The 72,089-nt window shown below is 36.6% G+C and overlaps 2 protein-coding genes across 3 annotated transcripts in view; one reads left to right on the forward strand and one right to left on the reverse strand.

The window, feature by feature from the left end:
- The first annotated feature begins 1,744 nt into the window (after positions 1 to 1,744).
- Positions 1,745 to 50,180, forward strand: LOC106663363 (hillarin). Its single transcript, XM_014388172.2, has 11 exons — positions 1,745 to 2,291; positions 41,143 to 41,259; positions 41,534 to 41,730; positions 42,939 to 43,170; positions 43,242 to 43,324; positions 43,674 to 43,817; positions 44,025 to 44,246; positions 46,064 to 46,272; positions 46,572 to 46,702; positions 48,769 to 49,026; positions 49,194 to 50,180. The coding sequence occupies exons 1-11, from the start codon at positions 1,806 to 1,808 to the stop codon at positions 49,479 to 49,481; spliced, it is 2,367 nt and encodes a 788-aa protein (XP_014243658.1). The 5' UTR covers positions 1,745 to 1,805; the 3' UTR covers positions 49,482 to 50,180.
- A 7,153-nt stretch (positions 50,181 to 57,333) lies between these two features.
- The window catches only part of LOC106663359 (B-cell receptor CD22-like), a 569,781-nt gene continuing 555,025 nt past the window's right edge, over positions 57,334 to 72,089 (reverse strand). For both annotated transcript variants that reach the window (XM_014388165.2, XM_024224807.1), the window contains 5 exons: positions 69,686 to 69,985; positions 64,339 to 64,635; positions 64,044 to 64,268; positions 63,822 to 63,976; positions 57,334 to 57,768 (listed from right to left, as the gene is read on the reverse strand). In XM_014388165.2, the coding sequence (XP_014243651.1) occupies positions 57,580 to 57,768; positions 63,822 to 63,976; positions 64,044 to 64,268; positions 64,339 to 64,635; positions 69,686 to 69,985 (1,166 nt within the window). In that variant the 3' untranslated portion in view covers positions 57,334 to 57,579. The remainder of the gene's footprint in view (positions 57,769 to 63,821; positions 63,977 to 64,043; positions 64,269 to 64,338; positions 64,636 to 69,685; positions 69,986 to 72,089) is intronic.

The following is a 72,089-nucleotide window of genomic DNA, read 5'->3' on the forward strand; positions in this document are numbered from 1 at the left end:
TCGCTCATATTTCTTGATCCCGTAAAAACAAAAAACATTGGACCAAACTAATCCTAACCCTAACTCCACCTGACCGGACCTGCCCCTAGCCCAAACCCAAATTGTATCCTAACCTTACTCAACCTATACGCACTCACACTGACACACACAGTTTGACAGACAGAAACCCTGAAGATGGCAAAATGCCGAAACGCGTCTGGAGATCAACCTTACGAGTATTGGCAGACCTTCAAACTTACAGAAACTTAAAGAGTATAAAGAAACACGAGCATATTTTCTTCAGTTCACGTAAAATCATTGAATCGTAGGTACGTAACCTAATCTTAAACCTAACCCGTCTCCAACTCTATAACAATTAATCAAGGTTTTTAGTTGAGATAAAAAAGTCAATGGCACGAGCGGGATTCGAACCCACGATCTTCGGCTAGATACGCCGCTGCTCTACCACTTGAGCTAGCGTGACCTCGATCCACTCGGACACCAACTTCCCATCTCAACCCTACCTTTTGAATTTTCCCTCCTTTTTGCCATTTTTCAAATGTCGTGTATTGGATTGTGTTGTATTGGATTCTCGACGACAAATGAAATGGCCACGGAGAGCTTTAGTGAAGTATACTTCATTTCAAATCATTAAATTCACTAATTTCGTGGTCCGCTTGACCAATTAATAGAGTAGTAGAGCAGCGGCGTATCAAGCCGAAGATCGTAGGTTCGAATCCCGCTCGTGCCATTGACTTTTTTATCTCAACTAAAAACCTTGATTAATTGTAATATATTAATTTGTCAAGCGGACCACGAAATTAGTGAACCTAACTATAACCTAACCTTACCCATCATCCTATTCGTACTACCCGGTAACGCGAAAATGGTCACGCAAAGATAATTGCGTCTCCATTCCAAAAATATATCTATGTTATATCAATAATCCTCTCCAATTTAAAATGCTAGAATTTTAAATTGGTATAATTATTTTGTAATTAATGGTAGCCCTAATTTAGATATATTTGTTGCCAAAAGTACCTGTTCTGCAACTTTTTTGTAAAAATTGTATTACTATATATTCTTTTTATTTGCGGTAAGGTTAATAGAAAAACAAAGAGCCGTATAAGCTTTGATGATGATCTTAAATAGGTCGACCACATGAGAAACTTTATGAGATGAAGTTTTAAAATGCTGAAGTAATCTGAATAGTGAAGTATCTGGAATACAAGTCTTTGTACAATATGGGCTTTTTAGTCCAATTTGACATGTAGGATAACCTCTTGATGTCCGTTCGCGGGACTGCCTGTATAATAATGCAATGCTTTTATTATTACTATATTATGTGTGTAAAGTGGTAGTTTTATTGATTTTATTTAAAAAGAAAATCATAATTGAAGGTAAAAAGCAGTTGGCAAAGAAGGACGTTCCTAATCGCAATGTAGCTTGTGAAGATGTTTTATTGTATAAATCATAAGAAGAAACATGAAGCTATGTTATCGACGGGATGATTAATGTTTAAAAAAATAAGTCTCCGTTGTTTAGATTCGCCTCTGTGCGTGAATCGGGTGTCGGACGTGCAGACGATGTGATGTTACGGAGAAACAATCAATCTGTGTGTTGTCGGTTGTGACTTTTTCCCATGAATGATGGATGTACGCGGAGTGAAAACGATTCAATGCTAGTTTTGTAATTGTAAGAGTAGCGGCGTAGGAGAGAAGAGAGTGGGGCTGTTGAAGATGGAAGGTGGAAGAGGGGGCCCCGGAGGACCACAGTGTGGTAACAAATATGGCGGAGACAGCACCTGTCGGTTCGTAGTGCACCTAATGAAAAAAAAGACAACCATGTATCGAATGAACTTCTATGAAAGCACTTGCTTGCGCTGCGATCAGACAGTGTATCAAGTGGATCGAGTCGGCCCGTTGAAAGATTTCACTTTTTTCCATTCGGGGTGTTTCAAGTGCGCTGTGTGCGGTACGAAGTTGACCCTTAAAACTTACTACAACAACCAACACCGCCAGGAAGATAAAGAGGTCTACTGTTCCGGCCATGTACCGAAAATCGGCCCGGGCCACTTGGACGGATCCGCCGTAGGCATACGTTCCGCGTTGAACGTGCCCAAAACGACAAATTTCGTCAACGACCAAATCAGATCCCAGAACGGCAATGCGGCCGTCGTGACGCCGCCCCAGTTAGATTATCAGTATGGACGATTTGACGCGAGTGCTCTTCATATCGCTCATGCGTTACGTGCGACTGAACTCCACAAGGCGTACAACAAAGCCAGAGAGAAACCCATCGAATATTACCTCGTGAGTATACTCAGTTTATAATAATACAAACCGGGGATCCCTGATTACCGATATCACTTGGGGTAGTCCCGAGGAATTCCTCGACGAGGTCATCGAACCCGGTACACTCCCTTTTCTTACCCTTCTATCATAAACTGACGATTTTTTTTGACATTTTTTCAATTTTTATACGTATGGGAAATTCTACTGAGGGAAAGGTTTTCCTATTTAAACGAACTTCCACTATCCGGGACGTCCTGATTATTTCTTTTCTTTTCCTTCTTATCTCCGATTTCAGTACCCGACAAAAAGTAAGCAAATCAGCATTAAGGCCAGCTTTCTTTACTCCTTCATTTAGTCTACCGACACAAATCTTTGGCCGGTGTAATTTGACTTAAGGCAGAATGTAATTTAACAACACGTCTCACTGTATCGACTACCTTAACTGGCAGCAATTTATATCGTCTTATTCTCTCTTATCTAATAGTTAAATATTAATATTTTCCCTGATGTCGGATAAATATAAATATTTACAGAAGCAAATACGACAAAAATTTAATCAAATTTGAAAATAATTAAAATCCATGAATATCTGTTTTGCGTATTATCTGTTATGCTTTAAAGTCCTCAGAATTGTTTTTTCAATTTGATAAAATTCCATTTATTCTCAAAGCGGATGTTTTTGTGTTTATCGCAAAAAAGAGAAGGTTTTTGTCTTTTTTAACTGTTGACGCCTGAAGGCAGACAAAACCTAAGAGAAATATACAAACAGACTTAAATAAACAACTGAGCTCAGGTCTAAAAGATTTCATTTGATCGTCCAAATTCAAGTATTTATCGCCGCTTTTCACACACGCACAACAAAACATGAACATTAACAGTAATATTATAACAAATAAGTCGAAGGATTTAATTGTGAATAATTCAATGTTTGGGTACAATTAAACTTCGACTCGACCGTCTGTCGTTATCGCCAGCAAAGAGATGCCTCATTTCTTACTTCGTTAAAGTCTCTTTTGCCTCTCACACTACGTTAGTTAACTTCGAACTTTTGTCAATGTAAACTTTTTGATTAAACTTCTGTTTTACTTTTTCCGTTGAATTGATTGTAATTAATTGAATTTTTGATTTTTTGAGATACCCCAACATAAAAAATCTACAAACACACACGGCATTAACAATAACACAGACCCCCATGTGGAACGCTCCGAGCCATCCCTAACCATAAAGAAAAGCGAAGACGGTTTCCTGCCCTTTGTCAAGGCTAACGGTTCAATTTGAAATTTTCTCTCGGCAATTATTTCTAAAGGGAAATGCAGTGTAGGCGATTCATTGTTCCTCGCACAATTCAAAAGGATCGCCCATAATTATTGAAATTGCCAATTGTTTTGTTTTTTGCGTATTCGGAAAGAAGGAGATATGGAAAAGGTTCGGGTGTCGAAGTCGACGTGAATATATGTGTAGGCACTTCGAGAACGACCGTCGTTCTGGTTTTGATTGTATAACAAGTAGTGAAGTGGAGCGAGTGGGCAACGAAGCCAGTCGTCGTCGACTTCCTTTTCTCATGCTTGTGGGAATTCTAGACTATCTACCGTCTTTGAAACCGATTGTGTTTCCAACTTCCGTTAATTTTACATAAGGCTCTTTTAGATGAGGGGGTTCTTTGCACCCCTCCGCGCCCGACGAAAAACTGTAACTTGTGAGAAAATTGCGTGTACACATGTTACGTCGCTACATGAAACGATCTGATTGGGTTGTTTAATCAAACGACATTCCATTTACGGTACTCTGATAGTTTTGAGATAAAACAACCTTCCGAGCAACACGGACTAAATTATTTAAAAGATTAATCACCGATATAAACATTAAGTAGATACTCAGAAGTGTAATATAGTAACTATTGTTTCTTGAAACTTATTTTTTCTCATCCTTTTCTCACCGGAAAAATTTGTATATTAGATCATTTTTTGCCTGTAAAGTGTATAATGTGTGTATGAGAGATAAGTNAGAGAGAGAGAGAGAGAGAGAGAGAGAGAGAGAGAGAGAGAGAGAGAGAGAAATAGAGGGTTAGGTAGGAAGATGGAGATAGATGGAGAGAAAGAGGTTGATTACTTTTTAAAATTACTTTTTATTTATTGTCGTAGCTATTTGGAGTCTGAGCAATCACTGCCTTTCTCTCTATCGCTCTCTTCCTCTGTCTGTTTATCTGTCTGTTTCTCTCTCTCTCTCTTCCTCTGTCTCTTTCTCTACCTCTATCTCTTTATCTAGTTATCTTCCTATTTATCTGTCTCGCTCTTTTCATCTCTCTATCTCTCCTTTCTATATCTATCTGACTCTCTGTCTTTTTATTTATCTGTCTCTCTATCAGCCTATATATGTGTCTCTCTAACTGTCATTCTACCTCTCCCCCACTCTTCCTCTCTATCTCTTTATTTATTCGATCTGTCTCTCTATCTGTTACTGTCTTTCGATCTATCTGTATCTCTCAATATGTCTCTCCATCTCTCTATCTATCAGTCAATCTGCCTCTCCCCTCTCTATCACTATCTATCGATCTGTCACTCTGTCCCTCCCCCACTATTTCTCTCCATCTATCTGTTTATTTCGCTCACACTCTCACATACACACGCACAGATGTAGTGTGTTTAAAATATAATTCGTTTAAATTAAATCCAATGCCATTGCAATTTTGCAATTAGATTAGGAGGGGATTAAGATATTTTTCCAGAAGCCATTAGCGTAGATGTACCTGTACGTATGAAAGGAATCTAGGCCAACCGAAAAAAAAGTAAAAGGCGTTTGGAAATTACTATGGAATAATGATTGTAATTAGGCGATGCTAATGACCGCTTACAATTTAGAAATGGTGGGTCGTTAAAGGTCTTCACTCCTCTCTCTAGGTTTGAATGGAACGGGTCGTAGTGGAAAGGATTCGGTTTTTTTTGAATGGCGTTTATCAGATTAAAAAAATGCTGATGGACAAGTCGGCCTAGGCGGAATTCATTGACATCATGTTAAATACAGCAAGAGGCTTTTTCATACAATTCAGGACTGGAGGGATTCTCAGCAGTTTGCACTGTATGCTGAAGGAGGTTTCTAAGCAGATATTCTCTCCTCACAAAATATCCGGGGTTTTAGGGGACCACTGGCCGAATGGGTAGGCCGACAGAATTCGCCTAGCGGTTCTGGGTTCGAATCCCTTGGAATTTTTTTTTCTTAAATTTGGAAAAATTATTGTAAAATGGTTCTAAAATTACTCAAAGGACCTGGCTTATTCTATGTATAGTTGCCAAGGCGTGGGAATCTTTTTCCTTCATGGCCTCGAAGCGAAATCCGGATTGTAGGAGTGAAATGTTCAACTTCTCCCTGAAACAAATAAAAGGAGTCCGTGAAATTCAATGCAGACGACGGGAATGAACGTCCTCTCGATTGAATCCGACTGTACAATAAAAAAAAGGAAAATTAATGAGGATAATAAGGATGAGAGTTTATTTTGTCACCAGGCCTTATTCCCTCGATCAAGTAAAATAGGTCAATTAAAATTTATCAAGAGAGATCGAATCCGAGTTGTTTACCTTTTTCATTCCCTCACTTTTAGGAATTGTCCAATTTCATTAGTTTTACATTTTTATTTTTTAATTCTGAGAGTAAAGAATGTATGCATTCAACCAATAAATTAATGATCCCGTTTGAAACCGGCTCGTTGATATACACTAGTCAAAGAGAGGATTTTCGCCGTGTACCGGGTCATTTCAGAACTATGAAAAGTTTAACGAACGACGAGCTGGGAAGTATTTCTGACGAGTTGCACAACACCATTTATGAAATAACGACGTGCAACTGAGAGGCCCATCTTTACACAAAACAGCCATTTTGCAACATCGCAACAGGCTGCAGCAACAAAATTTCACGTTGTGTTATATTATCAGGCTGCACCTTTTGATTCCTCCTTCGGCCTAACATTACATATATTTCTATTACTTAAACAAAAACCTCCTTTTTCTGAACAGTAAAACGGGCAGACACATCTGTGCTCTTTTATATATTTTCCCAGCTCACTGGAGGATAGGTAGACCTTCAAATTTACATTAACTTAACCTAACCCCTTAACCTTAACTCTACCTAACCTAACCCGTCTCCAACCCTAATCTCAACCTAACCGAAACCGACCTATTCGAACTCCTTGGCATTGCGAAAATTGTCTCGGAAAAACATGAGGACTCTAGTCGAAAAAACATATCCAAGTTAACAGTCTTAATGAGTTAAAAAATAAGGCAATATTTTTTTAAAAATTTTTAATGAATAAGAACAGAAGATAATTTTATTTTATTTACACATGTATACATTGCATATAATAGTTTATTGAAGTTTCTGTCTAGTGACATTTAACTTCAGGTGGTTAAATCTTACCTACTCGGCAGAGGTAAAAGATGTGCATGTGTAAATTAGTCTGTAGGGTTAGTCTGTCACAAACCTCAGAACCTTGTTCTGTACATTCTGTAGCATGACATCAGTCCTGCAAGTTAGATGCCAGGAGGGGCATGGAGGAGCATCGACATGACCAGAAACTTGTACAGGATTAGTTTATTGGTCGGACAGTCTAGACTGGCGACAGAGCAGAGCGAAAAAAGTTTTGCCCTTGTTGGCTCTATCAAGAATGGTCCATTATCACCTTATATTTCACCACTTTGGACCACAACAGTCATTGTGACAGGGATGATCGAAAGGAAACTCGGAATATGTCTGGATGAGAGATATCACACTTTTCATCAGTTCGCTTACTTATTTCATATCTCAGAGGTGATACTTTGAGTTCTTTTTATTCTTCTAGCGTGGTGGTAGCAGATATGTTAAGCTTTTATTTTATGATAGAAAACTGTGGTTATGCAAGAGTTGTATTCAGCATAAGTCAAGCCTTTATCAAGGGTAGCACTTAAAAGCAATACTTGTTGGCCTAATAAGTTTACTGAGTTTGATAAGCGTGGAGGACATATAGACATCAATATCATTTTGGTCTTTTATAACAGAAAGCACCGATCAAGTTCTTGAACAGATAGAGGCAGTCAACTAAACCCTACACAAAATAGCATCTGGAACGAAACAAAAACCAAACACAAAAACACCGCTAGTATCTCCCACTATTTGCGTACCCATCAAAACGACCTAGCGATATTCCTTGAACCAAAACAGTTAGGTTCCTTGACATTACTCAATCTTTCGAATGGGTTTGACACCTGTCGTTGAAACTGAATGGCATCCTAACCAGCACCTACTACCTAATCCTAAGGTTACTTCAAGCTGGCGTATCACAAGGGAGCGTTCTTGGAACTCTCCTTTACCTGATATGTATTGCTGACATTCCCATCCTTCTGAAACGATCCTCTCCTTGCTGATGATAGAGAAATCCTTTCCTCGCTTTCGAAAACTCGACATAGGGTTCAGAAAATGAAAAATGAAAACAAATGCAATGAAGAACCAAGTAACTTAACACTACCACCTTTTGACTAAAAATAGACGAACACTTTCAACGTTTTCTGCCTATTAAACGTAATATCAATTCTGACTGACAAGGATATAATATCGTCCGAATATATGAAGTTTTATATAATTGGTGCAGGTAGATTGTTCAAGAAGTTGAACAGTACAGGTGAAAGGATGATGTGATCTTAGTCGAACAGTCCTGTATGATGCCATTGTACTCAATAAAAAATATCTTATCAGTTGAGTGGATAGACTTTATTAGGTTACTAGAGCTAATTTTGACCAATTTGAAGGCGAAAAATGCCAGTCTGTCTCGTAGTCTTTCTCGATGCCCAAGCCACCTGATAGTATTAGAGGTTGTGTGGTTCAAGCTCCAAACTGTTCAGTTTTAAACATGCTTTTAGGGACGCGTTAAAATGATTTTCCAGCAACTTAGCCAATTTAGTTTAGCCGATTGACCTGTAGTTACCAGATTCTGATCTATCATTCTCTGGTTCGAGGAGACGCTTTTTTGCTATGGTCTTGCAGGAAAAACAAATTCAGTTATTACTGCCAAGCTTACGATATATTTTAAGGTCATCACCAGGGCCTACATTAATTATGGTAAATTCCATTGATAATTTAAAAGTAAATGGTAATACAAACTCTATGAATACTACGGTAAAAAATTACTTTTATTTTTATTAAAAATTTTTGAGATTTTTGAGTTTAAAAAAATCCTTCAGATTTTTTTTTATTATTTCAAGATACATGTATTGTTGTTATGTTAGTCAATTAATTTTTACGATGCGTTGTTATTAGGATGCTTAATTTCTCTTTTTCATGTTATGACCTATTATCGTTATTTTTTTGAAAATTTTTGAATTTGAAGGACTCAATTTCTTAGGTGTAATGTTTCTTTATTAATATTTAATGACTAGTACCTTTTTTTAATCAAGAGTTGATATTAACGTTGATGATATTTCTGAAATACCACATTGCGATTTGTATAATTTTAAATTAAAAATTTTAAATTTTAACATATTTTTAAGAAACTTCCATCCACACTTTGATGAATTTATTATGTTTTTTGTTTATTTAATGAGGTTGAGAACTTGATTTCAAAAATTTGAGCGAAACATGGAATTATAATTTTTTAACATTTTTAAATTCCTAATTTTACTAATTTTTCTCTAGTAATTCAACTAAAAAAGCAGAAGGTATACCTACTTTTTGCTCAGATCATATAAAAATTATTGACGTTATTTATGACGAAACAGATCATCGCAATAGCTTAAATATTGATTTTTTAAAAATTGTTGTTTAATCAGAAGGTGATAAATTTTACAGGTTTTCCAGGTTCCTATTTAAAGGTCGTTTGATAGGAATATTTTTAATTTTGAAGAAGGATTATTTACATTCTTTTTCTCTTCAAAAGTTTCAAATCGTATTGTTCGTGGTAGTATGAATATAAATTTATTGGATACTAATTTTTTATCGGTGGAATATCAAAACGGGTTATCAAAACATGATTTTTTTGTCACTGATCGCTAAGCCAACCAAGGAATCATAGGTGATCAAAGGTCTCTTATAGCTTTTTTTTTGTCATGGGATTTTATTATGATGGTCTCAATGTTTTTGTGTCAAAACATATATTACTTATTATTTTCCAGTTTTGCTTTTCAATAAACGGGAAGCCAGATTTTGTTAATGAGAAAATATAGAACGTAATACCTGTGAGGATCAGTTTTGAAATTTTGAATAAATTTCTCGAGGCTGAAAGTTGGCTTGGTGTTTGGGAGATCAGCTGACTCGGGAATGGATTTATTTATTTGTTTACCAGTTCAGAACCTTACATCCCAGTATTGCCTACAATGTTACCATAATAAGAGAAAAACAGTCGATACTGTTTTACACATGTGTTCAATAAAAAAAAAAAAAACGGTTGTTTTTAAGGCGGGAAATTTTACAACTTCACAACAATTTTGTCAGTTTTCATATTACAATATTGTCAATTCCCTCCCGTGGTCATCTTGGTCCCCCTAACCTCGCTTGGTTGGTCTGTCAGCTGTCTTGAGATTTTATCCTGGGGATTTTTTTATAAGAGACTTTTTAAAATAACTCCTTTGATTTCCGAAGAAGTTAAGCTGAAGAGTTGAGCTATTTCCCTAATATTTTTTTGTTTACCTTTGCTTTCCGATTATTGTGGGTCGAGTTCGACCGTTTGTTTAGCTTTTTCGACAAGTCGATCGAGGCGTTGAGTTGTTGCTTTGTACCCAGTCTTGAAAACCAGGGTGTGTAGAGCGGAGTTCCGGTCTAGCCGGAAGTGGCGAGTAACAACAAAGTTTAATCTATTCTTCGGCCGGTGTTTCGACTCGCTTTATTAGCGTGAAACTTTCTTAATTATTAAATAAAACGAGCTATATAAGAACTGTTTCGATAAGGCATCCACGACGTGCCTGTATAACATGTTGGGCTTTAATTGATAAATTTTATTATATAATTTGAAGGGAAAAAGAAACGGGTAAAAACGACTGATTACACAAGTTCGTTTTATGAATTAATGAATCGAAGGAGGCCTCATTTCGACCTACACAATAGCGTTTTGTAATCTTTCCATACTTCTTACGTTGAAACTGCTTTGAGCCGGCGAATGCGAGTAACTCTCATCGACTAGATTTGCATTGAGATTATGCTAGATACGTATTATTAACTTGGAATACCAGGGGTCGATAGAATTATGTTTACTGAACCTCTCGATTCCTACAAACGCCTGGTAAATAGCGAACGATCGTTGGAGAGATCGAAATAAACAATAGAAGTGAATGGGAGCTGGGACAGTTTTTTTAAAAAAGATCTATGCAAGTTGAGATAGTTTGTTCTTCTTCCCCACGATCGAACTATATCTACAATCCGATACAGTATTGCAGTTGAAAAGTCCTGAGTAGTTAGGTCATAAAAATTCACATCAACGTTCTGGAAAACAATCGATTGAGACACAATTGGGACTGTGAGATTATTCTGAAGATGGCGAAATGCCGTCTGACAGACCTGCTTGGAAGAGTCCAATAAGTAATCAAACCTCACAAAGGTACAGTCGAAAAATATACTATCGTCTAAACTGAAACGATGTTTTTATAATAATGCCAATAATATGCTACGTTTTAATTGAGTAATAATTTTCATAGTTCGAAAGAGAAACAATCAAAGCGTAGATATTGAGTGAAAGTAGGCTAAAAAGATACCAGTATTGCGAAGCTGTCGTGAAAGTTTCTTTTTTATTAAAATGATTAAATTATTTGTGAACAGTCTATAATAATTACGTCCTGTCTTCATTCTTGGGACTCGATTGGCAGTTGTACAATGGTTCTCGGGTCAAAACCTGCGATTGCAAGTGCTATAATTTTGCGACGTTGTCAAATTCTGGTCCAATTTTCCTCAGTAGCTGCATTATCGTTATCAGGAAGCAGTTCTTCAATTCCATCTCTTAAGTAAATAATTTTATTGGATACTCCTTGCAGAGTCTACACGTGCTCTGCAATGCCCAGTCAAGAGGGACCTGCATAAGGTTTTTAGATTTTTTCCCACTTCCCTTGATCAACGATCTCTGAATCAGGGAATGATGTGGATGGCACCACATGCACACTTTTCATGATAGTCTTGGTTTTGACAAGATACCACAGAGGGCTACTTGGGCAGATGTTTGTTGTAGTCGGTGGTTCATAGGCTAATAAACTTTTCCTTAGTTCAGTTCAATTGATTCGATCCTTCTTTGTCTTGCCAGTAATCTTTGACTGTCATTTCTGCAATTCTTTTTTCCGGGTCTTCTTGGTATCTTCCTACTTACATACCTACCTGCTTCCTGCCTTGGTAGCTTTGGTCGTCTAGGTGCTGTCTCCTTTAAGAGTTGTTTCGCTTTCGAAGATCAATGGTTAAGAATTCTACACGAATAGACTTTATCTGAAAAGATGCTGATGTACGTGCCCAAGGGCTGTGAGAATTTGATGATGCTGAGGAACTCCCCAAACACTTCATTTCGTTTTCGCTTAGTGTACTTTTTCTAGTTCCTTAGTTCAGTTTAATTAACCCAATCCTCCTTTTAAGAAGTAGTAAATTTATTACTTGCCTGTCATTGCTGCCGTTCTTTTCACCGACTCTCCTTCGTACCTTCCTACCTTGGTACACGGGTCTTCTAGGTTGTTTGTCAATCGTTTTGCATTGGAAGATGAATGGGTAGCAGTTGAATATATACCCATGTATGATGATACCTCTAGAGTTTCTATGTTGCTTCTTGTGTACATTTTGCGAGAGGATCCTATGCTTACTCTTGTCATTCCGATAGGTTCTGGGATTTGATCTTGCTGATCCTCCCTGGCATGTTTCTGCTCATTCATCACTTAGTTCCTTGGCAAACGAGTAATGGTTGTTTTCTTAAATTTTGGATGCATTCACCGACTATTTTGGATATTTTTAGGGTATATTGGCTGCCTGATATTTTAAGGATTTTTTTAGTGCAACCTCTTGAAAGAGATCCTTCTCATCCTCATTTAGATAGAACAAACATTGATAGATGCCAGTATCCGTTTTAGAGCCCTATCACTCCTATGAGTTTTACCCTGTTGCTGTAGCAATGTGTCAGCATTAGCGAGAGTGTTTTAGCCATGTGGTTACTAATCCTGTACCCGTTCGTCTGAGTTCGTCCACTTCTACTTTTGTTTTCTGTGGACCCATTCTGGGCCTATGACTTGTCTTACAGATATCTGGCGAGTTTGCTTATCCTGTACCCGAAGCTTCTTAGTATCCTAGTAGGTCCAAGATAGTCAGGTTGTTATGTTTTCCCAGATTTGGAGATTTTGGATGAATTCAGCGACTTTGTGACCTTTTTATGTGCTTATGCTTTTAGGGCTATTCCATTTTTGGTTTGCACAGAATATAGCCCGATTTCTTCATTTGTTTCAGGGCCATCTATGTACCATATTTTATCTGATCTTCTTCTAATTTCATCTGTCACTTTGTAGTCTTTTAAAACTTTGTAGTAAGCTGTTTTCGGTGTCCTAGTCAGTCCTTGCGAATGTCTGATTTTCTGGCCAAAATATTAAGTCCCAATCCAATTTTTTTTGGAGTCTGTGTGGGCTTTTCTTATCTTTTTATATATGTGATCCAATGGTGGTAGTTTTATTTATGTTTCTAATGAAGCCAATCGAGTTGCTATGTCTTTGATCACTATAGTCCGCCTACTGAAAGTACCAGCGAGGACATGCCATAGACTCAAGTCTTTTCCCTATAATACAGTCGCGTCTCAATTGGTTTCTATTATATGGAGAATTGTTTTTAACGAGCCGGCCTGTTTGCTAAGTATTTCTGATGAATCAAGCCGGAACTGAGAATGACCCTGACCGGCGGAGGGGGCTTCGGATTTGTTTCAAACGAATCCTGGCCTTGAGCATCAGACGGGTCCAACAACATAAGCGGTCGAAGGATGATGTTCTTAATATATCAAGTTGGGGGGGAATCAAGAAGAACAATAACGTAATCATGGCATCAGACAGTGCACACCTTGCATCTAGGCAAATTGACAGGTTCTTAAAAAAAAGTAAACCTTTTACACAAATGGCAGGTTGATATCATTATTAAATAAACAAGGAGACAGGAACTGACTCAGGAATATTTTATAACTTCGATAAATTATGCCCAAATCGATATATAATGGCTATGGTGGAAACATTGTTTCATCGCATGTTTAACTCCATAAATATTAAATTTCAGTTAATAGTTGAGCTTTTGTACAACATTGCGTGACTTTTGACCATAATCTTTTAATTATACGCAAATAAAAATATTTCAAAAATGCACGGCAGTTTACTAAAAAAAATGGCATTAATGATGCTTCTAAGAAATATGCTGGCAATTAATTTTCTTTATTATTATGTGCATAAGATTAATATCTATTTGATCCTTTGCCCTCATAATTTCCAATTGTGTTAATTCCATTTCCTCTGGGGACCGACTATTTATTTATGTTTTACATAGGTTTTGAATTAAGCGTAGGTCAGTTGATTTTTTTGTAAATTCATTCAAAATTCTCGGTGCGATATCCATATAGTTGTATTGTCCAATATCTGCGAGCTTTTAATAATTGATAAATTATATATATGTTCCTTGTTCTTTTGTCTTTAATTTACATTTTAAAAATAATAATTTTTTTATATTATTTCATTTATACTCTATACATATTCGTACGTAATACAAATGTGATTACAAAATATTTTTTCATACGGTCAACGCACTAACACTAATGAAAGCAATGCACCCGGAGGGCACATGTTGTGAGGAATCAGCCCATGGCAAGAGGTGTGAGGGATTAAGGGGCAAGGAGGTCTCGAGGTCATCGTCGATTAAGGTGTCATGGCGGTTTCTCAGGATGGGAATGTGTAGAGGACTCGAGTAGGGTTAGGATGATGGATAGGATAGTGTGAAACTTTTGAAATCGAGAAAGGATCAGTTCGTTGACAAAAGGAATGTTGAGGTCGTTGTGGGAAGTGAGGTTAGTAAAGTAAGGCGCTTTGAGGATTTGTTTAAAGACTTTTGATTGGAAGGATTGGATGTGTTGGATGGCTTGGCAGGACCCCAAAGTTCTACTCCGCATGTCCAAAGAGGTTGCAGTAAAATCTTGTATGAGGTTAGTTTAGTTTTGACGGTCAAGACGGATTTCAGTCCTAAAAGTCTTCGTAGTTGTCCAACTCGTATGTTAAATTGCCGTTTCTTAAGTCTTATGTGAGGATTCGACGTCAGTCGATTCGGTTAGTCCTAAGTATCTGACTTGGTAGGAAATCGTTTGGTCGTTATTGTTGATGTACAGCGGAAACCTAGACTTTTTTTTCGATGTACACCAGTTTTTGGTAAATTCAAGGTGTCCTTGGATGTTGGATGTAGCTTGGATAGAATCCGAGTTAGAGAACAAAATTACGGTTGGTTGTGATGATGATATTAGGGTATGAAGGTAGATCAGCAGTATAGATGATGTATAGGGTGGGACCAAGGACGCTCCCTTGTTGGACACCGGTTTGAATCTGACTTCAAGACTACTACACATTCCCATTATCTGAAGTCCGAGAACTTCACTCTGAAGCTGGGGTCGGTTAGGTAGGTAGAAGATACTAGCGGGTAGGAAGAGTTTAAGTTTACAAAGCACGCCGGGTACCAGACCCTATCAAAGGCCTCAGCTAAATCTAGGAACGCAGTCAAGCAATACTCGTTTCTCAGCATCTCGCATAACGCATAATGTTAATTAACGTTTATAAATATTAATCATTCCCATCGATGATCAAATGATAATTGGAAAAGGTAACTCGGTTGACGGCACTGGCGACGGTGAAACTCGCGAAATCATTTTTAGAATTAAAATTCACTTTCCTTTCTATAGTAGAAGGGATCCGAAGGAAGATAAAAATATCAAGGTCGATAATGCAGTGAAAGAGAAAGGGTTGAAATTTTAAAGTCGAGCCCGGATCGAAAGGATCCAGGTGAAATGTTATAATAGGCGGCAGCCTACATAAATATCCTGGAAAGACAAAGAGCATTTCTCAGCCGGGCGTTTGCCATAAAGGATTAAGTAAGAATTTTTTCAGGTGTGGTATTCGTCTTACGACATACGTCCATATTTTTCGGGACAAATATACTAGGATTTGATTCGATATTCAATTATTGCGACAGCCACTCCTAACAGGGAACGATCTGCATATTATGTCACTCTGTTTAGCATGAATGGCTTTCTATTTTATTTTAATCTCCGCCACGGGGGTATAATCATCCGATAAATAAGCTATTTTGACTTTTATTGTCGGCAAAGGCAGGATTGCGACATTTTTAATTTTGCCGGTTTCATTTGAGAAACAGTACATTGCGATGCACGCATTTTCACAAATTCAAAAACGCTTTTTACTCATCTACGACCATCGCAGAGAGGATGGAGGATAAACTTCAGGAGGTGATTCTGCAGGTCAAATTGGACCAAAAATTGTCCAAAATTTGATTCTTAATTTTAATCGAGGTATTTCACTTTTCAGATTATTTCAACTTTTCACAGCTTTATCCCAAAAATAGAAAGAACATTGAAAAACTAACGAGAGTGATCAATTGTAACTCCGAATAAAAAAAAATGTTCAAAATGAAGAATAAAAGCCTGATATTGTATTTTTATAGATTATTTCTTTCTTATGTTCAATTCTGTACCAGAGTCTTTTCTTCTTTACTTTTTTTGCTTTTTTTTAGTTTTTAATAGAAGATTAATATGTAGTTTTTTCTTGTACCGTTTGTAACAGAAAAATCAAATTTTTCGCAATTAATTATCAGCTTTACATTGGTGACAATTGACTTTTGAAAAAAAGAGTAATACTCATTAGTAGGGGCAACTTTTCTGCACCATGTCTGTCAGTGCTTACAGAAGTAAAACAATCTTACTTAATTTTTAGGCAAGAACTTTGGAAACTCGTCAAAGTTTATCCTTTAAGTATTTTGTACAAGTGTACAAGTTTGCTTAAGGTTATATAAAAAATAAAAAAAAATACAAAAGAATCTCATGGAGTTTGCATTGTTCTTTCCTATGTTGTAATTAACTTACAGTAAGTTTAACATTACGTGAGACATGAAGGACTTTGTGGAATAAAGTTGTTAAAGGTTGAAATAACCCGAAAAATTAAATATGTCGAATATAATTGCAAATCAGCCTTTGGACAAAAAAGACTTTTCAGTCCATTTAGGATAACTTCGAACTTAATCAAGTATTGATATCTGTTCGCGGAACACCTTGCATATTTGTATATTTTTTTAACCAATTTTTTACCTTTTCAATCAGTTCGAAAAACATAAAATTTCATTATTACCGATCATTTTGCTTATCTGTCTTTGCTGAGTTGATTTGGCAGATGCGTTTCGGCATATCACCATCTTCAGAGTAAACTGTAAATTAAAAACGTAGAAAAGAACGGAAAAAACTCGCGAATATTTCTTGGTTCACGTAAAAACATTGAATCATGTATTGTAAGATGTGACCTAATCCTAACCCTAACTCTACCTAACCTAACCCGTCCCTAGCCCAAGCCCGAATTCTAGCCCAACCTTACCCAACCCTATTCTTACTGCCCAATATCGCAAAAATAAATGTATCAACTCCAATATTTTATGTATGAATATATAAATGGTTTAACTCCTGTCACCGTAAAATCGATGCTGAAATTAATCCGTCTCCAACCCTAACTATAACCTAACCTTACCCAACCTATTCGTACTATCCGGTAACTCGAAAATGGTCACGCAAAGAAAATTGCGTCTCCATTCCAAAAATATATCCGTGTTATATCAGTAGTTTAAATTCTCTCCACTTTAAAATTGATGCTGGAATTTTAAATTGGGGTAATTGTGATGGTAGCGTAATATGTTTGTAATTTGCCTAATATTTGTCCTGAAAGGTATCTTCATTAAAGTTCGTAACAAGAAAAAAAAACCATATAGGCGGTGATGATGTGCTTAAATAGGTCGAAATGTAGTCATCAAACGTTGTTTTTTCGCATAATGTGACCATTCCAGGATCTCGATTAAACAAACTGGACAAAGCCAAAAGTCAGTAGAATCATGAAAATTCAGTTTTACACTTAATAAATTTAACATTTAAAAATCGCATTCATTGAATAACCTTTGGTTTTATTCTTCGACCAAATATTCGAAAGGGGAATTTTTACTTTGATATTTTATGTCTGGCTATTTAAGAAATTAGGTCGACTGGAGAACGTATCATCTTTATTAATCGTTTCCTGAGGATTTTGGAACCGGGATTTTTTTAATGCTCCGCACTTTCCCGCTGACGGCCCCACGTGGAATTTCGAAATGCCCGTTAACCAATTAATTAGGACTTAATTGTTTTTATTTAGAAAAAAAAGTCACTTGTAATTATCCAGAAATTCTTTATATTTTCTAGTGGGCCGCCTGTGAAAATGTGAACGACTCGAATGTTGACCTCTCGCTCATATGTAACTCCTCTTCCAAATCGGAACGTAACGGTCCCGGATCGGCCGAATGGTCAACTTTCCCTCCCTATTACGCGAAAAGGAATTTCAACCTGTTGGAAAACCGCAGGAACGGCGGAATCCTAGCTTTCGCGACTAGGAAGTGAGATGCCGCGCCGATAAATACAGGCATCCGGCAATAAATCGTTTTACTTTTCCGAATTATTATTTCCTTAACGGATATCTTTCATATTTCAAATAAAACGGCTTTCGTTTTGTCTCTCCTTCCACACCGATTTCTCGTTTGAATATTGTTTATATTAATTTTTAAGTAAGGTATTGGTCGAGATAAAAAGTCAGTGCCACGAGCGGGATTCGAACCCACGACCTTCGGCTAAATACGCCGCCACTCTAACCTGAGCTATCATGACTTCGATCCGCTCGGGCACCAACTTCCCATCTCAACCCCATCCTTTTTTACACACATTACACGGCATTTGAAAAATGGCAAAAAGGAGGGAAAACTCGTAAGGTGGGGTTAAGATGGGAAGTTGGTGCCCGAGCGGATCGAAGTCATGATAGCTCAAGTGGTACAGCAGCGGCGTATTTAGCCGAAGGTCGTGGGTTCGAATCCCGCTCGTGACACTGACTTTTTTATCTCTACAAATACTTTACGTAAAGATTAATTAATTGAAAAGAATTTAATTGGTCAATCGGACCACGAAACCTAATCGATTGTTTAAATTGTGTGTGGTATTTAGTGACCGTTAATTAGTGATTATTTGTAGATCGTGAGATGCGGTCTGGTGTGAGGTAGGTTTAGAAAAATATTTTCTTTATCGAGCCAACGATCGATCTTTATTGAGATCATCTTCAGGGCCTTGTATTGCCTGCATTTAACAACAAGGTTCGATGTCCTTCAGAATGTGCCCATGTTTAATTTGAAATCTGTTCATAGAATTCCATGTTGTTCTTCGTTCTTCGAAAATATTTTTCTACATCTACGACACACCAGACCGCATCTTACGATCTCCAAATAATCATTAATTAATGGTCACTAAATACCACGCATTTCTACACGAGAAGAACGAAGAACAACATGGGATTCTATTAATAGATTTCAACTAAACATGGACACCGAGCAAAGAGTATTCTGAAGGACATTGCTAGCAATGAATAGAAACTTGTGTCTGCTATCAATCAGAGAACCTTTTTGTTGAAATTCAGGCAGTACAAGGCCCTGAAGATGATCTCAATAAAGTTCGAAACGTTGCACGATAAAGACGATGTTTTTCTAAACCTACGTCACACCAGACCGCATCTCACGATCTCCAAATAATAAGTATTTTTATTTATTGAACAAAAAGAAAATAATTTTTTCTTATTATAACGTTTAAAGTGGTAGGTGTATCGACCATTTATTTACTCACAAATAATCTGGATTTCAGCATGGTCTGGATTAAAAAACTGGTCATCACATCAGGACCGAACAACACACCGACTCAGTCTCAATATTACCAAGGACTGTGACCTGTAAGTCCATGGCAATGTTGGGACTGAGTTGGACTTCAAAGAAATTTGGAACTGTCTACTAAAAACTTGATTGATAAACATCTTGCAGATTCTTTTGCTTTTATGGCTTGGCACTAACAACGAAATTTGTTTAAATAAAGCTCAAAGACTGACCCCTGGAATACACATGATAGCCCTGTCTGTGCATTTGATACTTCAGGGAATATTGGGTGATCTGTAATTTCCTTCAATTCGCTCTTCATCGCTTCAGTCTAATAACCAGAATACTACCAATGACTGCGCATAAGTCCTTATGGCGGCTGGTTTTAATATATACCTTAAAGTTATAAATGTACTGAATAGCTGTCGAATGTTATTCAAAATTCAATGTGCAAATCAGACCTAACATTTTCTTCAAACCATAATCAAGATAACGTTTTACAAGAAATATAACTGAAGAGATTAATAAATTTTTGTTGACGTTCCGCCAACTTATTGCTATATTTTAAACAAGAATGAATACTGATATCAGAGATTTCGTTGGAACTGGACGACGAAAAGTAAAATTGCTTTTAATTAATTGTAATTTTTAGCTCAGATCTTGGTAGAGATGAAAAAGCAAGTGTCACGAACGGGATTCGAACATACGACTTTCGAGGTTTTTCATCTCAACCAAGACCTTAGATAAAAAGTACACATAATTAAAATAATTAATACGGTCAATTACGACTATTAAATACTGATATGATTAAGTTAGATGGTTTTGGGCTGGGTACAAAATGAGCGCGCGTGGAATGAGTAAGGTTAGGATTAGAATCAGAGACGGGCTAGGTTATGATTTGGGTAGGGAACAGGGTTAGGATCAGGTAAGTTCCATATGCATGATTAAATATTTTTTCGTCTGCTAAAGGATCTTCAATCCACGTTAAGTTGTCAGTTTTTTATCAAATTTGTTTGAAAGAACAAAATTTTCAGTAAGGGGTTATCTGAGTTATTGTCAGTTTATCATCTTCTATATATATATTAAAATCCAAATTGGCTCAAGTATAGTTCCCTTGAGGGATCCCTGGATTTAGAAGTACTGCAGTCCATTGGGTGCGATCAGTTAAAACCTAAGTCCAAGTACAAACGAACTATCCATCAATTTATTAAGCAGGTCTATTGAATCAAAAGAAAGCTTAATCCGCCAGGTTGAAATCCATACTGATTTTTGGCAATCAAATCATTTAGCATCATTCTAGCATATTTTAAAGGCAACAATACGGGACTATAATTACCTAATTCTCGGACTAACTCAAGTTAAAGGAAAAATTAAATAGGTGAAGAATGGTAAATCAAACTTAACTATTTTAGTACGGACATGTAAGGTTACCATCAGCAAATGACTAAGTTTAATAATTAATAATAACACCTTTAAATATCTGTGTCTGTGTCATTAATGGCCATAATTCCGCATAATTTCAATATATCCGGCAATAATTACATGAAAACTGGTGCAATTGTTGTAAAAGTTGGAAAATTCATAGGTAAAGATGAAATAAAACTCGTAGTATAATGCTTGTTGATTGAAGTGTCATTTCCATCAATTGTAGATTTGACTCTAAGTCATACATGTAGGATGTTCACCGCCACTACGTCAACGGAGGCCCTACATGGCGGGAACTCTGTCTCTCCCCTCTATCTGGACCCCAGCTGACAGTTTGAGTTGTTACCACCACGCGGTCCTACGAACACGTTTCTTTTTACGCTAATGTATTTTAATGTTAACTAGTTATCCTTTTACTTTTGTTTATGTGTTCTTTACCAATAAACTTTAAATCTTTATCTTTTTATTTGTGGGAGACCTTTAATTCCCTACATACATTATAATAAATTGACATTGTAATACTAAGGAATACATTAATATAACTGAATAATTGATATGTAACCTAACCCTAACTCTAACTTTACCCAGCTCCCCGGAGAAGTGACGCCAAAAAATTATATATCCAGCCCAAAATCTACCGTGATAACAAATTTCTTAATATGTTTTAACGTGATATAAATTATACGGATGGTTTGACTTGCAACATCGCAATCGACCTTCTGCCCAATCACTTGTTTATAAACAAACGCCAATTAAAGTTTTATTTTTTTTAAAGAACGAAAATGGTGATGTCATCCGTTTAAATTGCCTTCAGCGGGTGCACGGGCGGATAATTTTTTAACTAATTTACTAGAAGGATTTAAGGATTAGACTGTCACGCAAACGGCTTGTTACTTGCGCTTCAGATCTTCTGACTTGTCGAACAGGCAACAATCATAAATTACATATGCGAAGACAATTTTGGAGCATACGCTACTATTTCAAGTTCAAATAATTATATAGAAGGTGATTTTAACCCAATGAAAAACCAGGCTAGGTTAAAAACAGCAATTCGATTGTCAATGCACAGTTCTTTCCTTATCCTTCATAAAAGCGAGGAAAAAATTATTCATTTTTTGATGGTACACATTTTACATATTAGTATAAAAACAGCTAAGTTTATTTGTCTTCCCATTTTCTGATTATTTAATTTTTCCTTTAAATTTGGGATAGTCTGTGAATTATCCGGGAATTAGGTAATTATCGTCCCATATCACTCACATTGTTGCTTTAAAAATATGCTAGCATGATGCTAAATGATTTGATTCCCAAAAATAAATATCGATTCCAACTTGGCCAATCTGATCAAGCTTTGTCGTGTCTAAATTTTTTTCAAATATATTTAAAATTCGGTTAGTAGGAAACGTATATTTGGCTTGTGTCTGCATATTAAAAAGATTTTCTATTCAGTAGACCTGATAATAAAGTTATTCAGATATCGTGAGATGCGGTCAGGTGTGATGTAGGTTTCAGAAAAACATTTTCTTTATCGTGCCAACGTTTCGGTTTTTTATTGAGATCATCTTCAGGGCCTGGGATTTACAAACAATATTTACATTTAACAAATACATTTAGGATTTGGAAAAGTGAATTTATACAATGCAAAATATATTTTATATTCAAACAAAGTATTTCTACTCACTCAAAGTGTTTGTCTTCTGTGTAATGATAATAAAGTGATGGATGGTTAGTTCGTACCTGAACTTAGGTTTTACCTGATCGCACCCAATGGACTAAAATTAAACACCCACGAAATTCTGCAGTTCTTGTGAATACAGGGGTCCCTCAGGGAACGGTTCTTCGGCCAATTTGGTTTTTAATATACATGTACAAATGATACGCTGACAATAACTTTGGTTAACTAATAACATTGAAATTCCTATAATCCTACAATACCGGCTTACCGACAATTTTTTCCCCTTTCAAATGTAGAGAAATTTGATTAAAAAAAGATAATCTACACATGTAGATAAAGGCAATTAAAAGACTATTAAAAACGCGCTTTAAACTAGCATATTTTCTCTGCTTTACGTAAACATGTTGAATCGTGTATATGTAACCTAGCCAGTCCCTAATTCTAACCCTGCATAACATAACCTGTCCTTAACCTTAACACTAACCATAACCTAACCCATCTCTGATTCTAATCCTAACCTTACCCAACCTACGCGCTCTCATTGTGTATCCAACCCAAAAACATCCATCTTAAATTTCGGCGTCTAATTCTAAAGTATGTGCCAATGAAATCCTTGATGTTGTTTCATCCATTGCCGGAACGTCAACAAAAATTTATGCTATTTCTCCTCAGCTATACTTTTTGTAAATACTGTCTATTATCTTGTGTATGGTTTGATGAAAATATTAGGTTTCATTTGCACATTAAATATCGAATAACATTCGGCAGCTATTCAATGAATTTGTAACTTTAAGATATATATTAAAGCCTGATGCTATTAAAGAACTGGTAATATATCTGGTTTTAGCCTGAAGTTATGTAGAATGAATTGAAGGAAATTACAGATAACTCAAGATTCCCTGCAATATCAAATGCTTGCACAGTGGCAGTAGGTGTACCCTATGGCTCAGTCCTTGAATCCACTTTCTTTCTCGTTTATGTAAAAGATATGCTGAGTTTCAGTAACATAAAGTATTTTTTATTAACACCGTGGCTTACTTATGCAATTATAAAATGGCTCGAATGACGCTTTGACTCATCTAGAGAAGTCTGTTTAATAAATGGAAAATTAAAATAAATCCAAACACGGTGAGGCGATTAATGTTGGGACTGTGGTATCATGTCTCCACCTCATAATTTCTTAGGTTTATGGCTTGATAGGAATTTAAAATTAACCACTCATAACATGTTGACTGATAAAATGTAAAAGGTTCTTCAAAATTATGTTTCCACTGCTCAGTAAAGTGTCGGGTCTGAGCATGGGAACGAATTATGGTAATACTTGCAATATAAATATATGTGTGGTGTTTAGTGACCGTTACTTGATGATTATTTGGAGGTCGTGAGATGCGGTCTGGTGTGAGGGTTTTAGAAAAACATTTTCTTTATCGTGCACATTTCGCTCTTTATTGAGATTATCTTCAGGGCTCAAAGTGTTTGTTTTCCGTGTAGATGTGTCATTCTTGTCTGTCGTGTTGAGAGTGCCAGTGAGATATTGGTTTTTTTTGTTTATATACCATATAAATACCGTATATAAACATAAAACATCAATATCTCACTGGCACTGTCAACATGACAGTCAAGAATGACACATCTACACGGAAAACAAACCCTTTGAGCCCTGAAGATGATCTCAATGATCGAAACGTTGACACGATAAAGAAAATGTTTTTCTAAAACTTACGTCACACCAGACCGCATCTCACGAACTCCAAATAAACAGTATAAATATATATTAATTGAATGGAAATCGTCGTCTCAGTAGGAATGGAGAAATTTATAAAATTAAGAAGAAAAAAAACCAGATCTGTATTCATATAAATACAAAAGTAACAATTGTGTGTATTGAAATATTGGGAGAAAAAACGTTAATACCACAATAATTTTAACAGAGATTATAATAATAACAATAAGATAATTAGATTAATAACGGCGTCCGTTAATAGACGAGAGTATGGGAAATAGTACGTGTGTGAGTGAGATGGAGTGGTGTAGGTGGGATGTTTGATGTGATATCCCAGGGTGCCGGGCAGAACCGGCGCTTTTCAATTATTTCCTCAGATCCAGGGAACATTTTATAAAGGGTTAATGTTCATTTTGCTAGGAGCAGTCATTCAGCAAAAGGTAGCGTTGCGGCGTTGCCAATTTTATCCGGTAGCGAAGAGATTGAAGAGGAAAGAATTTGGAATTCCGAGGTCTTCGACCTATAGTTACATATAATACTTTCTATGTTCTGAAAGGTTTTATTGCAATTTAAAATCGGTTAAGGGTTATAATTGACTTGAGGATAAACTGTCCGCACTCCTTGTTAACAAACCTCGTATTTCTCATGACCAAGTTCAATAAAACAGACTGGAAGATAAGAAGAACCGCTATAAAAAATAACTATGTAACAATAAAGCTTTTGAAAACGTTTTCAACATTTAATTTTTCTATATTAGCACAAAAGTTTATTTTAAAAAATGACCATAAAAAATAATGTTAATTGGATAAAGAAAAAAAGAGTTATAATTTTTTAAAATCACTTAGGGGAACGAGGTAAGAGGAAATTCTACAAGATGCACTCTAATTAATGTGTCTGGTGGACAAAAATTCGACCTTTTTCTTTCCAAACGTGTTTTAAAATTTAATCAGCAGTGATCTGATTGCATTAGGATGCAACGGTGTCTTCTCGGAAAACGAGGCCGGGAGTGTGTCAGGTTTAGGTGTCGAGCCGGCGGGATGCCCCTTTTGTACCTTCCCCCAGAATACATTCCAACACGGTGACACACACATACACATACAAAAAAAACCATCTCACGTTTTTATAAGACCACTCCCGTTTTACTCGGGTCTGAAACACTTCTTGTGTATACCCGACTCCTGGTTGGGTAGGCCGAATCTGTGATAATGTCGAAACAAAAAACATCAACTAGTTTAGAAAAATATCCCATTCAGTCAGATAGTATGGAAAAAAATATTCAGGACGTGTATTCAAATGTTGCGTATTACATAAACTGCACCTCACATTATCACTGTGGGCAGATAGTAAAGTCACGCATGAAGAAATAAGAAACGTACAAAAACATGTTTGAAAAATAAAAACAAAATTCTTCGGTTCACTTCGTTTGCAAATTTTTAACGAGCAAATTTAAAGTTCACTCCGCAGATAACAAGAAGAAATCTCGCAAGTTGGCAATATTATAATATGAAAACTGACGAAATTGTTTTGAAGGTGTCAAATTGCTCGTCTTGTTTCGATTTAAAATAGAAATAAAACGTTTCGTTTTATAACTAAAAAAATCTAAAAGTTTTTTTCCTTTATCTTTTGTTTTGGCAACACTGTGGGCAACACTGTTCTAAGGAGCTTTAGGCTAGTGCCCTGGTAAGTTTGAGTTGTGCTTTCAAGTGTTTTCGGAATGTAAGTAAAACTTGCAAGCCGGCTTCAGACTCTCTTTTTGTATTATCGATCGTATCTTCCCCATAAAACACCCAATAAGGAAGGAAAAATATAAAAATCCTTGGCATCTCTTTTTCATAGACCTGCAGAAGGCGTTCGAGTCAACCAAGAAAACCACCGTAATTGGCTATAACTTTGACATTTGAATCATCCAAAATTAAAGAAGAAATCAACGAAGTAATCAAATACAAATAAACCAATATCTCTTAGAAAAAAACAAATAAAATATTCAATAAAGATTTGTCTACAACAATTTAATTAGATTTAGAATTATATTCGGGTTTTAACTGGGTGATCAGGCATGGACGATGTCTTTATCAAAAATAAGCACACCTGAGACATAACGATAGTTCAACTAAACTAGTAACTCTTAGCAAAACCATAAAGTATTCAATAAAATATTTGCCTACCAGGATGAACTATTTTATCGAGTATTATCGGTGTCTTAAGCGAGTTAGTGGGCGAATACACTGTCTACATAAAAAAACAAGCACCTGAGACCTAACGCTAGCTCAATAATACTAATATGTTTTATAAAAACCATATAACATATAATTATATAACATATAACTATAACAAAGAAGTATTTTCATTTCGAGTTATATCAGCGTCTTAAGTGGGTTAGTAGGCGAGTACGAAGTCTACATAAAAAACAAGCATACATGAGACTTAACGCTAACTAATTTATCTTAGAAAAACCATATAACGTATAACTATAACAAAGAACTGTTTGCAGTTCGAGTTATATCAGTGTCTTAAGCGGGTTAGTTATCAATCAACGCTAATTTCGTTCAAAATGATATTTTAAAAAAGTATTGTATAGGCCAATGAATATTGACATCTTTGATTATCTTAACGTACTGAAAAATCTTGGGAAGAGTTTATTTGAAATACTTCGTTTCTTTTTTTTCTGGATTAAAATATTCTCATAGGTTGCACCAGTCATAGATTTCTTAAGATGTGCGAGAAATGAGGGTAGTACATGTTAGCTTATTATTAAAAAAATCAAACAGATTTTAGACCGATGAGGTTAATTAGAACAACAACAAACTTAGAATATGATTTGCACACATTATAGCAGAGATGACTCAACCAGGTGGACTCATTCCAACGGAAGCTGGTGTGATGGATACAAAGAATTTCTATTTTTAAAAAGCTCTCATCAACCATCTCAACCGTTAATCTTACACAACCAATGCGCACTCACAGCCACACAGTTTGATAAAATTTTTTGTAAATTAAAACTCTTTAATAAATTGTTTACATGTTTTTACATGTCGGTTTAGAGTTCGAGGGCTGAATACCTATTTTTAGTGATAATTTTTGCGTCATCAATTTCGCATAACCGGTAAGTGCACATAGGTTGCGGAATGTAAGGTTAGACTTAAGGTCAGGGAGGGTTAGGTTAGACATTAATTTTAAAAATATCAGTTAAACGTATTAATACTAACCCAAACTCTTCTTGACTAAACCCGTCCCTAAACCTACCATGAATTCAAACCTAACCTCACAATCACACACAGTTTGACAAAAAATATATTGCTTAATTTTTGTTTTAAATTTAAAACTCAGTAAGAAATTTGTTAACATGGATATGTTTATGGGCTGAATAGACATTTTTTTAAAGTGACCGTTTTCGCGACATCGATTTCGCATTACCGAGAAGTACGAATAGGATGTGTAAGGTTGGTTAGAGTTAGGATTAGAGACAGGTTATGTCGAGTTTAGCGTTCGGTTACACATGGGTCAACGTTATAGGTGAATAGAAAAAAATAAGCACGAGCTTTTTCTGAACCTGAAATTTGATCGTTACCGGACAGACACACTGAAGATGGCGAAATGCCGAAACGCGACGGACCAACCCAGCAAGGATAGGAAGACCCAAATGATCAGTAACGACCGAATATAACAATTGTCAACCTTAGTGCGAATATGAGTGGGTGAATGTGTGTGCTAAATGATAAATGTTAACAGAGCAACGGAGATTAGCAATACGCCTATCCATTTAACCTGAATTTACACTTTTAAATTAAGATTTTCCATTAAAAGTTTCATATATGCAATTTATTTCGTATGCACAATAATAAATACCGATAATAATTAAAAATATATCTGTAATAATAATTAATCAAGTGACTAATGACTGGAAGTGTATTACCTCTATCCAGTGATCCTACCCAGTGCTGCCAATACATCTAACAATTTAATCTGAATTTATGTTTTACATTTATGATATACAATTAACACGTTTCATATAAACGTTTATAAATAACGATAAAAATAGAAATATAACTAATAAAGATAAGTAGAACTAACTAATAATTATTCAGGTGATTCATCAGTAGAAAGATATAACCTCCAACGGGTTATCCCATACAGTGCTGCCAATATAAGTATAAATTATATGTACATTATATGTACATGTAAATTATTTCATATATACATCGAGTGTATTTGCTTGTGTTTTTTTGGTTTTCACTGTCTGCTAAGGTATTTATTCATCCTCGCAAGGAGTAAAAACGCATATTTTACAGGTTAGGGAGATAATTTGATTCTTTTTTGACATTAAGTTGATGTGTATCATTTGAAGTCACCACAGAACATCAGTAGACAGGTTTATTGTTATGATATACCACATTTGACAAAAGGAACTATGTACCGTCCGTTATGGGGGGGGGGTTATTGTAAATAAATGTTATAAATAAATTAAAAATGGCAGTTTCTTTTGATTCGGTCAAAACCCGTTGACTTATTTCCCGGTGATTTTTTTTGTCCTTCTCAAGGTCCGTGAACTGAATTGACCACGTTCACGTCAACAATAAACGGCGGTCCAGACCAGGTTGGGAAAAGGGTTTTCTTTGACAATCCATAACGGGCTAAGTGTGCACCGCTGTGAAATAAGCCTCGGACCGTGGTGCCGAGTTCACCGGCAGACGTTTCTTTCTCACAGATTCCCGTTCATTAATAACAGATATAGCGGGGAAGAACGTGTACGAATAATAGTTAATTGGACGGCTAAGTCAAAAGGAAAAGGGGATCCGTATTTGAACAACAGCCATTCGAAATGGCTTTCGAAATAAAATCGACATGGTATGAAAGTTTGCGTTTTCTAAACCGGGTAAGGAAATGAAAGAATGCATCATATAAGGCTGTTATTCAAACAACTTGTCCGCACCTACATCTGCTAATATTTTTCATTGAGTCATTACTCGTCGAATACAGTCTCGATATGATTTTTAACACTATCAGGTACTTGGTAAAATATCTTCAATTCGGTCGTAGAGCTTGCATTTTTTAACATGGTATTATTTCCATTTCACTTCATAACTACCAAAAAATCATAATTAGTCGAACGACTCATCACTGGAAGGGTGTAACCTCCATCCGGTTATCGTACACAGTGCTGCAATACCCTTATAAATTTTAACCTGAATGTACAAGTTTTACATTTATGAGTTACAATTAACACATTCCGTACGAAAAATTATAAATACCAATAATAAATAAATATATAGCTGGTAATAATAATTATTCAAGTGACTCATATTGGAGGGGTAAAACCTCCATCCGGTTGTACTACAGAGTGCTGCCAATACACCAATCAATTTAACATGAATTTACATTTACATTTCTCATTTACAATTAACCATTATTATAACTGATAATAAGAAATATAACTCATTAATAATTACTCAAGTCATTCATCGCTAAAAGGATATAACCTCAGTTATTATTGCTGCCATATTGCTGCCAAAGCGCGTATCAGTTTCACCTGAATTTACAAGTTGTACATCTGACATTTATAATTAACAAGTATATATAATTTGTTATAAACAAATAAATTATGAATACAATTAGTATTGTATTGATTGATTTAACAGGCCTATATATAACTAGGAGGGTATAACGTCCAACCAGTTATCCGACCCAGTGCTGCCTACACAATCTATCCACATGACTTGAAATTACCACCATTATCTCAACCACAATATCGACGATAAAAAAATCATATAAACATTACATAAATACCGATAATAAAGGGCAGCCAGTACACCTATTCACATAAATTACCACCAAAATGTCGGCAATACAATTTATAATATTAGTAAAGTAGTTATTCAGATATCGTGAGATGCGGTCCAGTGTGATGTAGGTTTCAGAATATATATATCTGAATAACTATCGATTAACTGTCACTAATCTCTACACACAATATTAGTAAATTTAAATCTACGATTAAAAATTTTTCGTATAAACAATTATAATTACCGGGGCGTTAGTGGCTGCAACGGTTTAGGCGTTGACATGGCGCTCATCATTGTAAGGTAAAGGTCCCGGGTTCGAATCCAGCTGCCCTGCATTCGAACTCGACATACTTACAAAAGGGCTTTTTTCAAAAATATCGGCACTCTGAGGTTTTATATGACCTCTGCTGTTACGAACCCTCGTAAAAAAACTATAATAAAACTTATAATTACCGATAATAAAATACAAAAATGACAATAAATGACTAGTTAGGATATTTTACTATTTGGCTATATAAAAACACTCAAACCTTATGTACGACAATCTACCTCCATGTTAATAATAATAGTAGTAAAGATTTTTTTGAAACTTTTATACAAACAATAAAACAAAACCCAAATAGTCATTTTTTAGACAAACTTATGTCCATTCACAGCCTTTAGAGAGAGTAAATCGATACTGCACTCGTGTTGTCTTTAAATTTCTTTCTTTATTTTTTTCCTTGATACTGTTTCTTTCCCCGAAGAATCGTCACTGCGATGACAATTAAAATCTAATCGACTCGTTTCATTCTCCAATTCCCCCAGTCTCAGTCACGATTGTACTCCAAGGCTCGCGTCTGCTGTGAAAAAAAGAATTATTCTACCTCAGGGAAATGGTAATTAAGCTGCGAACGATTTTCCAGAGCCTTGTAACAGTTTCCACAGATTCAATGACGTTGGAAAAAGTGGGAAAATGCATTAGGCGTGTGAATAAATTAAATTGTAAATATATAAAAAAAAAACATCCGTGCATTGATGAAATGTTAATTATTAACATTGATTCTAGGTGTGCATTGTTTTTGACGGATATTTTGTCATTTCTTTAATGTATTTCGATGCGTTATCATTCGGAGGGATTCACCTTTGAAATCGTGCCCGCCTAGTCTCTTTTACCTATTTATTACGTAAAATAAAATTGAACGGGACGCGATTATTATAACGGTGCTGTAGTCTCGAGACTTCCACTTTAAAAGAAGAAATTGCAAATTGAAAAGAAGAGAATGGTTTTCCTTAATTTTCTCGTTGTTGTTCGAAGCCGGCCTCAAATTTTGTAATTTCCCAGTCATCCAAGGAGTCCTTTTACAAACAGAAAGTGACTACCATCCCAATTGCCGACACGACCCAAGTGACAAAGGTGATCCGGGAAAGGCAATTGACGCGTTCCCACAAATCTTTTTCGAGGACACAGGGTATGAGTGAATCGGGTCAGTTCAGTCCTGGATTTCAATACGTTTCAACTTCCTCTTTGTATGATCGGAAATTATACACTGTTGTACACAAAACAACCTTTGCCAGTCGTACAATTGTACACGTTGGGGGATAGCCTTGGACATTTAAATAATAAAATTGTAATAGAGCTCAATCCCCTCTATTGATTTGGATCTCTTAACTGTTTTTTTACAAACAGAAATAAAAATATAATTATTTAAATAATAAACTTATGTACAAATATATTTATTAATACAAAAAGTAGACACTGCCAATGCAAAAATTAATAAATAATAATATGTTGTTTGTACCGAGTTTTCTATTTTATTGTGCTAAGGATGATATAATAAATACCGATAAATTAAAAATATATCTGTAATAATAATTATTCAAGTGACTAATAACTGGAAGAGTATTACTTCTATCCAGTTATCCTACCCAGTGCTGCCAATACACCTACCAATTTAATCTGAATTTACAAATTTTACATTTATGATTTACAATTAACACGTTTAATATAAACGTTTATACATAACGATAGAAATTGAAATATAACGAATAAAGTTAAGTACAACTAACTAATAATTATTCAAGTGATTCATCAGTAGAAAGATATAACCTCTAACCGGTTATCCCATACAGTGCTGCCAATACACCTACCAATTTAATCTCAATTTATAAGTTTTACATTTATGATTTACAATTAACACGTTTCATATAAACCTTTATAAATACCGATAGAAATTGAAATATAGCCAATAAAGATAAGTACAACCAACTAATAATTATTCAAGTGATTCATCAGTAGAAAGATATAACCCCTAACCGATTATCCCACACAGTGCTGCCAATACACCTACCAATTTAATCTCAATTTATAAGTTTTACATTTAAGTTCATAAGTTTTACATTTATGATTTACAATTAACACGTTTCATATAAACGTTTATAAATAACGATAGAAATTGAAATATAACGAATAAAGATAAGTACAACCAACTAATAATTATTCAAGTGATTCATCAGTAGAAGATATAACCTCCAACCGGTTATCCCATACAGTGCTGCCAATTCACCTACCAATTATATATTTATTTCATACGTACATCTCTTGGGGGATAGCCTTGGACATTTAAATAATAAAATTGTAATAGAGCTCAATCCCCTCTATTGATTTGGATCTCTTAACTGTTTTTTTACAAACAGAAATNATACAGTGCTGCCAATTCACCTACCAATTATATATTTATTTCATACGTACATCTCTTGGGGGATAGCCTTGGACATTTAAATAATAAAATTGTAATAGTGCTCAATCCCCCTCTGATGATTCTGATTTCGTAACAGTTTTTTTTACAACCAGAAATAAAAATATAATTAATTAAATAATAAACTTATATACAAATATATTTATTAATACAAAAAGTAGACGCGGCCAATGAAAAAATTAATGAATAAGTATACAGTATGTTGTTTGTGCCGAGTTTTCTATTTTATTGTGCTAAGGATGATCAATTCGTGAAGGTTAATGGTGATATCATCGACGGTATTCATTTTATTTTCAAACCGGTGACTAACTAATAAACTAGCATTTACTCCTAGACCATCCTTTCTTTCCTGTTTCAAGTATTACAATGAAATTAGTTATACGTAGTTATATGAAAGGGTTCCCTGAGGTTGGGTAGTGGAGAAGGACGGTGACATGGTCTGTTTCATCGGGATCTCACCCGCTTGGAAATCGGCCCGTTCCACTTAGGTGGCTTACTTTCTTATCACATCTTAACTTCCAACCTCGCCGTGTAAACTCTTAATTGCAGCCGTTCTTGGGTTCTGAATCCATGCAAGAAAGTGGAAACGCCGCTCATGATCAACTTATCCATTATTATATATATAATCTTCTACCGGGCGGTCGGCGGTTCAAAGGAGAGCGGAAAATACGTTTTTGTTGTTGTATAACAGAAACACTATAGTAGGGGGAAAAAAAGAAGACGAAAAGTAGCCGTTACTCGGCTAACTATAGACGTGAAGTTTTAAAAATGTCTGGGAGGAGTTACCCCCACGAATATATATNATCAGAAACAAGCAGACTTGAGACTTAACTTTAGTTTAATTAAACATATCTTTTAGAGAAACCATAAAAACAAATAAAATATTCAATAAACACTTGTCTACCACAATGAACAAACTCGATTTCGAGGTTTATCGAGGTTTTAACTGGATGAGAAGGCATGTAAAATGCCTCCATCAGAAACAAGCATTCTTGACCATAAAATATTCAATAAATTCTTGCCTGCAACAATGAACTTATTTGATTTCAAGTCATATCGGTGTTTTAGGTGAGTGGGAAAGGATCTACGATGTCTTCGTCAGCAACAAGCATAATTCAAAACTAACACCAGCTCAACTAAACTGATATCTGTTAGAAAAATCATAACAACAAATAAAATGCTCAATAAAGACTTGTCCACCTCAATAAACAAATTCGATTTCGAGGTTTATTGAGATTTTAACTAGGTGAGAAAGCATGTACGATGTCTGTATAAAAAAAACACACAAAACACATATGTGTGTCCTAACATTTATTCAAATAAATTGATACCTCTTAGCAAAACCACAAAAATAAATAAAGTACTCAATGAGGTTTTGTCTACAACAATGTACTATTTTGATTTCGAATTATGTTGGTGTGCGGGTGGTTAGGTATGTACGATGTCTATAAAAAACAAGGATACGTGAGCCCTAACAATGGCTCAAATAAATAGATACCTCTTAGCAAAACCACAAAAAGAAATAAAACACTCAATGAGGTTTTGTCTACAACAACGAACTATTTTGATTTCCAATTATGTTGGTACAAGGGGCGTCGGTGGCCGCAACGGTTTAGGCGTTGACACGGCGCTCATCACTGTAAGGTTAAGGTCCCGTGTTCGAATCCCGCGGCCCTGCATTCGAACCCAACAAAAAAATTAAGTTGGTGTCTTAAGCGCGGGGGGGGTTGGCGGGTACGATGTCTACATAAAAAACAAGCATACTTCAGAACTAACGCTAGTTTAAACTAATATCTCTTAGAAAAACCATAAAAAACAATTAAAATTTTCAATAACGACGTTTCGAGTAATATCGGTGTTTTAGGTGAGTGAGAAAGGCTGTACGATGTCCAAATAAAAAACAAGTATTGTTCAGTCCTACTACTAGTTCAGCTAATCTAATATCTCTTAGAAAAACCATATAAACAAATAAAATACTCAATTAGGGCTTGTCTAAAACAATGAACTAATTTGGTTTCTAGTAATACCGGTGTAGGTGAGTGAGAAAGGATGTACGACGTTTACATCAAAAGCACGCATTCTTCTGACCTCACGCTAGTACAACTAGGTTATTATCTGTTAGAAAAACCATAAAAACAATTGAAATTTTCAATAAGGACGTTTCTACAACAATGAACAATTTTGAATTGAAGGAGTTGAAACCACAGTGCACACGCTACTATGAAGGACAAGGAAAATACTCCTGTTCAAGGTTAAAGAAAAGCTCAATCCAGTAAATATAACTGAGGAGGATTTGGAGGCTAATAAAAAGCCTGGTGGTTGATCCTCATTGAAGACGGCGTTTAGTCCACACGCCTTTGATTAAAATATAAACCCGTAAGATCGGGCAGCCCAGTAGTATCAAGTGTCAACCTAACAATCCTGAAGCAGTCATGGTATGTGGAGGAGTTAATAGATGGAAACAGTGCTTTTTTATTTATATACTGCTTTATGGTGTGATAGATAAAACAAAACTCGTAACAGAACGTTATATATTTATTAATCTTACTACATTAAACCCTTTTTCTCTGAAACCTCACTCGTAACCTCCCCCACACAAACCATATACAACATCCTCCCTCAAGATCTTTAACGTTGAAGCATCTTTGTACTCTCAATCCTATTGGTACCGCAGGGGTTACGGTTCTCCCAGAGCGTGTAGTCATCAGACCTTAGAATCTCCTCCGTTTACTCCGATAGTCTGGGCCCTGTAGATGTAGATTGTTTGGCAGGGGAAAACAAAAAGATTTTTTCCAGGAGAGTAGATGATATAGTCATAACGCATAATGCGCATCCTGAATCTTGGTAGACTTGGTGAGAGGTCATCGAGGTTCCTTGTTTTAAAGATTTGCAGGAGCGGCGTACAATCGGTCACAATGGTGTATTGTTTTCCTAACAGGACGTTTTTCAGACGGTCGCTAGCCCAGTTCAATGCTGATGCCTCTCGCTCAATATTTACATATTTTTTTCAGCAGTGGACAAGGTCCTTGAAATATAGGCCATAGGTTTCTTGACTCCGGCTTCATCTTGGAGTAATCGTCCAGATCTTCGGTTGGTGCGTCACAAGACATTATTGTTGGTTTGTTTGGATCAATTATTGTTAGACAAGGTGAAGATGTGAGTAAATCTTTGATGCTCTCGAAAACAATTTGTTAAGATTGGCGCCATGATCTCGCTTCGTTTAGGGATGGACTTCGCTAAAAGGTTACCATCCCCATGAAGCGTTGGACTTGCTTTACACCCTTGGGTGGTCCAATTTCTGTAATTGCTTTCACTTTGTTCGAATCAGGTGCTACGTCTTCTTTTGAAAGCACAAATCCTAGAAATTCAACCTTTTGTTTACAAAACTCCGTTTTCCCTTTATTTAGAGTTACCCTAACTATCTTGATTTTTTTCTAGAACCATTCTCAGATATTTATCATATTCTTCTTTTGTCTTTCCACAGACTAATAACACATCGTCCATGTAAATTAGGCAATTCAAGGGCTCTTGTCATTCTTTTTTGGAATTCTTCTGGAGCTGATGTTATTCCAAATGGGAGTTTCCGAATTTTAAATCTCCCAAGCTGTGTTATAAATGTTGTACAATCTTTTATGGAGTATTTTGTCAGGACAAGCTTGCCAAAGTATTATGCCCCACTAAGTTCTCCCAACTGCAGCTCCATTCGTGGCATTGGGTGGAACTGGCGTTTTATTTTTTTATTCAGATGAGAGAGGTCGACACATGCGTACTCCTCCATTCTTCTTAGTGGTTACTACCATTGGCGCGTACCAATCTGTGGCGTGATCTACAGGGAAAATAACTCCTTAGTTTAGCATATCATCTAGAGCATCCTTTACTTGGGTTTTTTTTAGCTAAATAGGAATGCCTCTAGGTGCTGATATGGCATATGGTTCTGCGTTATTTTTTATTTCAACTTTGTGTTCCCCTTCCATGTTGCCTAAGTCTTTGAGGAGTGAAGGGTACTCCTGAAACTAGTCTAAATCAGGGTTTATGACAAGGTTCAGCCTTTGGAAACCTCCTCTGCTCAGTAGTGCCAAATCGATTTTTTCGGATATGTATAGATTTTCCAGATATTTTACTGTTTTTATATCTTAGATGTAATATCAAAGTACTCAATACTTTAAATTGTTCTTGGTTTTTGGCACTGAATACCCGGCTTCTTGGTAGTTTGATAGGCAATTCTGACATGGTGTCTCTTACCAATCGGGCAGGTGTCATATTGAAGTCAGCTTCTTTTTCCAGTTTGAACACGAACGGTTTGAGGGTCAACTCATTAAATTCCACCTGTAATGTCTGTGTCCATGTAGCTTGATTGTTTGGTCCTAACTACATTAATGAAAACGACATCTTCGCCTCCCGAATCTATTTCTTGCTGCACTGTGCGCACGTGTTTATTTCCGGGTCTTTTCTTTTATTGCACACTTTGCTGAAGTGACGAATCAAACTGCAGGCGTTACACTTTGCGTTTATTGCCGAGTAATTGATCAGCCTGGCATGCCAGTCATACCTACATCTAGTAAATGTTTGCTGGCTTTCAATCTTCTTTCTGGAGGTTGAATTATTTTAGCTCTTTTGAAACACCTTATTTAACAGATGTTTGTTTATTACGGCGATAGTGGGTTCCTGGAGAGCTTGTTTTTGGCGTATGAGTTATTCGTGTTGTCTTAAGCAAGTAATGGCTTTCTCTAAGGTCAATGCTAAGTCAAGTTATAATTTGTCACTTATATTAGATTCATTCATTCCAATGATGAGAAAAAGCAAAATCATATCGTATAACCTTCCCCATTCACAGGTTTTTGAAAGGCTATGCAAATTGGTAATAACCTTTTCGTTGATTCGCTTCGTTGCGTCTATTTTAACAATTTAGCTCTCCTTCGCTCCTAGTTCCTTCGAGGCCCGAAGCAATCCTCAAATCGTTTTATCGTCCTTCTCATTTAGATGGCGGTGGAGAAAATGGCGAAAAACTTTCGTATGCTCTGTCATGTTATATATCAGAAGGTCGATTTGTTGTTCTTCTGCTGCAGAGTTCAGTCCACACCCTCTTCGAAACGGTTGAAAGCGGTTTTTCCATTGCGGCCATTCACTGGGTTGAAATTTAAACGGATCTGGGGTGGGCAACGAAATATTCACGGGGTTTGCGGTGGGTCTCATCTCAGGGATGACATGTTCTCCGTTCTCTTTGGAAGCAATATTTTCTTTCCTTTCATATGGGGTTTACTTTTATTTCTTGATTCACCATATTAACTACAACAGCTGGTCTGCGAAGTCAACAAACCTATACGCCGAGAGCACCACATGTGTCTACGTAAATAAAAGTTTTATCACTAGAATGTTTAAGTTTACCTTATTATTGACACCACTGTAGCTGTAAAGCTGCCACCATGTTTTATGGTGTGAAAATAAAGTGGCTGCAACGGTTTAGGCGTTGACACGGCGCTCATCACTGTAAGGTAAAGGTCCCGGGTTCGAATCCAGCGGCCCTGCATTTGAACCCGACATACTTACAAATGGACTTTTTTTTTCAAAAACATCGGCACCCCGAGGGTTGATATAACCGTTGCTGTTGCGAACCCTCTTTAAAAAATCTTACATTAACACAAGCTCCCTTTTTCTCCCCCCCCCCGGATGCCACACTTATCATAAACAACACATAAGCCAGAAACACACTTACCCGATGCTACGCCATGCGACGCTACCCGAAACCACCTGATGCAAATCCAATGTCCAATTTTCCATAAGACTGTGTTACCCCCGTGCACATCTACCCGATGCTATGCCACGCTAACCTGCCCGACGCTCTTCGATCCCCACTGTCCAGATTTTCGTCGGGTCGCATTGAGTACAGTCGAAGACAAAAGAACCGGACACTCATATTTTTATTCAAACTACAAGTATTATTGTTGGTATATTAATTACAACATACTTATTTTAATAGAAACCAAATTAACTGTGATTAAAACTTAATTAGTTTTTATTTAAAAAATTAATTTTAATGGTTTGGTAGAAAATTAATCTTTAACTAACAATTTATTGTACTCGCTTCGGTTCAGATACTAAAATTGGAACAATTTATTACACGGTTTTGCTCATAAAATTTAATTAACAATTTATTTCATCGTTTTGCTCGCACCATTTTCTAATGTCGGGTAGCATCAGAACAGGACACTCATATTTGTTGTAGTTTATTTCAAACTAAGTACGTGTAATTTTGTCGTTATATTAATTACAGCATATTATTTTAATGTAAACCAAATTAAACGAGATCAAAAATGCATAAGTTTTTATAAACATTGTTTAATTATGATGATTAGGAGTAACTTTATTTAAAACAATTAAGTTTAACGAACAATTTATTAGATGGTTGTGCTCATAAAATTTAACTAACAATTTTTACAAGGTTTTGCTTAAAATAGTGCATTAAGAATAAAAGATGCGTTGCGATTGTGATAGTGATTAGTGTGATAAACGCTGTGGACTGTACGCGACGTGTGCTTGCGTCGGATAGATGTGCACACCCCACCAAAACGTGGCAAGGAGTCGGGTAGCATCGGGTAGCGTCGCATGGCGTAGAATCGGGTGTGTTCCTGGCTTAAACCGTTGCGGCCACCGACGCCCTCCTGAAAAGTTATTATTGAATGGTTTTCGCGAAATATTAAGGATAAGATACCCAATTTTCTTCATTTGACAGAAAACCCCCTAATAAAGCTTATAGAAATTTAAATCCTATTCGTCCCAAATGCAATTTTGTCAGAGCACCCGATACAAAGACATAACGTACAGACACAGAACCCCCTCAAACCAACCCCAATGAGCATCTCGACTAGAAAACGAATTATTCCCAAACTAAGCATCAACCACAAGGTTTTTAGATGGAAACGTAAGAACCTTCTGATTCTGAAATACCCAATGAATCTCATAGTCAAACAGAAACCGCAAAATATCATTTTTTAGGGTTAAATCAATAAAGGACACATTTCAAATAATGAATTTACAATCTTTGGGAAACGGATGACCATAATTTACTGATCCCGAGAGGAAAACTAGAATGTTAATCGACACGTGTAGTACCCGTTTATTTATAAAAAAATTTATTGGTTTTGGAAATAAAATGTCCGTTATATAATTCGCCAAAACTACCAGCCTACATCTAGTGGATGTGATCGTGAAAATTGATTGCCTAAATGACATCCTAATGTAATATAAATAATAAATAAACAAACAAACTTACAAATGAATAAAAACTAATAAATAATTACAATTAATTAACGTTTTCAGTTGAGATAAAAAAGTCAATGGCACGAGCGGGATTCGAACCCACGATCTTCGGCTTGATACGCCGCTGCTCTACCACTTGAGCTATCGTGACCTCGATCCACCTCCCATCTCAACCGCACCTTTTGAATTTTCCCTCCTTTTATGTTATTGATAATAAACTATGTTACAAAGGAAAATGTATTCCTATTTTGTATTTAGACACACGTTCGGGTCATGAGGAAATTTTCAACGGGGAGCATACCTTCCAATTTGATAATAATAATGATTATACACTTTACAAATTACTATCTGTACGTAAAGAACATGAATCAAAATTCATTACAATTGTACCAAATGTAAAATGATGAAACCCAAAACGAATATTCATAACGTAAATATTGAAAGCTTAAATGGTAATTGTAAGCAAATTAGTCTAAATACCTATGCTTATCTGAACAAATCAACCAACAGAACAACCTGTGCTAGAAAGCAATACTTCACTTTTACGATTTGTCACATTGTAAATTCACAGTGGATACCTGGGCTCAACCAATATTTAACTGTACTCCACAGGGATAAAACTATTAGAATAATTAGACACAATGGAACCCTAATACAGCCATTAAAAGGAATATATTTAATTAACAATAACAACAGTGCAGTAATCTGCTGGAACAAAGAATTTATTACTCGACCGAACTTCTGGTCACCCAAATATTGCCAAATCATTGAACTTGTACTTAATCAACAACTCAAATTCTCTGTCAACATTAAAAATTTGGGGCTTAAACAGCTAACCCTCAATCATATCTCTCCAGTCATCCAGACATCTTATATGTCAACATCAATAAGCATATAGACATTACCATTCTACTGTTTGTTTATAATTGCATCAGGCTATGGAGTCTTCATGTGGTATCACCATCGCAGACGAAATCCAACTACCGCCACCCCCAACAACCAGCAACCCTCGGGGGCTTTGTTTGGGCTTGGAGGAGTTATCCGCTTAAACTATGCACTCATAAACTTATTAAAACTATTAAGAGATAAATTTATTATTTTTCAATTTCCAAGAATGCTTGTGCAACTAGAAACCCTTCCCAGTTCCCCTTCCCCACACCACCCGAGAAAATGTAGTCAGATCCTAACAGCAAAGAGGAAAGGTTTTTGGAGTAATAATTGTGTAGATTAAAAATAAAGACCTTTTCTGGATTGATCCATTTAACTTAGATAAAAAATTTCAGCCTGATTAATTATTTAGGTGTACTTTCTTGAGAATTACATGAAAATTTATTTATTAATTTTTTTTTTATTTGTTAAGGATAAAGATGAACAGACCCGCCTTGAAATGAAGCACCGCAAAGAAGAAGATGACTTGTATCGAAAATTTATGCGTCAAAGAGAAGAAGAAGATAAACGAATTAAAGATGAAATAAGAGTAAGTATTTTATACTTTTTACAAGCATATTTTTTTAAACTGGAATCTAACATTACATTTTAAAATTATTTGTTTGCTGCTTATATAATAAATTGATATATCTAAATCAATATTTAATTATTTGAAGATCAATTTGAATAGTCAAACTTGCCTGTTATTCACATTTGATATAATTATATCTTTTGAATTTAGCTAGTTTATATTTCAAATGTGCTAAATGATTAAGACACAATTGCACTATCCATAATTGTCTATTTGTTCTTTTGAATCAAAGGATGAATGGGAAAAGGAGCTAGAAAGGTTAACCTCCAGGTTCGAAAGAGAAATGACTGCTAAAAGAAAAAGGCCTGAAGATACCAAAGTTCTCACCCTTAGGCTACAGCAGGAACGGGATGATCTTGAAAAAAATATGACCATTAGACGGGAAAGGAAAAAGGAAAGCCTTACCAGAAAACTCTTGGAGCATGAAAGGTAATATATAACTAAAATAGTTTAAATTTCTTACTCTTTAAAAAAATTAAGAACAAAAGGTTGTGGTTTTTGCAAGCCTTGCCAGTAATAATTATTTTTTCAAATATGACTTGTTTCTTCCAGTCGTGACAGAATTGGGGTATTTTAATATTTGGTTTCATTTAATTCATTGTAATAAATATTCAGCTAGCAATGATTGCATCTCAGAAGAACTTCAATGATTACAGTTTTGCCATTGCGCAGAAGCGAAATATAGAGTCACCACACCCCAGTAGTGTGTGTGCTCAGGATTGATGAAGTAATATTTATGAAAGTACCCCATTGACCCTAACATAGGTTAGCTTATTACGAGTCGTGGAGCAATACCAAGTCACTCATAACTAAAATGAATGAACATGATATGAATGTATTTATTTGTGTGATTGTATTCTTAGTTTAGGCTAGGTTATATTTTGGATGTTTTTGGGCAAAATGACCTAGGTGTTGAAAGCCCCTGGAGCTTAACTCTGTTGGTCGGGTATTGAAGCCTTTGAGCATTTAGCTCAAAGTGATCCAGCTACATTNAGATAGGTGAACTTCTGTGAGGTGTAGACCCTAAGGATAGCATCTCAGAGAGTAACAACCCTCAAGGGGTGAAAGTCCAATTATTATTGTAGGGTAGAATATTGTTTTCATGTGGCTTCCTTTTGTTGTATCATGGCACAACAGTCTTCATGACGTTTCTCAAAAGCTAGCGATCAGCCAGTGAGCTAATGTGGTTTTTTACTGATATATTGCTATTTTTCATCCTTTAGACATCATTTATGTTATAAGAGAGTTATTAAGCTGTTTTTGTCATGATCTTTTTATTGATTTTAGCAATTAAATTTTATGTCAAAACAGCCTTTTCTCTCATGACATTTTCCTTTCCTTGAATCCATCAAAGAGTTTTCTCAATAGCTAATAGTTATGCTTGACTGTTTGATCATCCAATTTGCCAGTTTATGTATCCCAATGTGTTGGATTTCCTCCTTTTCTATAACCCCAAATGAACTGCTAACATGCTCCATATTTGACTTCGGTCATTATAAATCCTTAGCTCTTTTCTTACTGTACTCTGTAAAATTGTATATCCAAGAAACAAAGTCAGAATACTCATAGGTTTGCTTGTAAGAAAATAATTGTAATAATACAAATTTATTGAATTTGATACAATGACTTTTTTCCAGAGCTGCTACAGCTGCACTTGTTGAAAAACAGAGCAGGGAAATGTTGGAGCTTATAAATGAAAAGCGTTCTCAGTACATGATGGCAGAAAGCATTTATTTGGAGCCTCAAGGACAAGAAGAAGTGGCTCCGTATCCAAGTCAAGCCCCGAGTCCAGCTCCTCCTTCATTACCAAAATACCATATCTATTCGCATCCCAACGAATTTGCCTATATCGATGAAATAGCAATATCTGTAATTATTATTGATTATGATACTTTAAACTTTAAATGAAATATAAATCTATTTATTTGTGCTGTTTTCAGGTGGCCCAAGAAGATCAGAAAACCTTTACAGATTTGGTACGACAATTAGTAGGCCGATGTGGATCTGATATTGAAAAAGCAAGGTGATTTTTCTTTTTTTTAAATACAGCTTGGATACAGAAAGGGATGCATAACTTAATTATAGATTATGAAAAACTTTTAAAGATATTTTTTAATAATTTGTTCTGTCTTGATTTTCCTATACTCACCGTAATTTTTGATGTATCTAATGAAAACATACAGTAAAAATAAGCTAGCTAGGATGATCAGGGAGGATTAAACTGCTTACGGTCTGTAAGGATCAGACCACACAACACTTTGCAATAATTATAAAAAAGCTTAAAGTTTGCCAAATGAAACAAATTTCAATGTACACGCTGCCGAAGTTTTTGTATGCTCTATTCTCGTATTTGATGATTTTTTATTTTTCAGAACAATATTCCGATGGATCACAGTCAAAAATCTGAACACTATGCAGTTCGATGAAAATCTCCGCGGTGACACACCCATGGGCTTGTTGAGAGGTATCAAACATGGGACTGAAAGTTACCATGTCCTTTTCAAAAGGCTTTGCAGGTAATTATTACAATTAAAAGATCAAGCTGTGACACTGAAAAATATATATTGCAAAATAATATGCTATATTTTGTTGTGGAAATATTTCGGGGTAAAACCAGAATTAAATCATATAAGAAAAACTGAAGCTATGCATATAAGTGGTAGCTAGGCTAGTAAGTAATAGCCCATGCTTCTTTACAGCAATATATTATTTATAATTTTCAGTTATGCTGGACTGCACTGTGTTGTTATCAAAGGGTATTCAAAATCAGCAGGTTACCAACCTGGTGTTTCCTTTGAAGACAACCGATTCAGAAATTCGTGGAATGCAGTGTATGTAGCTGGAGCTTGGAGATTCGTCCAGTGCAACTGGGGTGCAAGACATCTTGTTAATGCAAAAGAAGTCCCCAAAGCAGGAGCTAAATTAGCAAAAACAGACAGTTTAAGGTAAATGTTCTTTATTGTGGCAAATTTTATTATTAAATCATTACATAATATTTGTACAATTGAAAATAACTACTTTGGAGTAATGTGAAGCACTTAACACATTACAGTTGTATCAGAAAAGGTTATGATGATAATTTCTAATTAATTATCTAACTTGATTTATTAAAACCTGCACTTTACACTCACGTATTTTCTCTAGAAAAACATTAAATCATAGAAATGTAAGCTATCCTATCCCTAATCTAACACTAAGCCAAACCTAACCTTACCTGACCTTAACCCTAACTTAATCATCCCTAACCTAACCTAACCCAACTTATGCGCACTCCATGGTAACATGAAAAAGGTCATGTAAAATAAATTTCATATCCAGCCCAAATATATTTCCATGTTATTGAATTCAAACACACAATTACAAATGATAGAGTCTATAGTGTGTAATGATCTAACTCTATTTATTAAAACCTGAACTTTACACTTGCATATTTTCTCCAGAAAAACATTGACTCGTGGATAGGTAATCTAACCTGTCCCTAACCCAAATGCTAAACCTAATTTAACCTTAACCTTATCTTAAACATTCCCAACCTCACCTAACCCAACTCACGTGCACTTCCTGGTAACATGAAATATATCACACAAAAATGGTTATGCAAAATAGATTGTATATCCAACCCAAATACATTTCCATTTTAATGAATCCAAACACATAATTAATGATTACGAGTCTATAGTGTGATAGTTTTATATTCCTACAATTTTATGTAATAATTTTAATTAATAAACATTAAAAAAACACTAGTTTCTGATTGATTGATTGATTGATTTCTGGTTGCTAAACATGAATATGAACTCAGTTTTTTCTATCAGACAACTTTTTAAATAAATTAGGCTAAGTGTACTAGGCATGGGTGGCTGCAATGGTTTAGACGTTGACACGGCGCTCATCACTGTAAAGTAAAGGTTCCATGTTCGAATCCAGCTGCCCTGCATTCAAACCCAACATACTTACAAATTTTTTTTTTTCAAAAACACTGGCACCCTATTAACTGAGCACTTCAATATGATTTGATTAAAAAACAGAGCTGAGCTGGAGGTATGAAACTCATACAGAAGTATTTGCAAGTGGATAGTTGAGCAATGGTAAAACATTATGTTGTGGACATAAAAAAAAAGGCTGATTTCATAGTTAAAATATATATACAAAACTTTTATCTCAGTAAGATTAGGCTTCCAGTTTTGTATGTCAAAGTGGGACTGATGAAAAAATCCAGAGTTTAATTCAACAGTGAAAATCATGCAGAGATGAGCCTCAAGTCTTTAGTAGAGAGGTTTCTAGGTAACAAGAAAAAAAAATATGCTCAACTTTTTAAACCAGTTGGATGTAACATGAGTATGAAAATGCACTTCTGCAGTATTTTCCTAAAGTTCTTGGGGATTGGAGTAAAGAACTTAGCAAAAGGTTCCATCAGAATATAAAAACGATGTGGCAAAGGTAAAATAGATGGAATATTATAATCATCAATCAATATAATCTCAAGAGGAAACATCAGATAATGGCTGCGAGAAAATACTATAATTGAAAACTATCCAATTTGCCTTATTTGTTCTGCATTGAATGCAAAGGACTGGAAGTATGAACAAATATAAGCACTCAAGAAAGAACGTTCCAATAGTCAATTTAACTTAAACAAAACAATCGAATGTAACTTTACTTATAACTTTAAGTTATAATGTATAGCTTAAAATTAATAGTAAACAAGTGATTAAAACCAACGATTATTAACGCATTACAATTTATGACTGGTTTGTTTCAGATACGAATATGATGATCATTACTTCTTAACCGACCCCCGTGAATTCATTTACGAATTTTTCCCACTCCAGTCCGAATGGCAGCTTCTGAAGATTTCCATATCATTGCAGGAATTCGAAGAGCTTCCATTCGTCAGATCTTTGTTCTTCCGATACGGTCTCTACTTTCCAGATTCTCACACAAAAGCTGTTATGTTCACCGATGCTACAGGTAACGTTTTATTGCCTATTCTTTAGTTTAAGCTGTATGTAAAAATTGAAGATTAAGAATATTAAAGGTCATTGCTGATTGATTATAATTTTATATTGGAAAAATTCCACAATATTTGTGTAATGAAAAATTTGCAATCAATATCTAAATAGAAAATAACCAAAAGAAAAATTGACAAATAGCATTTATAACCAATCGGACACAAAATTTATAGTACAAGCTAGACTAAGTTTAAAAAGTAGGAAGTGGAGAATGTAATGTAATATTATAACAATGTAACAATAGTTTTTATTTTAAAGGTGCTGCAACTGTACGAATAGCAATGCCAACAAACATGCAATCAAGTCTGATATTTCACTATAACCTTAAATTTTATGATAGTGATGGAGATTCCTATGATGGGGTCAGCTTGAAAAGATTCGTCATGCAGGTAAATATACAAACTTATATCGAGAGATTTGTTTAAATTACTACATAAATTTAATGAATATTTCTAATTATCCATGTCTCAATTAATTATTCTTTTTATCTAAGGTCTTGGTTGAGATGAAAAAGTTAAGGTCAACGTGAAGTCACGATAGCTCAAGAGGTTAGAGCAGCAGCGTATTGAGCCGAAGGTCGTAGGCTCGAATCCCGCTCTTGACACTAACATTTTCATCTCAACCAAGACCTCAGATAAAAAGAATAATTAATTGAAATATGTCTAATTATACATATTATCATAATATAATTTATTGTACATAATATCGCAATTTTCATTTCATTAAAAGAATTATCCTTAAAAATAAGTTCATTAGATTTCGTGGTCCGATTGACCAAATAACATCTTTCAATTAATTAATCTTTATGTAAAGAATGGGTTGAGATAAAAGTCAGTGTAACGAGCGTGATTCGAACCCCCGACCTTCACGACATTTGAAAAATGGCAAAAAGGAGGGAAAATTCGAAAGGTTGGGTAGAGGTGGGAAGTTAGTGTCCGAGTGGATCGAAGTTCGAATCCCGCTCGTGACACTGACTTTTTTCTCAACCAATACCTTACTTAAAGATTAATTAATTGAAAGAAGTTATTTGGTCAATCGGACCATGAAATCTAATGGCTTTAGCTTAATGTTTTAACTATTCGATATTTGTTTTTTCACGAAATCGTCGAACTTTGTATTATCAAAAATTAAATAGCTCAAGTGGTTAGCCGAAGCTCGTGGGTTCGAATCCCGCTCGTGACACTGACTTTTTTTTATCTCAACCCATACCCTTACATAAAGCTTAAAAATGAGCATAAACTTGAAAATTATTATTGAACGAATTTTCGAATAAAACGGCACTTTTGCGATTTCGTGAGGCCTATTGTGCCGATTGCATAACTCGGGTTTACGCGAGTTATGGAGGAGGTCAATTTACGTACTTCATTGGTTTTTCCAACTTGTAATAACAAATATGACGATTATATGCCTAATTAATTTTTATTATGTACTTTACAAAAAAAATATGTTTAAAAAAATATGTCACCTAACGGGGTTTTTTCAACAAAAACATTCCCGCATTGAAAATGGTTAAAAGCAGTTATTAGAGGGTAAAATCATACTTTTCAAACTTTCACAGTAATGGAGTGTTAATTCTTTAATGAAACTAACGAAAAGCAGTCTGCTTAGGTATAATTTTGTTGAGTAGTTGAAAGTTTGTCTATTCGTTGTTACGTCGTTAAACATGAAGTTAAAGATTATTCGGTGATCGTGAGATGCGGTCTCGTGTGACGTAGGTTGTAGAATAACATTTTCTTTATCGTGCCAACGTTTCGATCTTTCAATTAATTAAGGGTTTAAATTGAGATAAAAAAGTCAGTGTCACGTGCGGGATTCGAACCCACGACCTTCGGCTTGATACGCCGCTACTCTACCACTTGAACTATCGTGACTTCGATCCCCTCGGACACTAACTTCCACCCTTTTGAATTTTCCCTGGTTTTTGCCATTTTTCAAATGTCGTGTAATCGGATTGGATTCTCGACGACAAATGAAATGGCCACTTTAGTGAAGTATACTTCATTTTAGTTCATTAAATTCACTATTTTTCGTGGTCCGCTTGACCAATTAATATCATCCAATTAATTAAGGTTTTAAGTCGAGATAAAAAAGTCAGTGGCACGAGCGGGATTCGATCTTTGTTGAGATCTTCAGAGCTCAAAGTGTTTGTTTTCCTTGTAGATGTGTCATTCTTGTCCGTTGTGTGACAAAAATGAGAGCGCTATCAACACGACAGACAAGAATGACACATCTACACGGAAAACAAACACTTTGTGCCCTGAAGATGATCTCAATAAAGATCGAAACGTTGACACGATAAAGGAAATGTTTTTCTGAAACCTACGTCATACCAGACCGCATTTCACGATCTCCGAATAATCATTGACTACCGGTCACTAAACGAGTTAAATTTTATAATAATTTTATTAATAACACACTAGTACTGTTTTAATTTTTTCAATAAATGTTTCCTTAGTCTGTTTTAGGCAACATAGTCTCGTTTAGAGTCCATGCACCGAGCAGCGGAGCGTTTTTGCTCGACATTTTCGCAAACACTGTCACACCTAAAGAATACCTGACAGGCGAACCGATGAAATTTAAAAGTGTTTGCAAATTTAAAATCATGTGCGAAGATTTACAGACAGTTATGGTGCCGTTACCGGATTGTGCGAGCGGAGAGTGGGGTCCGACGAAAGCTACAAGACTCTTTGGATTGATACCAATAACACACCAGGTAAAACGACAACAATAAACTATTTAGAATATATAAATGGAAAAAAAACCATTTCATTCAATTTTCGGTCGACCAGTTAACAATCCATTTTCTTTATTATGAAAAATTAAACAATCTAAATCATTATGTAATCAAAATTAGATCATAATTAAGGGTTTTGTTTGTAGGAGGCTTTGATTTTTGCTGGACGGGAACTTGAAATACAATTTAGAATGTCGAGGCCTTTGATAGATTTTATGGCGACGTTGCATAAGAATGGTATCGAGGAAAAGAGATTATCAAAATATGTATCCTACGCTATAGCGGACAGTGATATGGTGACATTTTCACTTTCTTTTCCCGAGGAAGGACAATATGGGTTGGATATATACACAAGAGAAATGGGTAGAACCCCAGAAAAATACCTTCTCACTCACTGTTGCAAATATCTTATAAACAGTTCTAAGAGAAACTAAATCGAATTCCTGTTAATATATATTAATATTCTTTTGTAAAGTATTTTAAACTGTATTGATGATGTAAACAGTTACACTTGTGTCAATGATTCGTATTTTATATATTGATTTTTTACAAATAATGTTTTCTTATAACTACAAATTTATATTGTTTAATTAAATTAGTTTGATATTAATTTTTTGCAATGTAATATTATACGAAATGTTCATGCCAAAATGAATCTGGCATAAACGCATTACAACAGAAATTTTGCATAAAAAGCACATGAATTTATCGATTGTTGGAAACGTAACTTTTTTAATTGAGCAATTTGTAATAATTTTTCACTAATCCCATGTACAATGATGAATCTTTTAAATAAACTTTACCAATTCTCACACATATAACACAATTTAATGTACAATAACCGATTACACGATCGCACTAAAATATGATAATTAAGCAGAGTTGCACCATGTTCTCTGTTACAACGCGAAGAAGAACATTGTTATATTATAGCACACTAATTATTTATTTTGACTATGTTATCTATGGTATAAATAAATGTATAATTATTTTGCAATAATGTGTTTATATGTAATATTATCAATTGTAATAAGTTCATTAGTGAAATAATTGTTGTTATGTACACTCCGATATAAATATTGTTAATATAAATTAATTGAATGTTATTTATTTTGATAATAAAATGTTGACATAACAAATCAAATTGATATACACCAATAATAGTGTTTCTTTATTTGCGCTAAATCAAATTCAAAATACATTTTTCGAGAAATGTGCTATTTTATAGTGAATGAGTGAGTGAGTGTGTGTGTGTGTGTGTGTGTGTGTGAGAGAGAGAGAGAGAGTGAGAGAGAGAGAGAGAGAGAGAGAGAGAGAGAAAGAGAATCAGGGAGTTACTACTTAACCTAGCCATTAACTTACTTAACCTTAAGCAAAACCTAACCTAACTATTCTATATCCATCAAACCATAGCACTTCCTGTTAACATAAAATCAATGACAGGAAAGTGGTCATATAATTAATTATTATGGAGTATTTAGTGTGTGATCATCTTTCCAGATTTATTAACACTCGCGTTTTACACTCGCAAATTTTCTCCGGAAAAACATTAAATCATGGATATGTAACCTAGCCTGTTCCTAACTCTAACGATCAACCTAACCTAACCTTACTTAACCGTAACCCTAACCTAACCATTCCTAGTCTGACCTAACCCAAACCATGCGCACTTCTTGGTAACATTCAATCAATGACACGAAAACGGTCATACAAAATAAATTGCCTACCCAGCCCAAATACATTTCCATTTTAATGAGTTCATACATGATTATTAATTATGAAGTTTATAGTAGCTAATGATCCAACTTGATGCATTAAAACCTGCACTTTACACTCGCAAATTTTCTCCGGAAAAACATTAAATCATGGATGTGTAACCTAGCCTGTTCCTAACTCTAACGATTAACCTAAACTAACCTTACTTAACCGTAACCCTAACCTAACCATACCTAGTCTGACCTAACCCAAACCATGCGCACTTCTTGGTAACATGCAATCAATGACACGAAAACGGTCATTCAAAATAAATTGCCTATCCAGCCCAAATACATTTCCATTTTAATGAATTCACACACGATTATTAATTAGGAAGTTTATAGTACCTAATGATCCAACTTGATGCATTAAAACCTGCACTTTACACTCGCAAATTTTCTCCGGAAAAACATTAAATCATGGATATGTAACCTAGCCTGTTCCTAACTCTAACGATTAACCTAAACTAACCTTACTTAACCTTAACCCTAACCTAACCATTCCAAGTCTGATCTAACCCAAACCATGCGCACTTGTTGGTGACATGAAATCAATGACACGATGCGAAATAAATTTTGTATCTAGCTCATAAAAAGTATGTACCAACATTAATTTGAAGAGATAACACAAAAAGTCAATAGACCATCAACAGTCAGAGCAAATCGCAAAAATAAACGAACAAGAAAGAGTTGAGTGAACAGTGGATTATCGATTCCTTTGTTAGAAAAGGAACTCCCACACCTCTGGTAAGACCCGAATCTTTTCAGCACCCTTCCCTGGTAAAGAATCATACTAGAGATAACATAGAGAGCATAGTTGTATTTATTTCTTTGGAATGCCTCCCTATGCTGTACCGTGTTTAAATAGCACATTTTTTTTGGTATGATCTTAAAAAGATATGTTAATATAAGATATAAAATTTAAAATTTTCTTTATTTTTCTGCCAAATTATGATTGTTCTAACTAAAGAGTTAAAAATTATGTATGGGTTTTATTAGGAATACATGTAAATAAGACTAGCCGATATAGGGGGAGGAAGTGGTTCCGAGGTTTCCTTCCGATAAATACGTACGTAATACGAAAGCTCTATTTGTATTCAAATTGCAACCCCCAGAGGCAACAAGACCAATCCTACTGGGATTTAAATAAGCGGAGGTTTATACAAAAAACACCACCGGCTCACTCTTCCACGTAGCAGCCTGGTTTTTGAACCTGGCGGTTGTTGTTTAAAAAAAATAAATCCTTCCATTCCAGTGGATACAATTAAATTATCACGGATATAAATACAATAATTACATGGCTATCATTTTTATACGATAATCTCGCTTCGGGCTAATTTATTTATTCTTTTTTATTTTTAGCCCGCGCATACATATTGAGTGGTGCAAAATTAATGCAGGTTTTGAAAATTTCTTTTCTTTTCTCAGGTGCTTGTCATGTAAACAATGTAAATCCCCAAATGTAATTTATGGACTATATTAAGTACTGTCATCTTTTATACAAAACATTTTACGTCATACTGAATTTTATAAGAGTGAGGACCTGAATTAAATATGTCCAAACTACATTTTCGTCAAATTTATTTGTACGAATTTAAATTTGTGCGAAGTGCTGCCCAAACCGCGAGTAACATCAAGTCTGGTGGGGAGGGAAGCAGCGAAGCAATAGCGAATCCACGGTGCAGCGATAGTTTCAGAGATTGCACTTGTAGATTACGATCTCGATTTCGGTCGCGGGAGGCCTTCCATTGTGGACGTCGACCAATGATTGAAGAAAATTTACGTAAGACAAGACAGGAAATTACGGAAGAGCTTAGTGTTGACCCCTCAACCGTTGTTCGCCATCTGGAGCAAATTGGTCAAGTAAGGAGGCTCGACAAGTGAGTACCGCACGAACGAAGCCCAAAGAAATCGACGCATTGAAATTTGCATGTCTCTTCTGTTGCGCCACCAAAATGATCCATTTCTCGATCGAATCATCACGTGCAGTTAGAAATGGATTCTGTGCGATAACAGGAGGTTTGTGGTTGGACAAGGATGAACTGCCAAAACACTTCCTGAAACCAAATCTGCACCCAAAAAATGTTCTAGTGAGTATTTGCTGGTGTACTGCTGGGGTTGCTCACTATAATTTCCTGAATTAAAGTGAAACTATCACAGTAGGGAAATATTGCCAAGGATTTGACAAAATGCACGGTAAACTGCAACGTCTTTGTCCAGCATTGGTAAACCGTAACGGGCCGTTCTTTTTCACGATAACGCCAGGCTACAAGTTGCAATGCCAACCATGCGGGAACTTAAGCACTTACGTTATGAAACCTTACCGCACCCTCCATATTCACCCGACCTCTCGCCTAGAGACTTCCACTTTTTTAGGCATTTTGATCACTTCATGAGGGACATAATGTTTAGAGAACGCGGTGAAGCCGAAAACGCCTTCCAAGAATTTATTGAGAGTAGAAATAAAGATTTTTATGTCAGCGGAATAAAATCGCTTTTCACAAGTTGGCAACATTTTCATTATTGTATAAAAATTAAAAATAGTTTTGATTGCCTTTTCAAAACCTGCATTATTTTTGAACCAGCCCAATATTAATACAAATTACTATTACGTATGTTTTTTTTTCTCACGGTTACAATACTTGCCAGCCATGCAACCGGAGGACATTGCTTTCCCGTATACTCGGTCGTCCTTAAAAGGCCAATGAGGATCTTCAACGTCCGCACCTAGCCTATACGGCCTTATCGGACGTTTTGATTCTCAAGATGAGAGCTGACGCACCTCCGCATACGATTGAAGTGAGTTACTGCCGCAGCATTGGTGCAGAGGCAGCTCAACCACGAAGGCCCGAGACAACCTCGCTCCCCGCTTGCCCATTCCGAGTGGTCTGGTCCGCATTAAGCATCGAACCGTATGCCACGCGCAAAGGGCTACCTAGGCCGAAATACATCAGCCTGGTTTCCCGCGCATTTCCTAGACAGAGAAGGCCTCTGTATCTCTCAGAGTATTGAGGCTTCCCTAGCGTAGAAACTACCGGATCCGCTCCGGCTGCGGTTTTGTTTAAACTGGAATTGCTAGCGACCCCCTACAGGAGACTGCCTACAAAAGCCGCCAGTCGAGCACATTACGTACAACTGCGTGTTCAGCGCACTCGAGTAGGCGCAACCGATTCACTACCCATTTCCATCTGCCACTTGTTAAGCATTCGAGAGACTCCGTCAGCGTAGTCTGAGTGTTCTCAACGCTATATGCTTCGATTGTCCGATCCTTCGTATCCCGAGAGACCGGGTATAACGATGGTCATACGCAAGTCTCGTGCGAAGGTCACAGATAGAAGAACAGTCTCTCCTCTAAGTCCCCGCCAGGGGCCTCGCCACGACCAACTACGAGTCCATTCCCAGTGTAATAGTGGCTGAATTTTGGAACATTTCTGTTACCCCATAGTACAGAGGGTTATGCACCCTCCCCCGTTTATGCAGACAGGATCTGGTACCCTTACCTTCGTGTTCCTCTGATAAAACACCCGCCGCCCCATGCCTTCCCGAGGTCGACACGAATTCAGCTTGTGCTTTAGAGAGGTTGCTACGCCCTCAAGGCTGCACCATTATTTTGAGCCTGGACACCCCCGTTGTAACCAAGGGTTGGGAGAGGTCTCAAGGAAGAATGAAGGAACCCGAATTGAGAAAGGTACGTGAACGAGGACACGAGGTTCACCTTTTCAGGGCCCCGAGCCTTGTCCACTCTGTACCACCCGTTGTCGTTGTAGTTCCACATTAAGTGGGCTATAACTTCCTGGGTGGACAACTGGAGGACACATGCAATGAGAAACCAGCCAACCCCGTCGCATTCGATACGAGAGATTAAGGAGCGAGGTGGTGTCGAAGCCATCGTCGTTAAGGGCGAAGTGGTAGGTTCCAAAATATTTTTGGATAAAGCTTGGGTAGGTTTAGGATGATGGGTCAAGAGGTGTGGAACTATTGGAAGTCTCAGCACCGTTTCGTAAGTGCTGAGTAATAGCTGGCAATAATGCCGTGTACGGTTATATTTACCAAACAGATTTCCGCCCTAAAAATCTTCTTATTTGTCCAAGTCTTCTGTTAAGGTTCTCTCAAGTCTTGCGTCGGGACTCCTCTTCAGACTGCTGTCTACGTACCATAGGTTAACCACCAAGTGCACATTAGAGAGCAATTTCAGTGAAAATGAACATTTTGTTGTTTTTTCCTTATTCAGTCTAGTCCTCCACTTTTTGCAGCAGTTTTTGATAAGCTCAAGGTGTTCTTGGATGTTGGATTTTGGGTTAGAAGACAAACTTGCGGTATCATCTGATAATGTTGGTGTTGAGATATAAGTATTGCCCTATGTTTATACTGAAGGCACTAAGCTCAAGTATGGGTCAGGAGTTAGTGTTGGAAAGCAACAAAAATCTAGAATTCATATAAGCCTTGGGCAATATGCCACATTCTTTCAGGACTGCATTTATTACTACAAATAAGGCTTTGGCAGTAGATTGAGGATAGTTCGAAAGGTGTGGAACTTTTGGAAATAGGATCGGATCAGTTCAGACATGGATGACATAGACAAAAGGAATGTTGAGGTTGTTATGAATAGTAAAGTTATTTTAGTACTAATGGACTTTGACAATTGTTCTTAGGACTTTTGATCGGAATGTTGGATACGCTGGATATCGGTCGGCTTGGAAGAACCCACAATTACTCTCCGTATGTTTGATCGCAGTATGTCTTGTATGTAGTTAAGTACAGGGGTCGCGGTAGCCGAGTGGTTAATGCGCCAGACTCTCGACTAGTAGATCGGGTTTGATCCCCACCGTCGTTTCTGGACTGTTTTTCTGATGCCTAAGGGGAACCGGTGGCCGCAATTGAAAGAAATTGACACGGAATCAATGGAAGGTATGGGGCGGATCAGATCTCAACGACCCTGAATTTGGTTCCAACCCCCTTCAAATATGAGTTTCTTCGATGGAAGAACACCGGCACACCGGGGGCTCAAATTCACACGCGTGTTGCGCCCCCAAAAATTGAGCCAGGGACAATAAGCTGTACGGCTGCAGTACTCAGAGGGAACTCCTCCAGATCCTGGTATCCATTGTAAAAAAAAGAAAAAAGTAGTTAAGTACTAAGGTAATGATGTTACTGGAATGTATAGAAAAGTCACCATTTTAATTAGTATATGGGATGGGACCAAGAATGCTCCCTTGTGGATACCTGAGTTTTAGTTGCCGCACCTCACTCTGAAGCAGAGGTGATTTATATGTTGGCGATGGAGATATCAGATCTGTTGTCAGTAGTATTTTCGTGTATGGGGATTCGAGGTTAATCGCTTATCTAGGATATAGCCCAAGTAACTGACGTTTTTGGTAGGAAGGCAAGTGAGGTATGTATTATGTAGTGATGCGATTTAGGGTGAATGCTATGTTTTTGGAATTTTGTAGTTTTGAGTTTATTTCGTCATTTTTTCAAACATTGTGTCTAAAGAGTAAAACAACGATGTCAGAATTATAGGAGAGATTTGCAGTGTCACCAAATGGTAGGATAGTGATGACGGGATGGGAAGGAATGTCAACAGTATATACTAAGTACAGAACAGGCTGAGGATTCTATCGTATTCATGTGCCTTGTGCGCCTCGTATAAGGAGAGGAGGATTCGACCCTAACCTGTTGACCAAGGAGAACTTAAAGATGAAGAAGCTTGTAGGAGCTTCCAGATTAAGCTTGTTCGACATTGCGTAAAACCCCCGAGTGTCCTTCTCTCAAGGATGATGCCCTGAACACGATGACACTGGTGTACGACAATGGAATGGTGCCCCCTAAATCCAAATTGATGTTCGAGGCTTATATTTGAAGATTCTCGGTTGAGGATTATTTGCTTACAAAACAGGCTTGGTGTGGTTCGTTGTGTTAAGGGTTTGGGAGAAGCATGGAAAAGTCCATGGCGTCTGGAAGTCGTACGATTGCATTAGAAAAGGTGGTTAGGAGAAATAATGCTTCAAATCCAGGAACTTTCTTTAGGGGAGGGGGTACGTAGCAATCCATATAGGTCGCAGCACTGTCTGAGATAATGATTTTTGAGTTTTGACGGTCAAGACAGATTTCGGTCCAAGAAATACAAGTACAAGTCGTCTGTTGAATTCTTGTCGCTTAAGCCTTGTGTGAGGATTCTACGTCTGCTGTCTGGGTATAGTCCGATGTATGTGACTTAAGTGGAAGTGGGTACCTTCTTGTTGTTGATGATAGCAAGATAGCCCTTCAATTTTTGCTCTAGTGCTCGACAAGCTCACGGTGTTCCTGGTTGTAGGAGGTGCTTGGTAGGATTCAGGTTAGGAGACAATTGGGATATAATTTACGTTCGTGGGAGTAATTATATAGAATGAAAAGGATGTCTATTGGAACAAAAAAATTTTAATATCAAAGAAAGAAAACGTTTCCAGGACACTCAATAACGAGTCATACAGGTAGATAAGTTTATTAATAGACAATATAAATATAGCATATATAGCATATGTATGTATATGTTATATACAAATTATACACATTGTTTTTTTTAGTAGTATAAACATTTAATGAAAGACATTAACATTGGCTGTTAAGATATCTGCTAAAAAATGCAGAACGTATAGTTACAAAAGTAATGAAATGACATCAAAAACACCAGAAGCAAACTTTTTTTTATCAAATGATATCTTGTCCAAAGTCATATTTCATTATTATTAAGGAAAGGGCCGGGTGTCTGGGTCATGGGATCATTTTAGCCGAGCCGGATTTAGACGCAGCTCTCCTGTTGACTAGGCATCAGAGGCGTCCGGACTGAAATCACCTCTCTTTCCCCGATGTGCTGAGGCTGCGAGAACCTTATTGGCTGTTGGTTCCCGCATATCAGCGGTTCGCTCATCCTGTCCAACTCTCTGGATATGCTACCACCACCAAAAGCGACATCGCTGTTGACTACCGGCTGAAAAAGAAGAACGATTTTAATGTTCAAGAGCATATACATATACAGTTAGGTACAACTAAATAAGCTCTCTCCAAAATAAAGCAGTGCTAATATACTTCCACCTAATCCTAAAATCTTATTTAACAATCAAAACATCAAAATAAGGTGCCGCAATGTGTTCTTATAGACTAGTACTCACACAAGGGAGCATTCTTGGCCCCTTGCTTTACACCAATTATACCATTGACTTTCATAAACATCCCGATACCATCTCACCGTCTGATGTTACCACAATTTTGTCTTCAAAAGTGAATCCTAATCTTTTCACGGTACAGCAGGTTTTGGAGTTGTTGACACCATTTCCCCCTAGAGGATAAAAGGTAGCTTTCGGTAGGGTACCGAGACATTCTTTATAGGCTTAAACGATTCCTACTCACCTCCAATAAGGTTAATAAAATTATCCTTGAACCTTAAGTGACCTCTGCTTCAGAGTGAGGTGAACGAGAAATCAGATAAAATACTTATACAGGAAGGCGTCTCACAAATGAGCGTTCTTAGTTCCATACATTATATTATTTATTTTTTTATATATCCCACCAATTAAAAGTCCTAAGACCAATTGTCGAAGTTCGTTAGTAGTCTTAGTAGTAGTCTCTAGTTAGTAGTCGTAACAACACATAATCCCAGATCCATTTTATTTCAAAAACTATAGCCAAATATAAGAAGAACTGGAACTCCAGTGTAGCATCACCTTAAAATATGTGACTATAATGAGCTGATCAATGTCGACTGTCTAGAAAAGACAGAGACAACTGTACACAATCTATCGAACTGCCAATAACTATAAAAAAGGTTGTATTAACTGAGAAAACCGTTCTTCAGCTATTGATGAGGAAGTATTGACCTTGAAACGAAAATCTTCCTGGAAATCCATCAGAAGAGATTGGCACAATAGACGACAGTTTATATGCTAAAGGGTGAAATCCCTACCACTCCCGGGGAGGAATAAAAAAGGTCTCAATCAAATTAAACTGCTCTTTTTCCAATCAAATTCCTTTCCCATATATTAAATTATTTTCAGATCTGGCTAATGATAATAAATCTTCCCTAGGGAAGAAGGTAAAATGGGAACCGTGAATTCCAGAAGTGTCCATCCTGGCCCACTTAGCACCATAAATCTTTAAGTGCTTGAAAGCGTCAAGTGAGAGATAGAAAAGGTCAATCCAAACATTTTTTAAAACTAATTAGGGCAGAAGTGGAATAAAAGGGCGTCAGTTGTGGGAAAAGAACCTAGTGGCGGAGGCGGAAATGTGCCGCAGGGCGGTGTGCTTTGTGCAGAATTAGCTACATTTCTCCTAGGCTAAATTATGGATATGGCGAGCGACCAACCGAAAAAACCTGTTTAAGGCGGCTGGGCCGTAAATATTTTACCGCCTTTTATATGTGCGACGAAGGAAGGAAAGACAAAACCCCTTCTGGGTTTCAATTTAATTCAGAACCCACGTCTCCTGTCCTTCTTTTATCGATTTCGAGTCACACGAACGTAGACAGCGGCGAGGGAACGTAATTGGGATAATGTATTTCCTCCTTACTTAAATGTTTTAGCGAGGTCATTCAAGATTTACGCCGTTGAATCTAGGATTACCGTCATTTCTTCATTCGCAACAGGATTAAAGTTGTCGCGAACAATCGAATTTTTCATTCTTATCAGAATATGTACAATAGTCGGCGCCTTGCGTCTCTATCACAATCATGGTCAAGAGTTTTCTTCTCTCGTCCAAATTTTCAAACGATTCCCTGCTTAATTTTTCTTAATTTTTCCGCCAGGAGTGGATGTTGGAATTTAATAGACCGGTAAAATTTTAATTTGGCTCCAACGCTTCGTATACACAGTGACAACTTACTCGTATCACCCCTGGTTTTCTCAAAAACTACTCAATCTAGAAAAGTTAAAACCTAAAAGTTTCTTATTTAAGTTTTATGTACCATCCTACTGTCGTTCACTGCATTCTTGGTAAACCCCTTTAAAACACCTTAATAAGCAAATAGTCCCCATTTTTTGTTCTTTCATAGGCGTACCGTAATGATAATGGACAGACATTCTGAAGATGACGGAATGACGACCAAATTTCAGGCTCATAACCTCGAACATAATACGAAGAAATTACACAATTTAACTTTTAGAAGAGACAGGCAGACTATTTTGACTTCAATTGGAGGGACAAAATCTTCCCTCGCCATCTATCCATCTATTTTGATAATTATCTATTGCCCATTTTTCAGCCTCTTCTTTGGTGCGCACAGTGAGCTATTACCATGATTATTTAGTTCTCATATTGCCGCAGTCATTTTTTCTTTAATGTCGATCGGAAACTGGCCTGTGATCACCTGTAAAGCATCACTGGATACGGTCCTATAAGACTTTGATTGTGTTAATAGAGCGCTTCTTTGTGCTTGATCCAAGATATTTCAATCTGGTGCTTTCAGGTTTTTGCCCCAAGATGGGCAGGCATATAACATTACGGATTGTGCGACTGTTTTGTACATTATATCCCTACTTCCTGATATTCCCCATGACGCAGAGCTTATGTGAGTCATAAGACTAAGTTTTGTGATTGCTTAATTAATGACGACCAAATTTCAGGCTCATAACCTCAAACATAATACGAAGAAATTACACAATTTAACTTTTGGAAGAGACAGGCAGATTATTTTGATTTCACTTTGAGATACCCAAAATCTTCCCTCGCCTACCCATCGTACAAAAACTGGCTCAACCATTCTCTTGAAAAACGACTACATTCGCCTTAATAAATACGCTCATTTTGAAATCATAGCCTAAGAAAATATAATTATATTATTTCGATTTTAACATGAATTTTATATTGGCGGCCTCGATTTTATCATTTCCGAGTAATCGTTTTCACCTTACAGAGTGCACATGGGTTGGGCTAGGCTAGGTGATTAACAGATTAGTGTTAGGTTAGGTCCTGTTATAGTTAGGTTTATGCTGGGTTAAGACATGAATTGTAGGTTAGCGACGGTTTTTTTGTTTTGTTGGACAAGGCGCCTAAGGCCTGGACTTATCTACCGCGATTCGGCCCACTGACACTAGAAATACAATAAATAACATGATTAAAAAACGTGACAGCCTCAGTAGGCCGGATCGGCAAAGAAGCTCTCGCTCAAGCTCAAGAGCACTTTCGACATGTGGCCATCGGAGGATAGAAGAGGGTTCACCCTCACTCGATTAACCACAGGCCATGCGAGGTTGATACACTTTTGGTGAACTGAAAACCAGGTTGCTCGATTAATTGAAGAATGTTATTCCTTGCTTTCATATAGAGAGCGTGTAGGAATGTCACACGATATGAGAATCGTGCTGGAGAAAGCATTTGTGTATCCTGTTCCGATTCTTGCAGGAAACAAGGTTGTTTTATTGTATACAGAAAGTTTTATGTTCCTTAGTGAGTGTGGAGAGTGGATATATTTATTAGCACGAATGTGTAGTGTGAGAATGCCAATAGCGGAATATTGAGTACACCATCGACCCTCAATGAGTTAGTATATACAGCGATGGACAAATGAAAGGCACCACTAATTTATTTGGTTTAATCTTAAATCCATTATCTTTCTACATTAATTACATGTAATTAGGAGCTATCGTAGTCAAATAAATAGTAAATAATGCTTTGTTTACTTCCTTTGTTTGCTTTTGTACTGATTAATCTCATTTGCTCAAAAAAGTAGCATTATGCCCTTCCATTTTGCTACGCCTAAAGATCTCGTTCAGTTAATCTTTTTCCTACGTTGAATTTCATTTGTTATTATTCTTATTTATTTAGAAATCGTGAGATGCGGTCTGGTGTGATGTAGGTTTCAAAAAAACATTTTCTTTATCGTGCCAACGTTTCGATCTTTATTGAGATCATCTTCAGGGCCTGGGATTTACAAACATTGTTTACATATAACAATTACATTTTGGATGTGGAAAAGTGAATTTATACAATGCAAAAATAAATAAATAAAATAATAAATTCACTTTTCCACATCCAAAATGTAATTGTTATATGTAAACAATGTTTGTAAATCCCAGGCCCTGAAGATGATCTCAATAAAGATCGAAACGTTGGCACGATAAAGAAAATGTTTTTCTGAAACCTACATCACACCAGACCGCATCTCACGATTTCTAAATAAATATCGATTAACGGTCACTAATCACCACACATTATTCTTATTCGTAAGTCTTTTTTCAATGGGACCATTCAGGCATTTGGTGAGTATGACAGCGTCAGGGTCTTAGAATTATTAGAGGAAGGATACAGCCAGCGAGAAGTCGCCAGGAGGCTGAGTGTAAATCATTCTACAATAGGAAGGTTCTTCGCACTACAGAGAAACAGGGCTTCACACTAGACGGCCAGGACAGGGTCGACTTAAGGCTACAGACGATGGAAATGGGAAAACTAACGGAACGACCATCTCATCCCATTTGTACGTACGGCAGTGGGGCACCTCTAAATTTCTCTTATGCAACCCAAAGTCCTCAGATAAATATGAATTATCCATACTATATTTGTAATACTACCCCATCATCCCGATAGTCCTGCCCATGCCGTGTCCAACAGATCCCATCCCGACAGTCCTACCAGGCGTTTCAAGAATGGCCGCGTGACCTCTTTTCTGAGGAATAAGTTTAATAAATACTTGAATAAACCAGTGAAATGAAATAAAATGGTAAAACATTCTTTCCTCCCTTCAATGCAAATAAAATATATAAATTATGTATATCCTTTATTGTAATTTTCAATTGTACATTGTAATAAAAAGTAAAACAAAAAAATTCACCCTTCTAAAACCAGGGTACCGATGATCCCTCGGGTCAAATGATGCGACGTTCTTATTCAAGTCGATTGTTTGAGGTTGAGGAGCTAATGTAAATAATCCGCTCCGAATCTCATCAAAGAGTAAGCTTTTCCTAAGCTGCGGTCTCGGCATTTAGTCCCCAGGTCGGTCGGCGATTACAACCAAAATCGAAATTTCGGTTCTAGACACCAATGAACGTGAACAGAAAATGCACTATTCTTAAATACATTTTGTTTACCTTTTCCCAAATACTCTGAGAGAACATGGTATAAAAAACCTAAACCTTACCGTCTTAACCGTCTTAACACCAACCCTGGTCCTAACCTTACCCTAGCATAACATTTCACCAAACTCTAATAACTAATCCGTCCCTCAGCTCAAGTTTTGTCTTAACCCAACATTAACGTAACCAGAACACAACCTACCCTAACCCTAATCCCCCATCTAATCCTAACCCAACCTATTCTAATCTAACCATAAAATTCCAAACCTAACCTCACCTAACCCATGCGCAATCTGTAAATCGAAATGGGTTACATAAAAATATCCCGGTCACAAACATATACATGTTAAAATCAGAAGAGTAGGATTACACCTCAGTCTATGCTTTAAAACTGTATTTTTAACACAAATGTAGTAGTTTTTCAAGCGTATGGTTGAGCCAGTTTTTGTACGATGGGTGGGCAATTTTGGGTCGTTCCAACTGGAATCAATGTAGTCTGCTTGTCTTTTTAAAAGTTAAATTGTGACATTTCTCGTGTTAAGTGCGGAGACGAAATCAGGTCGTCATTGGGTCATCTTCAGTGTTTTTTTTATCGTTTTGGTCAGCCTACAAACCGACGATTATAATTACAGACCGTAACAATAACATAAAAAAATAAATTAACTCAATCCTCAACACAAAACCAGCACCTAAGATGGCGAATGCCGAAAAGCGTCTGACTGACCAACAAAGCGAGATCAGGAATAACAAAATGATCGGCAACGACCAAATGAATTAACCATCTTTTTATGTTGTGTCGACGGTGGGAAAAACATATGAACAAATACAAGCAGGTTCCAACTCGAGGATCTTACAAAACAAAGTAGACAATTTTCTCGACTGCTTTCTCTCTCTTCTATCTCTCAGGTCATATATATATACATACATATCTAGTAATATAACTAACAATAAATAATACATAGAGTATAAAATGTATTTTTACTTGGAGAGCTGCTGCACGGTATCTCTGATTAAAGTTATCGACTGATTCGTTGGCATGCGGGACTTCATGATAAACCATGTTGTCGATGGTGAGGAACTGAGCTTGGTTAACCTTGGCAGGAAGAGCCGATTCCGCCGGCATTTGGTACTTGGACTCTAAAACCAAAGTGAAAAAATCCTTTCAAAAATTGAGAAAACGCAGACAGGTTTTCCAAGGTGTCACCTTTATTGGAAGGGATGATATCTGGGTTATCATCGATGCAATATTTGTCGTGAACGTCGCTGGACGGAGACTGCTTGACTTTTTCTATTTGGTTTTGAGCCGGAGCCGAGACACTGCTTCTAATGCGAAGTGCACCAAATATAACTACTGCGCAGGTTATGAGGACGACTAAGGCAACCATCAAAACTACGACGACCGGTGTGACGGCGAACGGCACTTGGCTCTCTGAAATTAACAGATTTCTTTTTATTCAAGGAAAATGAAGATTTAGAGGATTAATGTTTGAATATTTTACCTGAGGGTTTGGCGGTCGCCTTAATTGTACGCCCTTCGATATTGACGCTTTCGCTTCTACCTTTGGAGTTGAACGCGTACAGTGACATCTTGAAGAAAGAACCCGACGGTAGATCGCCTACGTAGAAAGAAGCCCGCCGGGATGTCTTGTTCGCGATTAACGTGTTGGTGACTCCGTCGAAAATTTGAAGTTGGAACCTCTGAGGCTGCCCGCCGTCAAACGCTTCGATGCAGTCCACGTCCAAGGAAGACGCAGAGTAGTTCATCACAGAACAGTTAAACGGTGTGTCAGGTCGCCCTGCGAGAAACAACATCAATCAATAACATTTACGCCAATATATAATACATTTAGAGAGAGCGAATTGTGAATGCAAAGCAAAATCTCACCGGACATTACTCAAAGATTTATTGTAATTTTTATGCATCGCTCAAATTTTTTTCCTATAACTAAATGCTACCATTTATTATTTTTACACAGGCTATCAAATATTATAATGCAATAAATACTCTAATCGTCGACCTCGAATTTGTCTTTTCAAACACTAACTCATACTGCTACTAACTCAGCAGGTTTATTTCAGCTGCAAATCCCGACCAATTTTGGAGCAGGAAACAGAGCTCATACACAGTGCAACAAGTGTTATGATTGGTATACAGTAGTCAACAGTATTTGTCCGGAACAGGATATAGTGGGATTGCGATGGGCAATACTTGTTCGGAACAGAATCCAGTGGAATTGAGATGGGCAATACTTGTTCAGAACAGAATCCAGTGGAATTGAGATGGGCAATACTTGTTCAGAACAGGATACAGTGCGCTTGCGCAGGGAAGTACTTGTTCAGAACAGGATACAGTGGAATTGCGATGGGCAATACTTGTTCGGAACAGGATACAGTGCGCTTGCGCAGGCAAGTACTTGTTCAGAACAGGTTTCGAAAACGCGCTACTGGAACGCTTACTTACAACCGTACCCTAATTTTCCTTTCAAAATTGAAATATTTTTTAACAGTTTCGTATCCAGATGACTATTACACATGAGATTAATTTATAAAAATCATTGTCCCCTCGTCCGTGACAACCACAACCATTGGAGTTAAACCCTCCTGTATGTCAGGAATTCTTTTTCTTTACCTACCGTGTGCTACGCCAGCCTTGATTTGAAACAAATCGGAGTATTCTTCTAAATTAAAATAGCCTTTTTATAAGTTAATAGGTCCAATGTTCAACATATTGTCTTGGGAATAGTTTTTAAAGCTACTCACTTATGGTAGGGAAAGCATTTTTTCGGGGCGCCGTTTCGATGGGGCATTTCTTCCAATTTCTGTGCGGATGAATGGCAGAGAGGTTGCCAGTAAATAGATTTATAATTTTCCTCATTATCTGCCTACTAAGAAAGGTAGATGTTTTGTCCTGGTTAAGATATTAAGAAACTTTTATGATCGTTTTGGTAAATTCATTCATTGTATAGTTATTTATTTCTCTTTTATTTGTCCGATTCCGCTGTAGCATACTTTGAAGTGTGTCTTGTGTACTTGAAAGATTGTGAGGGCTGCTTTTGTTTGTTTGCTAGCATGTGCCTTCAGACTTTTTCATGTTCCGGCACCCATTTAGAAGAAGAAGAAGATGAAGAAGAAAAATAATTATTCTGGGACTGGAGTGTCTCATTAAAATCAATAACACATAGGTTAAAGTGAAAATGATTAATATTTCGACACAAAAATAAACATTGTCATGGTGATCAACGTAATAACAACGTACTTATATAAAACAAAACCCAAAGGAGTTGAACTAAAGGGAATCACTCTGAAAATTAATATTAAAAATAATAATTATTGGGTAAATTTAAACTGTGGTTAAATCGATTCTGTTTGGATGGAGAGAGGTGCGTGTACAGGAAATGTTTAAAAGAGGTAAGGGTAGCGGCATTGCGGATAGTTGGGGGGAGGGAGTTCCAGAATTTTGGTGCTCGGACAAGGAAAGACCTTTTAAAGGTGCATGTTTTATACCGGGGAAGGATTAGGTCACAGGGAGATGAGCGGGCATTTCAGTAGTGTAAAGAGGATTTGAATAGAATGGACTGGATAATGCAATGATGACGATGGTTCGTAAAGGCCTATTAAAGGAAGGAGCTAAGAAAATTTATACTTCGGGAAGAGGGATAGAGCCAGGAAAGGCCCGAATATCGCCGTGGAACCCTGAACCCAGCAGAGTTGTCTGAAATATCTGCCTATCTTTCAGTACCATGATGTAAAGGTGATCGACCAGCTGTTATTCAACAATATTTTTAGTGGTCCTCGAGGTGGAACTATTTGATAAAATATTACAAGTTTATATACCCGTTTGAGAGTCCTGAGGAAGGTGAAATAAAACACGGAAAGCTTGGCGTAGTGTTTGAGCTCGTGCATTTTTCTTAATATTTAAAGGTACTAAATTTTCAAGAAAATGTTTCTTTTATATTTTTTCCTTTCATTCCCCTTTTCCCAATTCAATTTATTTTAAACCCTTTTTAAAATATGTAAAATAAGTTTTTGTTAATGAATTTAAATTTATCGTTGGGCGTAGAGAGAAATAGATAACGCTTAAATGTACCAGTTGTTGACCGAAATAATCCGCCTTCGAACAACAATAACACTCCGCTCCGCGGTAAGATCATTCGGTTCTCAGGCTTTGACCACTTCGACTCCATTTTTGTTTTTTTCGGCTTCACCCTTTTTCATCATTTTTTCGTTCGTTTGTCTTCGGAAAAAGGGGAGAACTTTGTCGATACACGGGGAAATCATCGTCCCGAGTAATTGGTTTCGCCTGTTCTCGAATTAGCCAAAATAGTGAGAATCACTGGCAGAAAATCTCGCTGCTCGACCAACAGAAGCAGGAACTTCGTTCGACCTTCGCTTCCAGGTCATCTTCGGAATTTCGCAGGACTTCGAATCTCATTCATCCATCGATCCATCAACGTGAACCCACCATTCATCGACATCGTACTTCAAAATCTGTATTTATTTTTTCGTTATAATTTTGCATGCAAGGTTGCTTAATAATTTTTTTTCTTTCTCCTCAAATATGCGCAGGGGATAATTTAAGGAACAATTATTAATTTCATATTATTCACACCCTTATCTTAGATTATTTTGTTTAGTTTTGTTACAAAATTTTAATAGTTCACTTATTTTTGTTAATTTCTGTTCATATTCGATAAAATGGATTAAATTCAAATTTGACCTAAGATTATCCGGAACCGGTATTTTTTCATGGTCAACTTTTGTTACTTAGTCGATTACTATATTTTGATTTACAAGTTAGATTTTAATTTATTATAATTTACTCATTATTTTGTTTGATTATACCCCATTTGTTATTTTAATTTGAGTGTTTTATTCGGCAGAAGATATTGCATGTTAGTTTTATTTCATTTACTTTGTACTCTCACGTGAAACGATAATATTACATTGCTTCAGATAATTTCTAAAAGGATTAATTAAATTGTTCGTCATTTTCAATATTAATTTCATTAACACCTATTTATTAATTTTCATTTTAATTCTTTATATATTTTCTCCGCTACCTCCTAGATCATCCTCATCCTCTCAACCGATTACAGAAGTGGGAAACCCATTTGATCGGCTATAGACGGCATCTATCGCTCCGGGTAAGGAAATTTGTCCTTTCAATTATTTAGAAAGACCCCTCCCCCCAACACGTAGTTTCAACCCAAGAACATTCATTGGACCACATTCCCAATCCTACGAAATATATTAGGGGTATTAACGATCTTTGTGTTAACCCTGTTAAGTCTGTTAGGTCCTGTTATATCGAGAAAAATGATGACGTAGACTTGTTAGAATCGGCTGGTTAACATTGCTCGATCTAACAGGCCAGGGCCAATGTTAGGTGCTAGGTCGAAAATGTAGTCACTTTGCTTGCCGTTATGGCGTAGGTAACCAACATGGCAGCCATGAATTTAACATCTGTTTTTTGTTTATACGTATTTTTATTCTTAAATTCGCATTAATTAAATCAGACCAATACATTTCTTTTGTTACTTTCTGACCTGTCCTTATATTCTCATTCATAATAGATACACCCCCTGTCATATAAAGTTGTAGGCAGTTACACGTTAGGATGCAGGTTAGGTACGTCGGCACGAAATGAAGCGTGTCATTTGTTAGTACTTTTCGAGTGTATAAATAGCATTTTGAATGAAAGAGTTAATTTTCCTTTTTTATTAATTTCTGGCATCTTACAATTTAACACAAAAGAAAACCAAAACAAACAACAACGAGCCTTCAAGGACTGTTATAGCTTTATTTTTGGTTCTACCAATCGCCACGCGCAGCATTGCGGTAAAATTAACGTTTAACAAGCTAAGAAAAGAAGGGGGCGTTGAAGATCTTACTTGACATTTCTTTATTTGAGTTACACGAGTTAAAATCTTACAAAAATCTATTGTTTCATACCATGTTATGTATTTTCTGTGCCTGGACCTCATCGTGGGAAATTGATGGTGTCGAGCCCAGAAGTTTTGCTAGGTCAAAATTTGGGCCTCTAACCCCAAACCTCATTTCCCGTTCCATTTTCGATCCATCTATTTACACTAATAAGATCCTATCCTTTTAATCATTTTATTTTCTGCTTTCTTTTAGGCCAGGCTTTATTTCTTTTTGTTCTGAGAGACTGATAGGCAAGTATACATTGTATCTAGGTTATTAAGACATGCCAATTTTTATAATTGATTTTATGTCTTATTTTGCAGAATTTTTGGCCAACAGTAGGGTTAACAGTTCTATATGAGAGCAGGGGTCTAAGCGTTGTTGGCCATCACGGTCCGACACAAAACTTTCCCGTAATTCGATGCGAGGTGGTGTCCAGTTTTTACAGCTTATGACCGTTCGTCATCTCCCAAATGATCGTTGTTGAGTTTAATAGCGCGGTTTCGGATGTATTTGTTTTTCCCCGTAAACACCGTCTATCTCGAACGGGTCGATGTTCCATTCGTGAAGTTCGCCTATGCTGTTTATCGTCGGGTTTGAATAGTTTGTACACCTCTGCACCTAGCTTTTCAAGTGCAAATGGATATCGCTTGTTTTATCATGGATTTTGTTTTTTCTGCAGACATCATTGGTTAAACAAATTAAACAATTGCTTAGTAAAAGTTTTAACTAAGAAAGTATAATGTAAATTAGGTATTTGTTTGCCTCTTTTTCTGAAATGGAAAAGTGCATAAGAATTGTTGTTAGTAGCGGAAAAGTAGATAAACATAAAATGACACAAGGTTAATAAAAAAGTATGGAAATGTACTCGCTCGTTGTTGTTTTGACAACCGGAAAAGGGGTTTGAACGTCAAAACTTACCTGCTGGTATGATGTGGAAGACGCAAGGCGTTCTCTGAGGGCCGGCGGTGTTCGACGCCCAACACATGACAGTTCCGTAATCCATTTCCGTCCTCGGGGTGTATGAGAGGGTCGAGAGGGAGAGCTGGAGCGAATTGTGGTATTTGCTCGGGGAAATTTCCACGCTTTCAGCCGAGTTATTAAAACTCCATTTGAAGTCGTCCGGCGGGGGGAAGGCGTCAACTTCACACATGACCCTGGCGTCTTCGTTCCTCGCCACGCCGAAAACGTGTTTCTGATCTTCTCTGCAGACGGGTTTATCTGAATAGGGAAAAAAAAGAAATTACTCGTAGGATTTTTAGGCGACAACTTAGAGCTATAGATAAGTTAGATTTTATTTAGTTTACTTCCAGAAAACCGTCTGGTCTGAAATGGAACAACCCAACACAAAAAAGTTATACAAACCGAAGTTAAAAGCAATGTATAAAATTAATTGTCTCCTCTGTACTGCCGTAACTTATGACCAAAGCGAGCAAATAATTAAAATTAGAATATCAGCACACAAATCAAGTCACCATGCGGTCGAGGGTAAATGTTGGCGTTGTTTAAGCGGTGGAATCGAGCACTTTTCCACTAGACTGATTCCGGCTCTTGTTCCGGAAAGAGAAAGAATTCATAACCGGCATTTATTATTCAACCGGCTTCTCCAGCAGAGAAATGCCTGAGACGGGCTCACCCGCAAGTCGCAGCGGCACCGTTTGAAAGCCAGTCCACTCAGGCTATCACTGCACGGGTACAATTTTAATAAAGGGACTTAAGGGACTTGAGCCGAGATGGACACTAAAGCTGAACATATTTTGAAAATGATCAAATCTGGTTAAAAAATGTTGAGTAAAAGCGGTACAACGTTAAGCAAAATTACCGCCCCGTTGTCGTCAGAACTTTGTATTATAATAAAAAATAAATTAGCAGTTCTCGATTCCTAGATAATCGTCAATAATAACAAATAAAATATTAATTTGTTAGTAAACTAGTGTAAAAAAGAGAAACGATAGAAGTATAATAATGTGATCAGTGTTGAGAAATGTTCAGGTTTCTGTGTATATCACTATTGTGTATTATCTACCATATTTCGTAGTACTTCATTTTGAAAGCGTTTATTATGGATAGTATTATTTTTTTGGCAAAACCCCAGAGTAATGTACCATACATCCGTATAGGTTTTACTTAATACTGACAGATGGGAATTACTTCCCAGCAACCTGTAAAGTGTTCTTTCCGTTTTAATTTTTTTTTTAAATCTAGAGTCATGCCTAAATATTTTATTTAATTCTGGGATGAGGGAAGACGATTGCCTACTAATTTTCTATGTTGTGAACTTAATGCTCTATAACGTATAAATGTGAAGTTAACATTTACGGATTTCTAGTCATGGATGCTGATGATTGCCATTTGCAGTCGGTTCGGCAAATGTAGCTATAATAACGTTTTCCGTTTTCGGTACTCACTTGTACAGTGAGCATGCTCAGAGCAAAGAAAAGAACTTGTTTGGAACAGTATAAAGTGCGCATACCCACCCAGAGCAGTACTCGTTCGGAACAAAGATACAATCCATATGTCCAGAGCAGTTTTTGTTCATGAAAGTATACAATGCATATGCCCAGAACAGTACGTATGCGGAACCGTATAAAGTGCGCAGGCCCAGAGCAGTACTTGTTCAGAACAGGATACGATCCATATGCCTAGAAAAGAACTTGTTTGGAACCGTGTAAAATGCGCATACCCAGAGCAGTACTCGTTCGGAACAAGGATACAATCCATATGTCCAGAGCAGTTTTTGTTCATGAAAGTTACAATGCATATGCCCAGAACAGTACTTATTCGGAACAGTATAAAGTGCGCATACCCAAAAGCAGTATTTGTTCGGAACAAGGACGCAAGCCATATACCCAGAGCAGTATTTGTTCAGGAAAGTATACAATGCATATGCCTAGAACAGAACTTGTTTGGAACAGTATAAAGTGCGCAGGCCCAGAGCAGTACATATTCGGAACAGTATAAAGTCCGCATACCCAAAAGCAGTGCTCGTTCGGAACAAGGACGCAATCCATATGCCCAGAGCAGTATTTGTTCAGGAAAGTATACAATGCAAATTCCCAGAACAGTACGTATGCGGAACCGTATAAAGTGCGTAGGCCCAGAGTTGTACTTGTTCAGAACAGGATACGATCCATATGCCTAGAAGAGAACTTGTTCGGAACAGTGTAAAATGCGCATACCCAGAGCAGTACTCGTTCGGGACAGGATACGATCCATATGCCCAGAGCAGTATTTGTTCCGGAAAAGATAAAGTGCACATGTCCAGAAGAGTGATTGTCCGACAAGCGCTTGTTTGTAACCATGTATTAATTTTTCATCCAAACTT

Source organism: Cimex lectularius, unplaced genomic scaffold (assembly GCF_000648675.2).
Source record: "Cimex lectularius strain Harlan isolate CLEC.00 unplaced genomic scaffold, Clec_2.1 scaffold78, whole genome shotgun sequence".
Lineage (NCBI taxonomy): Eukaryota > Metazoa > Arthropoda > Insecta > Hemiptera > Cimicidae > Cimex > Cimex lectularius.

Bases quoted from the DNA above. Each gene is read 5' to 3' on its own strand.
- LOC106663363 (XM_014388172.2), top strand. From the start codon at position 1,806: ATGAAAAAAAAGACAACCATGTATCGAATGAACTTCTATGAAAGCACT. The intron at 43,818-44,024 runs GTAATTATTACA...TATAATTTTCAG, and splicing joins CTTTTCAAAAGGCTTTGCAG to TTATGCTGGACTGCACTGTG. The intron at 46,273-46,571 runs GTAACGTTTTAT...TTTATTTTAAAG, and splicing joins TATGTTCACCGATGCTACAG to GTGCTGCAACTGTACGAATA.